Raw genomic sequence first — 66479 nt, 5'->3', positions numbered from 1 at the left:
CTATGCACTCCCATTAAGACAGGTTATTCCTTCCATCTAGGGGGTGCTGATTGCAACTTTTTTGCTAAGATGAAAAGCTGGAATCAATGAGAAGAGAGGAGTTACGGCAGGTATTTTGCTTTGCAATGGCTCCAGACTGCTCTTCTATTTGATAAAGTAGCTGTAACTATGTAGGTGGAAACAGTGCAGTTTTTTCTTTATTCTCCCATCCACAAAACCAGGAGGGAATTGGAAGGGCCTCAAATACCAGGGAATGTTTTGGCTAGGTGAAGATGGGGTAAGGAGATATTGAGGCAAATATCTTGAGAGAGGGTGAGAATTACAAGGCCAAAATGGATTTCCTTACCAGGCAGGGCATATCTCTTCCTTTGTCCTGGCATGGTCTCTACCTAGGATCCCCCAGGGAAAGGATAGTTTGGTTTGCACAGGAGCAGCAGTGGTGAAAATGGGCAATGATGAGTGTGGATGGAGATGCTCGTGGCAGCGTCTGTAGGTCTCTTTGAGAGGGCTCAACTCACAAAGTGCAGATTTTTATTAAAATATAAATGCTTGTGGAAAAGGACATTTTCCTACTGAGCAGCGGCAGTTCCATATTTCTTCTCAGATAAAGAAAAAAAAAAATAGGCCTCAATCTGATTGAAAATGAGGAGATGGAGGATTTGAGCACTTACAAGTACATCTGCATTGAGTTTCCCAGAAGACAGAAAGAAATCAATGATGCATTTCGAAGATTATGCTGCTAGAGACAGAGAACCACAACTTGAGCTTTTCTCTGGGCTTAGAGAGGAGGTGTATGTCTCGCTGCCAGTTCTACATCCAACGCTGGAGTCTTTCAGCCCATTTTTCTCCCCGGCGGTTTTTGAACTACTATCCCCAAATATCAAGGATATCTGACAGAGTGAACCATCAGAATAAGGAGCGATTGCCACAGAGTTCCATCCAGTAGGGGAGGGACTTGTGCGGGGCAAGCCTGATGCCTGGGTCAGGCGACACTGCGCCTTTCATTCCCCACGGAGATCTTGGACCTGGAGTTTCCAAGTTTCGAAGAGATGCGGTTGTCGACGGCTCCCCTAAAATCTCTGATGGCTCTGAAGGGGGACAAAGGTCTAGGGCAGAGGGATGGTGTGGAAGGACCCAGCCACGGCCATTGGAAGAGCAGTTTCCTGCTGTGTAAAGCTGTTTGCCACCTGCACAGCTTTGGCTCTCTGCCAGGACGAACCACATCCGTCCCATTCACGGTCTTTATTCCAGCTCATTTCCCTCTGCGAATCACACTGGGTGGGTCGCTGGGGCCCTCGGTAATTACGGATCATGGCACAGCCAAGAAAAATACAGGTTTTCGTAAGCCTGAAGCCACTGACTTGAGCAGACAGAGTAGGAGTAATGCCAGCAGTAGTTTTGTGTTCCGTTTTCGTTTTTATGTTCTAGTCACTAGGCCACAAGAGAATGTTCCACTCAGTGCCAGTCGATCTGTCACGGCGCCCCACCTTTCCCTGAACGGAGGGTTTGTGGCTGACATCTCCAGTTTCTCAGAGCCTGGGAGTGATCGCTGGCTGCACCGTTGATGGCGCCCAAAAGAACGGGCATTTGTCTTTGGCAACAGCGCTGGCTTTCGCCTCGTGCCCGCGCTTGAGAGGTCCTAGCGCCGCCAGATTCTCACACTAGCGGGTCCGGCGCCCAGCGCTGCTCCTCCCACCAATCATCGGTTTCTCACACTCACTTCATTGGCAGCACTGACCGGTCAGTTTTCTGGTGGCGGCGACGCTAGTTGGTCTAAATGAAACGTTTCCCTTCTCTCTCCGTGAGTCCCATTCTCCATCCCACGTCCTCCAGTGCCGGGGTCATGGTCGCAGCACCCGGCATTCATGTTGACTCTTTTGCCAGCTGCGTGGAGCCGGCGGTCTTTCTGTCACAGCACTTGTACAGACTTTCTCGGCTGCCTAACGTCTCTTTTTTCCTCAGAGACGACGGTTTCTTGGTGACAGTGCCGTTGGCTGAGACGTAACGAATGTTCTCCTTGACAACCCCACAGGCTGGCGTCCCTTGTAGGCTCCAGACGCAGCCATGTCGCCAAGCTGAGATCTCTTGGTTGCGGCACTGCTCCTGGCTCGGTGCCTGCATTTTCTCGGTGGCTACAGCGCTCAGGTCGCCGATCTGAGGGCTTCGGAGTACCGGCCGGGCGCGCTGGCTCACGCCTGTAATCCCAGCACTTTGGGAGGCCGAGACGGGCGGATCACGAGGTCAGGATATCGAGACCATCCTGGCTAACACGGTGAAACCCTATCTCCACTAAAAATACCAAAAAAATAGCCGGATGTGGTGGCGGGCGCCTGTAGTCCCAGCTACTCGGGAGGCTGAGGCAGGAGAATGGCGGAAACCCTGGAGGCGGAGCTTGCAGTGAGCCGAGATCGCGCCACTGCGCTCCAGCCTGGGTGACAGAGCAAGACTCCATCTCAAAAACAAAAACAAAACAAAACAAAAAAGAAAAGAAAAGAAAGAAAGAAAAAAGAAACATAAATCTGTGTACCAGCGAATGTGATTTTTTTGGGTTTACCGATGATCAAGTTACCAGTGCCTGGGAGCTCTTATACTAAGTTTGTTTTCGCAGTATCAAGTCCTGCCTTAGCTAAGCTTGTGTGTTTTTTAAACTGCCATGGAAGTCAGGAAATGTCGGCAAACGCGATTTCTGGTTATCAAGCTCCGTTTACAATAGCAAGTCGGGCTGAACGCGACTTTTTCCTCTTGTGGACCAAGTCTGAATATACCAACTACAGGGATTTTTCAGTCGAAATCAAAAAGGTTTAGCCCTGACGGGTTTTTTGTGGTTGGTGGTGGTGGTGTTGTTTGTTTTTGTGTTTTTCGTAGGAAATGTAGACTTAGGTGTAACATGTACCGGTTTAGATCTGACAGAGATAGCCTAATCGTAGAATTGCATCTTTTAGCAAGGTTTGTAATTTATTCTTTGTAGGGTTGCTTCTCTGTAATTTTTGCTTATTTTTAAATTTTCTCTTTGTGTCTTTTGCTCTGAGAACGATGTTACCTATGTGTTTGCTTTCCATGTTTACTTGCCTTTTAGCCTTTCATTATTTTTTAATTTTATTTTTATTTAAATGTTATGTATTTTTTAATACTAATTTTGAGCGTCTCCGCTTCCTGCTTCTTTACTTACATTCTCTCAGGATCCAGGCAGTCGAGCTCGGTCTCAGTCTCGTTGCTGTCAGGTCCCCGTTGTGTCTGGTGGCTCTGCTTGGTACGCAGAGCTGATGGTTTTGCATCAGCGCTTTTGCCAGTAGCGCCGACTAGCTTTTTTTCAGTTGAGGCACGGTTCTTAGCGCCCAATGTGACGTTTCCCATTCGCGGGGTCCTTATGTTCTCGGTGCTGTCATTTTATTGGTTCTTGCACCGCTAGTATCTGCTAAGAACTTCCTAAAACACGTTTTACTGTGCAGAACTGTGATTGTACCGAGCCGCTGTACGCACTAGTAATTTCATAGCACCGTTAGCCGGCGCTTTTTCTGTCACAACACATTAAAACGGGTTAAAATACTTTAAGCGGATTAAACACATTAAAAGGATTAAAACACATTAAAATGTCTCAACACATTTTTTCTGACATAACACATTTAAAAAGAGTGGGTTCATTCCTCCAAACAGGTTGTTTAGGCGTAGAAGCACCGGTCTTTCCCAAGAGCACGGTTTGTCTCTAACAGCACCGTTTATGGCACCAAAATAGGTATTTGTTTGGCAACACCAGCGCTATCCGCTAGGTGCCGGCGCTTGCTGAGTCCCAGCGCCGCCAGTTTCTCTTTAGGTCCTAAATAGCTCAGAGCCCTAACGGACAGTTTTCAGGTGGCAATAATGCTCATTTCCTGGAAACAGATGATTCTTAGTCCTTGAAGCTCTGCGATCTGTAACGCTAGTTCTCTGCAAGGTTTGCTTAGTGTCCGTTTTATTTCAGTTTCTTTTCTCACTGTGGTTTTCTGTCGGAATTACAGTTTGTTTTGGTTCTATGTAATCTCTAAAATGTTACCGTTTTTCATTTGTCTACTAATTTTCATGCATTCATTACTATTGAGTTTCATAATACCTGGCTTGCCTCCGCCCACGGCCTCCGGAAAGCATAAATACCCAAGCTGATGGGAGTGCTGAAGGCTCTGTCTCATTGATCAGCACAAACGTTTTGTGTTCTGCTCTAAGGTTTAAGCAATGGAGCAAAGTTTTCTTGGCTGTGCGAAGTGGACTTGGGATTCCGCAGAGGCGACACCAGAGCCCTGGCCTCCACCTGCTCTGGGTTCAGAAGATTGTGGGAGGTGGCCTCTCCCTTTTTATCCAGTACCAGGAGAGTACTCATTGGACAGTTGTGATTTGGGACTGCTTTCCAGCCCTTGTTGGCGGCTTCAATTAAATACTTTATCGGAAAAATAGAAACTTTAAGTCCAAATGATTTTTCAGCTTCACCTGATTTAAGTAAATCTTTAACAAATAAAGTATTTAAAATTATTAGTAAAATAAAATTAGAAATGTCTTCAGAATTGTCAAAACACATTATTGTTGAGATTTATCGGTCAGCGGTTTTTGATTTATCTCTGCTAGATATTATAAGGCGTGAAAATTTGGCTTGAAGGTTATAAATCTATAAATGCAACCCCAAACAGAATTATCTTTGTTCATGTAATTTTGGTAAATAAGGCATTTAATATCATTGGTTTAAAGAAAACAGCTAAATCCTGGATTACTGACAGAAGAGAAAAAACCATTTATTTAACCTTAAGGTTCTTACTTAGGTAAACATCTGATATTCACAGTCCATAATAATGGTCAACAGGGACGTAACTGTAACCGGCCCATATGTTCATTTTGCCTGTTGCCCAGATAGAGTTGATTTGTCAAGACAGCGAATTGCAATAAAGAATTTAATACATATAGAGCTGGCTAAATTGGAGACCTGAATTTTATTATTACTCAAATCAGGCTCCCAGAAAATTCAGAAGCCAAGGTTTTTCAAGGATAGTTTGGGAGAAAGGTGCTGCTGCTCAGCTGGGGAGCAATTACAGGGGTGTGGAAAACAGTCCTCCTGCACTCAGTCCATTTCTTGAGTGGGGGCCACAGAGGAGTGGCTGATGCTGTTGGGGCCATCAAAGTCTGAAAAGTCATCTCAAAAAGCCAAACTTAGGCTCTAGTAATTAGGGAAGTTGCAAATCTTGTGACCTTTGGAATAAAGGCTGGTAATCCTTTAACTATACCTACATCTTAGCAGAAATCAGGCCCCTCTCATCCTCCTAAACTGGTGGGCTTTCATCAGTTTTATAAAGATGGTTTAGTTTTGGGTAGGGCTATTATCATATAAACTATAAACTATCAACTAAATTTCTCCCTAAGTTAGGTTGATCCATGCCAAGGAGTGATCAAGGGCTGTTTGGAGGTTAAAGGCAAGATGGAGTTGATTAGGTCAGGTCTCTGTCACTGTCAGTATTTTCTCACTGTTAAAATTTTGCAAAGCTGGTGTCATGACTTTAAATGATGACTAGCTTTGTCTAATATCACAGATTTTATAAGTAATCTAGGTAAACTGTTTAAAAAATTAATTAATTAGGTAAACATAATGGAATAAACGTAATGGAATAAACCTTCCATCCTGGGAGGCAGAGGTTGCTGTAAGCCAAGATCGAGCCACTGCATACCAGCCTGGGTGACAGTGTGAGACTCTGTCTCAAAAAAAAAAAAAGAAAAGAAAAGAAAAGAAAAGAAAAGAAAAGAAAAGAAAAGAAAAGAAAAGAAAAGAAAACTGAGATTTAAAAAAAATTGGCCGGGCGCGGTGGCTCACGCCTGTAATCCCAGCACTTTGGGAGGCGGAGGTGGGCGGATCACAAGGTCAGGAGATTGAGACCATGGTGAAACCCCGTCTCTACTAAAAACAGAAAAAATTAGCCGGGCGCAGTGGCGGGCGCCTGTAGTCCCAGCTACTCGGGAGGCTGAGGCAGGAGAATGGCGTGATCCCGGGAGGCGGAGCTTGCAGTGAGCCGAGATTGCGCCCCTGCACTCCAGCCTGGGCGACAGCGCGAGACTCCGTCTCAAAAAAAAAAAAAAAAAAAAAAAAAAAAAAAAAAAAATTAAGGTTATTATATCCATGTAACTTTCTGTATTTTAAAGTTCTTGTGCTACTAATTTTCTTGTGCTTATAAGTAAACATACAATTTAGAATCTTAAAGTTATATTAAATTACACTCATTAAATGTCCAGGTCATGTCCAATTTTTTAAAAATTGTAGGAAAACATTTTTTCAAAAAAAAGTGTTCTTATTAAAAGGAAAATAATTGTGTCCAATTCACAGATTATTTGTGAAACAAGATAAAAGGAAACAGAAAAGAGAGAGACAGGCCAGGTGTGGCAGTCTGTAATCTCAGAATTTTGGGAGGCTAAGGCGGGCGAATCACTTGAGATCAGGAGTTCAAGACCAGCCTGGCCAATAGGGTGAAACCCCATCTCTAATAAAATACAAAAATTAGGCTGGGCACAGTGGTTCACGCCTGTAATCCCAACACTTTGGGAGGCCAAGACAGGTGGATCACAAGGTCAGGAGATCGAGACCATCCTGGCTAACACGGTGAAACCCCGTCTCTACTAAAAATACAAAAATTAGCTTGGCGTGGTGTCAGATGCCTGTAGTCCCAGCTACTCAGGAGGCTGAGGCAGGAGAATGGCGTGAACCTGGGAGGCGAAGCTTGCAGTGAGCCAAGAGCACACCACTGCACTCCAGCCTGGGTGACAGGGCAAGACTCCATCTCAAAAAAAAAAAAAAAAATTATGTTATCAAGTTGGCTATAAATAAAAGGAAATTATAATAGTCTTTCTAGAGACTGGGCTTTGATATAAAAATACATCAATACTCAAAAGACTTGGTTAGAACAACATTTTTGTAAAGTATTATTTACTCTTAATAAATTGTAAGATAATTTACCCTAATTTTCAACTTTTATTGCATTTCAATGTTTTCAGCTTTCTCCCTCTTTATTTATTTATTTATTATTATTATTTTCTCTATCTCTCTCTTTTTCTTTAAGATGCAGTCTCCCTCTGTCACCAGGCTAGAGTGCAGTGGAGAGATCTCGGCTCACTGCAAACTCCACCTCCCAAGTTCAAGCGATTCTCCTGCCTCAGCCTCCCAAGTAGCTGGGACTACAGGTGCACGCCACCACACCCAGCTAATTTTTGTATTTTTAGTAAAGATGGGGTTTCACCATGTTGGTCAGGGTGGTCTTGATCTCTTGACCTTTGATCTGCCCACCTCAGCCTCCCACAGTGCTGGGATTACAGGCTTGAGCCACTGCACCAGGCCTCTCTCCTTTTTAAGGCCTGAGATGATAACTCTCTCCTTCAACTTTTTTTCAGCTCCTGTAACTTTTTTCCTTAGGTTTTAACTGTTGTTTGTGGTCTGATGCTAAAAAATACTTCATATTTAGGATGAAAATGAAATGTTTTCTTCTAATATAACATTCTATGCTCTTGACTTTTTAAAATATCTAAATTGTTCTATGAAACCAAAAAACTTCACTTATGTCCTGGGACACACTCTTCCTGTGTCTAATTAATTCAAGTGCCCTTTTCATTAGTTTTGACTCGAAGGTTATCTAAATGGAATCCCCATATGGAAAAGCACATCCTTTTTTGCCTTTTGGTAGCCAGCCTGAGAATAACATATTTTACATTTCATCAGACTAATTCCTACATCTTTACTAGGTTTTTATTTTTGCTCAGAAAAACTGAGATTTAAGGAGGCTGAGGTGGGCAGATCACAAGGTCAGGAGTTCAAAACCAGCCTGGTCAGCATAGTGAAACCCATCTCTACTAAAAATACAAAAACTTCGCTGGAAGTGGTGGCAGGTGCCTGTCATCCTAGCTACTTAGGAGGCTGAGGCAGGAGAATCACTTGACCCTAGGTGGTGGAGGTTGCTGTAAGCCAAGATCGAGCCACTGCATACCAGCCTGGGCGACAGTGTGAGACTCTGTCTCAAAAAAAAAAAGAAAGAAAAGAAAAGAAAACTGAGATATTAAAAAATTAAGGTTATTATATCCATGTAACTTTCTGTATTTCTTTTAAAGTTCTTGTGCTACTAATTTTCAGTGCTTTGACTCCTGAGTCTAAAAAGGTCACCGACTCCCGCTAAATTGAGAGCAATTGAAGTCTCATCTTCAGATCTAGGAGAAGATGAAAATCAGAATAAGCTGCAGTCATGAGATGTGGGACCAGAAATTAAGACTATTCAAACCCTCTAGTCCCAGAGATTATTGAAGAAGCGGGTGTGTAAGCTCATAAGGACCCATTTCAACAGATAAAATTATTTCTGTTTGTCTATAATTTGTAGATAATTTAATTTAAACAGTTTTTTTTTTCCAGATAAGGTCTAGCTCTGTACCCCAGGCTGGAGTACAGTGGCATAGTCCTAGCTCACTGCAACCTTCACCTCCCAAGCTCAAGCAATCCTGCCACCTCAGCCTCTTAAGTAGCTGGGATTATAGATGTGCACCACCATACATGGCTAATTTTTGTATCTTTAGTAGACACAGTGTTTCACCGTGTTGCCCAGGCTGGTCTCGAACTCCTGAGCTCAAGCATCTGCCTGCCTAGACCACCCAAAGTGCTGAGTTTACAGGTGCAAGCCACCACAGCCAGCCTATAAAGTAAATGTTAATATCAAAGGAACACCAATGCAAGACCAGCATGTGGGACCCTGTGTCAGATTAACAATGTTTTCATGGATCATTAACCCATTTTTATTTAAAAATTATGAAAGGTTATGAAAAGGTTTATAAAAGTTATATCTTATGGTCAAGATGATTAAAATGTACTAGGTTTGTCTATAATATTTGAGAAACAGATTTAATTGGCTTCATGCTCTCTTTATTAGCTCTTATTGTTTGGGAAAGCAAGTCTCAAAGAGTAAAATGTTCTGCCTTTTAGTTTTTGAAAACTTTGAGTTAGTGCTTAATTAAATGAATGACTTATTTTACAATGACCTGTGATCCTGTTTTGTGATATCAAGTGTTTTAAGTCTTTGATGTCTGACAAACTTTACAAAATCCAATTCTAAATTCAGTCATTTTCATGTCATTAATTTTTTTGACATTGAGTCCCCTGAAATCCAAAGAGACATATTTGGCTTCGTTGGTATAATCACACAAGAAGTATTATCAAATATAAAATGGTATGTAACCATCTTTGCATGGTATTCATATAAATGTGTTATTAGTGTTTTCGTGTTTTAAAATTGTATGAGATTCTTACGATTCTGATATGTCTTAGTATATGTTTTCAGAACTAATTATGATTAATATGTTCAAATGTTGTGTATCATAGATACAACCACATTTCCTTGTTAATTGTGTCTTAAACCATGGCTGTTGTAAGACCCTTGTCATCTACAATTACTGTTTTACTTTGATCCTTTTGTAGAGTGGTTTATAATCAGTTATAGAGCTCTGAGACTACAGTTTGTTTTTTTGTTGTTGTTGTTGTTGTTTGTTTTTTGAGACAGGGTCTCAGTCTGTCACCTACATTGCAGTGCAGCGGCACAATCACTGCCCACTTCAGCCTTAATCTTCTAGACTCAAGCAATCCTTCCACTCACCTAAGGCTACCAAGTAGCTGTGGCTACAGGGACGCACGACACACTGAGCTAATTTTAAAAATTTTGTAGAGATAGAGTCTCCCTATGCTGCCCAGGCTAATCTCAAACTCTTGGCCTCAAGCAAACCTCCTACCGCAGCCTCCCAAAGTGCTGGAATTACAGGCATGAGCCACCGCACACAACCTTTTAATACATTTATCATGTCTTCATTAACAAATACCAGATGTCTATATTGTACTACATAGTGAACAGGGTGCAAGAGATAAGTAATCAACAAGCAGACATGGACTTGGCCGTAAAGTGTTTGACACCTTCATGGGTTGAAAAAAAAAATAGCATGACAACAAATAAATAAATAAAACAGTTTTTATATGATAAATGTTATCAAGAAACTTAATGCAACTTAGTTGAAAAGGTAACTAGGTGGATGCTACATTGGCTAGTACAGTAAGGATAGAATTATCACAGATACTTCCACTTTCATATGCAATGCAATGAACAACACCAAAAAAAAAAACAAACAAACAAATCTAGGCCAGGTGCAGTGGCTCACACCTGTACTCCTAGCACTTTGGGAGGCCAAGGCAGGCGGATCACTTGAGGCAAGGAGTTCAAGACCATCCTGGCCAACATGGTGAAACGCCATCTCTACTCAAAATACAAAAAAATTAGCTGGGCGTGGTGGCCCACACCTGTAATCTCACGCTACTCAGTAGGCTGAGGCGGGAGAATCTTTTGAACCCAGGAGGCAGAGCTTGCAGTGAGCTGAGATCACACCACTATACTCCAGGCTGGGCAACAGAGCAAGACTCTGTCTCAAAAATTTAAAATAAAAAAGGTGGAGTTACCATGATAAGAGAATATAAAGTACAAAGATTTTAAGACAAGAGCAACTTTATTATGGACCGGGCATAGTGGCTCATGCTTGCAATTCCAGCACTTTGGGAGGCTGAGGCAGGAGGATCACTTGAGGCCAAAAGCTCAAAACCAGCCCAGGCAACATAGGAAAATACCATCTCTAGTTAAAAAAAAAAAAAAAAAAGGTTTTAATTAGCTGGATGTATTGGCGTCTGCTTGTAGTCCCAGCCACTCAGGAGGCTGAGGCAACAGAATTGCTTGAGCCCAGGAGTTCAAGGCTGAAGTGAGCTGTGATGATACCACTGCATTCTAGCCTGAGCTATAGAGTGAGACCTTGCCTCCAAATTAAAAATAAAAGTTTGTTACAGCCATGGACAAAGAGAAGCAATTAATGGCTTTCAGTGAACCAAGTGGGAGGTATCTAGACTAAAATCTTGTAGTCTTCTGCACAAGATGGCCTGCTGGCCTCTAGGCAAGCATGATACATGATTAGATAAAGATGGAAGTTTTGATTTCGCTCTGATTGAATTGTTAAACTACCAATGATCAGTGCACACGTATATGATATTGACTTCATAAATTATGAGGCTGGCCAAAGATGTAGTGAAGGCATTTGTAAGAAAGCTGTAACTGATCATGCTTAATGGAGTATTTCTAGATTTTCTTCCTAAGTTTATCAGATTACTTGACCCCTATATCAGCTGAGTTATTTATTCTCTAAGTTATGACATGCTAATTCTTCCAGGATGTAACATAATATAAATAAAGTGTAAAAGCAAAATTCTATAGGCAATCACTTCACCCATTTCTCATTTATCCCGAGAACACTTGCAAGTGGGGCTTGCAGCTGCAGCATTTACCCTCAGATCATTTGCAGTTTTCTTTTTTTCAGATAATATTATAATTGCAGTTTGTGTAAATCAACATTCCCTAAGAAACTTCACCTGACTTAACAGTGAAGTTAAGTTTTTGTCTGGGGAAGTTGAAAAGAAATAGTACATTCCTTTGCTCACTTTGGAGTAAGAAGCATGTCTGCATAAGAGACTGGACAGCAGGTCTCCCCCTGTGTGACATAGGTCTCCTTTGGGAATGGTCACTACTCTGTGTGTTATACCCATGCAGGGCACTGCCAACTCTCTGCAATGCAAGATTCCGTTCACTGTTCAGACCTGGAGAGACACATCCAGGATGCATGCTCAAAGAAATGCTAAAGCGGCTGGGTGCGGTGGCTCACGCCTGTAATCCCAGAACTTTGGGAGGCTGGGGTGGGCGGATCACGAGGTCAGGCGATAGAGACCATCCTGGCTAACACATTGAAACTTCGTCTCTACTAAAAATACAAAAAATTAGCCGGGTGCGGTGGCGGGTGCCTGTAGTTCCAGCTACTCGGGAGGCTGAGGCAGGAGAATGGCTTGAACCCTGGAGGCGGAGTCTGCAGTGAGCAGAGACCGCGCCACTGCACTCCAGCCTGGGCGACAGAGCGAGACTCTTCCTAAAAAAAAAAAAAGAAAAAGAAAGAAATCCTAAAGCTTCTTAGCTTTAGCTTTTCTGGGATCACCACTGGTACTTCTCAAGTAATACTGGCAGGTAGGAGTTACTCCTGCTCTCAGGATCCATTTTCCAGACACCTAGAGTCCATAAACCTTTCACCTAACAAGAGCTTTCAATCTTCTGCCTTCTGTATCTATTCTGTCATTCTCATTCTGTTTCATTTTTTTCATTTCCTGTTCTATAGTTGTATATTTTCCTTTTTTCTAGTAAAAAGAAGCATGGCTTTGAAGGGAATCATCAATTCAGACCTTTTATTTCTGGTCTTCAAATCAGCTCCTGGAATAAACACAGAGTTAGCTGTGTTCTGAATGATCTCCTGACAGAGTCTTTACTCTCTCATCAGTAAGAGTTGTGAAAACTGCAGCCAGTTCCTCCTCTTTGTCTTTGTGGCTCCCTTTATAGCCCCAGGAACACGGTAGGGTATGAAAACATGCTTGCTAAATGTTGGGATCAATCAGATTTTATAATACTAAGCAATAATGTTTAATTAGGTAATTCTATAATCGTATCCATGGATGCTTTGCAAATAGCATGTTTAGCTCAGATAAATTCCAGTTTCACAGAGGATATGAGAAGGGGAAAAAAAATCCACAGAAAGAATACAACAAAGAAGGATTCATTTTACATTCATTCCGATTAAGGTTATCTTTCAGTTTACGATAAAAGCAATAATGATAATATTGTTAAAAACTGAACTAATTACTTTCAACCAGATACTGTCCACACATTAACTTTTTCCATCAAAAGTATCCCTGATAGATACTTTGTAAAATGAGAGTACATTTGGCTTCCATTTCGGAGGTGGTTAAAATAAACGCTACCGGGTTAGATAACTTACAGAGGTTCACACATCTAGAATGGCATGTAACCTCTCTGTAACTTATCCACTGGGGCCTGAGACTTGTTGCTGTTACACACAACTAAAAGTGTTGAAATCTTTTTTCTTTCTTTCTTTCTTTTTTTTTTTTTTTTTTTTTTTTTGATGGCATTTTGATCTTGTTGCCCAGGTTGGAGTGCAATGGGGCGATCTCGGCTCACCGTAACCTCAGCCCCCTGGGTTCAAGCAATTCTCCTGCCTCAGCCTCCCTAGTAGCTGGGATTACAGGCATGTGCCACTATGCCTGGCTAATTTTGTATTTTTAGTAAAGACAGGGTTTCTCCATGTTGGTCAGGCTAGTCTCAAACTCCTGACCTCAGGTGATCTGCCCTCCTCAGCCTCCCAAAGTGCTGAGATTACAGACATGAGTCACCGTGTCCAGCCTAAATCTTTTTTCTTTTTGTTTTTAGAGACAGGGTCTCACTCCATGCTCAAGCTGGAGTACAGTAAACTCAATCTCAGCTCACTGCAGCCTCAACTTCCCAAGCTCAGGTGGCGCTCTGGCTCAGTCTTTCAAGTAGCTGGGACTATCGGCGTGCACCATCTTGCCCAGTTAATTGTTGTAGTTTTTTGTTTTTGTTTTTGTTTTGTTTTGTTTTGCCATGTTGCCCAGGATAGTCTTAAACCCCTGGGGTCAAGTGACCCGCCTGCCTCACCTCATAAAGTGTTGGGATCACAACTGTGAGCCACTGCACCCGGCCAAAATCTTTTCAACATGGCAATTCAGCAGAAGACAAAACTGGGAGAGTGAAAGACCACATTAACAATTGGGCAACTATGCTTACCCAGCTCCTCAATAACACCCCATCTCTGCTTTATACATTACCCCCAAGCTTTTCTCTTCTGGTAGAAAGGGTTCTAGTCTCTGCTCTAGGACTAGCAATGTGATTTGGGGCAATAATGAGCTTTCTAAAGCTAGGCACCGTAAAAACAGCTTTTCCTCCACAGACATGGTAGTACTTTTTCCTTTCATCTGCAAATCCAATCTGTCCTAATCTAGATAATTTCACCCCAGATGATAGGGTTTTATGTTAATATCTTTAATTCTATCTCCTAAGGAAATTTGCTCCTAAGACTAAAGTCATCATCCGGTTTCTTCTTATCTGGTTAGAACCACCCAAGAGAGCAGAAGAGTATAAAAACACAAACACTGTAGATTTCAAAGTTCCAGATACTCTGTCACCAGTTGTGAGATGGGTGCCATTAAGCAGCACTTTCCTCCTGGGTGCAGTAGAGGCAGGACTTTCCTCTAGGGTGCATCAGGCCTGGGATTCAACAGACCAGGTACCGGGACTCCAGAGGCCACCAACCCTGAGCTCAGGGGATTGTGTGCCCTGTCTGCTCCATTGTATATTATTGCACACATACAACCAAATTCTGCAATACTTTAAATTTAGCAATTCAACAGTAGAAGACAATACTGGGAGAGTGAAAGACCACATTAAGAACTGGGCAATGGGCCATGCGCAGTGGCTCAAACCTGTAATCCCAGCACTTTGGGAGGCCGAGATGGGCAGATCATGAGGTCAGGAGATCGAGACCATCCTGGCTAACACGGTGAAACCCCGTCTCTACTAAAAAAATACAAAAAAAAACTAGCCGGGCGAGGTGGCAGGCGTCTGTAGTCCCAGCTACTTGGGAGACTGAGGCAGGAGAATGGCGTAAACTCGGCCGGTGGAGCTTGCAGTGAGCTGAGATCTGGCCACTGCACTCCAGCCTGGGCGACAGAGCGAGACTCCATCTCAAAAAAAAAAAAAAAAGAACTGGGCAATGACCAGCCTAGGCAACATAGTGAGACCCTATCTTTACAAAAACTACAGTAAAAAACAAATGAGCCAGGTATGGTGGCACAAACTTGTATTTCTAGATTTCTAGCTACTCTGGAGGCTGAAAGGGGAGGATCACTTGAGCCTGAGAGTTCGAGGCTGCCAAGGCCATGCCAGTACATCCCCAGCTGAGTGAAAGAGCAAGACCCTGTCAAAAAAAAAAAAAAAAAAGGAATTGGTCAAGTAATAGGGAAAGCATCCTAAGCAAAAAAAAAAAGAAGAAGAAGAAGAAGAAGAAGCCCGAGGCATTACATTGTCCAACTTCAAACTATTCTATAAGGATGCCATTACCCAGAGCAAATAAATGCAGAAACACATATTGTATGTTCTCACTTATAAGTGGAAGGTAAACCTCATACACAGGAACATAAAGATGAGAACAGGGCAGATGTGGTGATTCACGCCTGTAATCTCAGTACTTTGGGAGGCCAAGGCAGAGGGGCAGGGAGGGATCACTTGAGGTCAGGAGTTTGAGACCAGCCTGGCCCACGTGGTGAAACACCATCTCTACTAAAAGAAAAAAAAATATATATATATATATATGTGTGTGTGTGTATATATGTGTGTGTGTGTGTGTGTGTGTGTGTGTATCTCGCCTGGCATGGTGGTGGGCACCTGTAATCCCAGCTACTCAGGAGGCTGAGGCAGGAGAATTGCTTCAACCCAGGAGGTGGAGGTTGTAGTAAGCCAAGATCATGCCACTACACTCCAGTCTCGGTGACAAGAGACCCTGTCTCAAAAAATAAATAAATAAAATAAAATAAATATGAGAACAATAGAAAACTGAAGGATAACAAAAGGAGGGAAGGAGATAAGGGGGTATAGGCTGAAAAACTTCCTACTGAGGACTATGTTCACTCTCTGGGTGACAATAGAAGCCTTAGCATCACACAATATACCCTTATAACAAACCTACACATGTATCCCCTGAATCTAAAATTAAAATTTAAAAAGAGGCCACATAACACAATAATATTATGAAATACCATAAAAGGCCAGGCATGATGGCTCACGCCTGCAATCCCAACACTTTGGGAGGCTGACGCGGGTGGATCACCTGAGGTCAGGAGTTCAAGACAAGCCTGGGCAACATAGTGAAACCCCCGTATCTACTAAAAATGCAAAAAAAAATTAGCTGGGAGTGGTGGCAGGCAGCTGTAATCCCAGCTACTCCGGAGGCTGAGGCAGGGGAATCATTTGAATCCCGGAGGCGGAGGTTGTGGTCAGGGGAGATCTTGCCATTGCACTCCAGCCTGGGCAACAAGAGCAAAACTCCCTCTCAAAAGAAACAAACAAGCAAACAAACAAAACAAAACAGGTATTTTTATTTTAAAAATGGGCGACTACCCTGGCCTCCTCCTCAGTAACATTATGACCCTTCAGGCATCTGACAAGCATTGCTCTGGGGTAGAAAAGGATCCAGTCTGCTCCAGTACTATTAATGCATTTGTAGGCAATAATGAACTTTCTAACGAGGGTCCCCCAAAACAGATTTCCCTGCACCAGAAAGGTAGTATTTTTTCTTTTCAATCCCTAAAGCAGCGTATTTAACTAGATAACTTCATCTCAGATGATAGGACTCTACGTAAATCTCATTAATTCCATCTCTTGACGTAATTTGCTCCTGAGATTAAGGTTCCCACCCACCTCCCTGAAATCTGATTTGGACCCCCAGGAGTCCAGAAGAGTATAAAAACGCAAAAGATGTTGACTTCTGAGTCTCACATACCCGGCGTCAGCTGGTGAAAAAAAGACAGCAGCGAAGGAGCTGCTGTCTCCCCTCCGAGTTTGGCAGGCCGCGGGATTCCGCAAAGGAGGCGGCGGTGTCAGATGCCTCCAGCCCTGACCTCAGTACATTCGGTATCCTGGATGCTCCCTTCCTGTCCTTACCATTGCGAGCTCTCCTGGGACGGCCTAGATTTCCACTGGGGCCTACTTTCCGCTTCCTGCGTGCTTCTTTGCTGAAACTGCCAGCGAAAAGATTTCTTTCCCAAGCCTCAGAGCACCTTGAGGCGGGGCCCAGAGTCCCCGGCTCTGGATCCCGCGCAAGAGACCCAGGAGGAGCCGCAGGAGCCCTCAGGAGGGCAGGAGGCTGCGGAGTGTCTCTAGGGACGCCCGCCCCCGCAGCCTCCCTCGCAACTCGCCCCTCGCTCCGCAGGCAGACAACTCCAGCCTGACAGGTCCATCCGAGGAGATCTTTCAGAGTGTCAGCCAACTACGGACCTCGGAGCCACTAGCCAAAGTTCCAAGACTGCTGCCTGCAGATTGCATGCGCTTGGGGCAGACGCCCTAAGAATGTGTCCACCGCCCGTCTTTGGAGTCCTGAGCCCTGAGATTTCCGCTAAGACCTTCTATGGAACGATCTCTTGTAACAGATGTTCTTACAGTAACACGTGAGTTCGCTCAAAAGCGATGGAAGAAGTTTTGCCTTGCGATCACTTTGTGCCTTTTTCTTTCCCCTTCTCAATAAAATTGTACACAAATGTGAAATTCCTGTTGCCTATGCTCCTGTTAATGTTGGGTAAGGATGAGGCTCAAGGGCGGGGTGGCTGGCTGCTGGTGCCAAGACCATCACGGGTACCCTGAATCCCCTAGATTTGCTGGATACAGGGCAAACAAAAAACATAAAAAGTGTGTGTCTTATGCAGAGATTGGAGGGGAGAATAGGCCAGGGGTCGTGCATGGCTGGTGACTCACAGGCTGAGTCTACAGGAAATCCGGTAAACAGGCATCAGACCTGAGAACTTACTGCAGGAAATTCTCCTGTCCTGAAGCCTTGGAACTTTCTCCCTCTGAAGGTTTGCACCTTTCTATCTTGAGATCTTACTAAACTCACTCATAATTTCTGGAAATTTTCTTCTAGACTCTTTAAGATTTTCTCCACAGGCTCATGTTCTGCAAGTATGGATAGTTTCATTTTTTCACTTCCAATGTATATGCTTTCTTACTCCTTTTCTCACCTTATTGCACTGGCCAACAATTCCAGTACCTTGTTGAATAGAAATGGTTGGAGCGAATTTCTTGGCCTTGTTTCTGATTTCATGGGAAAAGCATTGAGTCTGTCACTGTTTCATACAATTTAACTATAGGTTTTTGTAGACATTCTTTGCACGATTGATGAAAATCCCTCAATTTCTACGTTGCTGAGAGCTGGTTTTTAAATTTCAAATCACAAATGGATATAGATTTTCTTAAATGCTTTTTGTGCATCATTTGATAGGATTATACAGTGTTTCTCATCTAGCATAGGGTGAATTATACTGATTGACTTTTGAGTATTAAACCAGCCTTACATGTGGAATAAACCTTACATGGGCATGGTATTGTTCTTTAACATATGTTTCTGATTTCTATTTGTTAGTATTTTGGTGAGGATTTCTGCATCTATATTTAGGAGTAATATTGGTCAGTAGTTTTCTCTTAGTGTCCTCTGTTTGCTAGGAAAATGCTGATCTCATAAAATAAGTTGGGAAGTATTCCATATTCTTTTATTTTCTAGAATAAATTGTGTAGAATTCATGTTATTTATTCTTTGAATATTAGGTAAAATTAGTGAAATAGTAAGAACCTCTGGGTTTGTTTTTTGGAAGATTTTTGACCATGAATTCAATACCTTTAATAATCACAAAAATTTTCAGATTGTTTCTCATGAGTTGGGTAGACTGGATCTTGTGGGATTGATGCACTTTATCTAATTTGTTGAAATTATGCGTACAGAGTTGTTTTTAGACCATTTTTAAAAGTTACCATTGTGGGCCAGGTGGGGTGGTTCATGGCTGAAATTCTTTGGAAATTTTGGGAGTCCAAGGTGGGCAGGTCACTTGAGGCCAGGAGTTGGAGACCAGCCTGGCCAACATAGCAAAACCCCGTTTCCACTAAAAATACAAGAAAATTAGCCGGGTGTGGTGGTGCACGCCTGTAATCCCAGCTACTCAGGAGGTTGAGTCACAAGAATTACTTGAACCTAGGAAGCAGAGGTTGCAGTGAGCGGAAATCATGCCAATGCACTCCAGCCTGGGTGACAATGGGAGACTTTCTCAAAAAAAAAAAAAAACTTACCGTTGTGAATAGGTTGATCAACATAAAGACACTGCTAGGTAATACTTTGCCTCTCTAGATCCGCTTAAGGCTCTTCAGTCAGCACTATGTTGCAAGAAGCAACTTGTATGGACAACACTGGAGAGCTACTTTTGCTCCCAGACTTCTGAATGAGTTTAGGCACTGAAAGACACCAGCTGTACAGAGATATGGATTAATAATTTATTACTTTGTTTTGTTTCACCTGGACCTCGGGGTATTTATTTTATCTGAAGCCGAAAATAGGCTGGCTGTGGTGACTCACATCTGCAATCGAAGCACGTTGGGAGGCCGAGGCAGGAGGATTACTTGAGGCCAGGAGTTCAAAACTATCTTGGGTAATAGAAAGATAACCTGTCTACACACACACACGCGTGCGCGCGCGCGCGCGCGCGCACACACACACACACACACACACAAACAGTAGCCAGGCATGGTGGCATGTACCTGTAGTCCCAGGTACTTGTGAGACTGAGAAGGGAGAATTGCATGACCCATGATGGTTGAGGCTGCAGTGAGCTAAGCTTGTGCCACTGTACTCCAGCCTGGGTGACACAGCCAGACCTCGTCTCAAAAAAAAGTGAAAAAAGAAAAAAGCCAAAAAGTACTGTGGAGTGGCCTTTTCTTCAAGCATTTGCTTGCTTTCTCTAACACCACTCATTCTATTGCCCCTACTGAGCTTGAAATGATAATGCTTTCTTCAGGTGCCAGGTCTGGAGTGCTGAGGCACCTATCTCAAAATGCTGTCTCAAAACTCCAACAGGGAGCACCTGACTGTATTGGGTGCAACATTGCTAACACCAAGCAAACAGCAGTCCAGGACCGTGGAAACAACAGTCTCTGCGAAACCAAGGACTCTGTGACCAAGAGAAATCGCCGATTCCGGACATAGCCGGTCTTAGAGAGATGAATGGCGTCGTCATCGAAAAAACAGGGACTCGATTGTTTGTAACAGAAATACCGCCAGAAACGCTGGTACAGGACAGCCAACACCGAGAGCCACGGGAAGTGGCTGAGAGCTGCGCCCCCACGGAATAACTGTCAGTCGACACAGTGCGAGTGAGAAACCGGTCACTCCATGCAAAGACCAGTACTGCCACGGAAAAGAATCCGACGTCCCCAAAAAGCGGTGCTACTAAGAGAAACGGCCGCTTTTGAAGAAAACAGCCGGGAGCGCGACTGAGAGACACTCGGCTCCCAGGAAGAACGGGCATTTGTTCCAAAACACAGCCGGATAAACCGAGAACCTTCGGAGTGGTTGCACCGAAATGGGGTCACCCAGCACCTCAGCGTCCTGGGCTCTAGCAAGCCTCACAGAAACAACCGGCAGTGCTATCTCCGAGGAACACCTAGAGCAGCAAAATTAGCAGTAATGCCATCGACGAAAGGCCAGTTAGGCGAAAAGAGTAGAGTATTTAGTTCCGGGGATTATAGGCCAGCGCTAACCTGCAGCATAAAGCTGAGGGTTGACAAACCAAAAATTAGTAACAATTCTTTTTAAAGGGCAAGTTAGCTGAAACACACACACACACCCCAAATAAAAACAATGTATTTGGGAAAATTCATCAAATGAAAATGCAAAACATAGAAAAATTGACTCTACAAAGAAGAAAATGCAAACACCTCTAAACAATGTGGTTTCACAGCTGTGATATCGCTGTCAGGCCTATATCAATATCTGCTTGGTCTCACCAGGATTTCTAAGGGACTGCAGGCACCGCTAAACCGCTACTTTCTACTCCTAAAATATTTTCTTTACCGACATGCCCGGACTTCTATATTTAAAACTCAGGCATCAGTAAAGCACGATAAGTTATTATGAAACTGAAAGTTACTGGGAATAAGGAGTCGCAGGTATCGCTATGCTAGTACTGGTTGCGACTAAATATGGACTTGCAAGAGCTAAACAATCACATTCACAGGGGCACTTGCAATCGAAGCATGTACTTGTCACTCTAAGAAATCCCTAACCCAGGACTCGCTCAGAATATTTCAAAAGCAGAATTAAGCATCTTTATCGCAGGTGAAATAAGCCGTTACTTATTCTGCTTAAATTCGAACTTGCTATCCAGAGAAACCACAGTCAAGGCTATATTCCGAGTGTAGGAGGTTTAAAACTCCCGAAAAGGCAGTCAAAGCAGGAGGGCCAAGCCGGACCTGCTGTGCCTACCGGAATTGCTAAACCCAGTTGTGGTACTATTAAGTAATTGGTAGTTCTCTTGTAAGCCACTCTAAACTGTTCCAAAGAAAAAGACACAGGAAACACCGCTAGCCGTGAGACCCATGAATAAGTAATCTTCTCAATTATTTATTTATTTTGAGACAGGGTCTCACTCTGCTGGAGGGCATTGGTGCTATCGCACAAGCTCACTGCAGCCTCGACCTCCTGAGCTCAACCGACCACCCCACTCCACCCTCTGGAGTAGCTGGGACTACAGGTGCACACCACCTCCCCCGGCTAATTTTTGTATTTTTGGTAGAGACAGGCTTCACCCTCTTGCCCAGGCTGTTCTCAAACATCTGAGCACAAGCAATCCGCATGCCTCCAACGCTAAAAGTGCTGGGATTACTGCTGTGAGCCACGCTGTCACACCAGAATAAGTAACATTAAGAACTGGTCATCTGTGAAGTTATATAAATATAAGTAATTGAGTGGTACTTCCACGAGAAATAGCAACGATTGATCAAACTACTACTCTTAAACGTGAATAAAATCTCTGAGTGTAAAACAAAATGAATTGATAAACTGAAAAACAGAAAGAGTTGTTAAACATAAAATTAAAAATTAAAATTAAGAAGACATTATAATAACGTAAAAGACGTGAAATAAAATTAAATGTAAACAAACAATATATTTAAAGAGGAATAATTAGAAAAACACTACGAATAAGATTTAAAAACACAATGGAAAAAACAAACTATAAATTTGCCAAACAGTAAGAATACTATACTCACAAAATAGATTTCTCAAAGTTAAAACAGATATAAGTAAAATATTTAATAAAATAAATATAAATGTTTAAAAGACAAGGAAACTGAAAGTAATAAGCGACACGAAACAAGAAAGAAACATCAGGAAAAAAGAGAATTCAAAAACTGACAACCAGCAATGAAGGCCCATCTTAATGTATTTTTATTTTCTAGGTGGAGACGCTTGGTAACTGAGCATCTTTTCAAGGAGGAGAATCCAAAAAGCCTCCTGCTGGTATCTAAGGCTGCTTAGCTCCACAGATTCGTAGGCAGCACGCCCAGAGTACAGAGAACGCGGCAAAACCAACGCGAAGAATCCGCTCCAGGCAGTCTGAGAAACCCCCCGGGGGGTGGCGCCACAGATGGAGGGCAGGAGGATGGCGGCGTTCCAAAAGGCACCCGCTGTCAGAGACGTCGGTGTCCTGCTGTCTGTTCCAGGAATGGGGAGGACTGCACCAGGAAAGCTGCTGGAGCGTGAGTCTGTCGGGTTCCTCTCCCTGCCCCACCTCTTCCACGGATGCCTCTTGCTGCTTCTGTGTCCCCGGCCAACCGAACTCAGGGGACCTCGCCGTACTTGGTCCCGAGGTGCTCTGGACTCCAGGAAAGAGTCCGTTTTGCCAGTAGACTCCCGGTAGCCGCCAGCAAGGACTGGAAAGCAGTCCCAAATCACAGCTGTCCAGTGAGTACTCTCCTAGTACTGGATACAAAGGGAGAGGCCACGGCCCACGATCTTCTGAACTCACAATAGGCGGAAACCCGGGCTCTGGCGCCACCTCGGCGGAATCCCAAGCCCGCTCCACACAGCCAAGAAAATGTCGCTCCATCGCTTAAGCCTCAGACCAGGAGGAAACCAACGGCTGCGCTGATCAAGGAGGGAGAGACTTCTGCACTACCCTCAGCCTGGGTATTTATGCTCTCCAGAGCCCGTGGGCGGAGGCCAGTCAGATATCAAGAAACTCATTAGTAGCAAATGCACGAAGATTCGTAGACAAATGAAAAACGACAAAATTTTAGAGAGTACATAGAACCAAAACGAACCGTGATTCCGACAGAAAAACATAGCGAGAAAAGAAACCGAAACGAAACAACGCTAAGCAAACCTTGCAGAGAACTAGCACTACAGAACGCAGGTGTTAAAGAGCGCTGCAAGGGCCAAGAACCACCCGTTTTCGGGAAATGAGCGTTGCTGCCACCGGAAAACTGTCCGCTGGGGGCTCTGCGCTAATAACCGTCTTGCTAACCAGAAACTGGCGCCTCGAACTTAGCAAGCGCCAGCACCTAGCGGCTAGCGCTGGTATTGCCAAACAAATATTCGTTTCGGCGCCGTAAGTGGGGCTGCTGAAGAGAAAGAGCGTGCTCTTAGAAAAGAGCGGTGCTTCCACGCCTAAACAACCTGTTTGGAGGAAATGAATCAACTCTGTTTAAATGTGTCGTGCCAGGAAAATGTGTTGTGGCATTTTAATGTGTTTTAATCCGCTCAGTGTGTTTGACAGGTTTAATATGTTCTATTTAATATGTTCTAATGGGTTGTGACAGAAAAAGCGCCGGCTAATGGTACCACGGAGTTGCTAGTGCCAACGGCGGCTGGGTGCAATCACCGTTCTGCATCGCAAAACGGGCTTCAGGAAGTTCCTGGGAGATACTAGCGGTTCTAGGACCGACAAAGTGACAGCACTGAGAACGCAAGGACCCCGCGAACGGGAAACGTCACGTTGGGAGCAGCAACTGAGAAAACGCCCAGTGGGCGCTGCTAGCAAACGTGCTGATACAAAACCGCCAGCTCCGCATGGGAAGCGGAGCCACCAGACAGAACCCGGAGCCTAACACCAGCGAGGCTAAGACCGAGCTCGGCTCCCCGGCTCCTGAGAGAATGAAAGTCAAGAAGCACGAAGCTGAGACGCTCAAAATTAGTAGAGAAAAAAAAAAAAAAATACGTAACATTTAAATAAAAATAAAAAATTAAAATAATGAAAGTCTGAAATGCAAGTAAAAACGGAAAACACATCGGTAACACTGTCCTCAGAGCAAAATACACAAAAATAATGTGTAGTTGTTAGCGAAACTTACAGAGAGCCAACCGTACAAAGAAGAAATTACAAATATGGCTAAACGATGCAATGCCTACCATTAGAATGTTTCTGTCAGATCTAAAGCCCTGCAGGTTGCTCCTGTCATAATTTCCTACGACAAACAAAAATAGCCACGGTTAAACGTGTTTAGGTGCGACTAAAAAATCGTAGTAACTGGTATATGCCGATTTGGTCCACAGGAGGAAAATGTCGCGATGGGCGGGACTTGCCATTGTCAAAGGGAGCTCGGTAAAACCGAGAAATCGCGTTCGCCGGCATTCCTGACTTCCCTGGGAGTTTTGAAGACACACTAGCCTAGCTAAGACGGGACTCGCTATTGCGAAACCAAACTTGGCATAAGAGCTCCCAACACCGCTAAACTGACCATCACTAAACCTTTACAAAACGAAACAAAACGAAACAAACAACGCATTCGCTGGTACCCAGATTTCCACAAGAGTTAAAACATCTCCTGCGCAGCTAAAGCAAGGCTCACTAGCAGGAAACCGGAACTTGCTAGGACTAAGAAACTTGAGGCTGGGTTGACCCCACGGCTGTTACGATTAGAAATCCGAGGCTACCGGAGACTCGGAGCTGCTGACAAATGAGTCACAGAGTAACTTCGCCTTCGTATGGCAAAACGGTGACTTCCTACGGCCCTACGGCCCAGATATCGCAGCCAGGGCTAGACCGGTGTTTGTCTTAAGTCAGGACTTGCTTGGGCTGAGAAATCACATTTTGGCCATTCCCCTACTTGGACGGGGGGTAGAAATCCTAGGCACCGCGAAATGGAAACTTGCTAGGACCCAGAAGCCAAGGACGCGCGAAACCGCGGGGTCCTGCGACAGAGACGCGCGGCGGCGCCGCCCCAGGACTGCGTTCTGCAGGCCCAGCCGGAACCCGTGCCGCGGCCCTGGGAAGAGACTGTGCCCGTGCAGCTCCCCTGTCACCGGCTCCGAGGAGCGTCGGGCTCCGCCCGCCCAGCCCTGCAGCACCCGTCCCCGTCCGGCCGGCAACGCCAGACTCAGCGCAACTGGGGCACCGGCCACTTTGAATCTCTCAGATCCGTGGCCTGAGGGCTGCCGCCACCGAGAAACCGAGGCACAGAGCTGCGAACAAGAGACCACCGCTCGGCGAAACGGCGGTGCCAGGAGCCTGGAAGGGAATGCAGCCAGCGACGTTGTCAAGGACAACATTCGTTTTGGCGCAACCAACGGTGCTGTCACCAAGGAACCGTCGACTCTGAGAAAAAAAGAGAAGTTCGGCCACCGAGAAACTCCGTGCAGCAAGTGCTGTGACAGCAAAACCGCCGGCTCCGCGCCGGCGGCGAAAGAGTCAACGGAAACGCCGTGTGCTGCCACCGCGACGCCGCCGGCACCAGAGGGCCTCGGATGGAGAGAGCTCCGCACCGAGACAAGGAAACTGTGCACGGCACAGCTAGCGGTGGACACAAACAGAAAAGTGTCTGGTCTGCTAAGAACTCTGCAATCACAAAATAGATTTCTCAAAGTTGAAACAGATACAAGTGAAATATTTAATAAAATAAATATAAATGTTTAAAAGACAAGGAAACTGAAAGTAATAAGCGACACGAAACAAGAAAGAAACATCAGGAAAAAAGAGAATTCAAAAACTGACAACCAGCAATGAAGGCCCATCTTAATGTATTTTTATTTTCTAGGTGGAGACGCTTGGTAACTGAGCATCTTTTCAAGGAGGAGAATCCAAAAAGCCTCCTGCTGGTATCTAAGGCTGCTTAGCTCCACAGATTCGTAGGCAGCACGCCCAGAGTACAGAGAACGCGGCAAAACCAACGCGAAGAATCCGCTCCAGGCAGTCTGAGAAACCCCCCGGGGGGTGGCGCCACAGATGGAGGGCAGGAGGATGGCGGCGTTCCAAAAGGCACCCGCTGTCAGAGACGTCGGTGTCCTGCTGTCTGTTCCAGGAATGGGGAGGACTGCACCAGGAAAGCTGCTGGAGCGTGAGTCTGTCGGGTTCCTCTCCCTGCCCCACCTCTTCCACGGATGCCTCTTGCTGCTTCTGTGTCCCCGGCCAACCGAACTCAGGGGACCTCGCCGTACTTGGTCCCGAGGTGCTCTGGACTCCAGGAAAGAGTCCGTTTTGCCAGTAGACTCCCGGTAGCCGCCAGCAAGGACTGGAAAGCAGTCCCAAATCACAGCTGTCCAGTGAGTACTCTCCTAGTACTGGATACAAAGGGAGAGGCCACGGCCCACGATCTTCTGAACTCACAATAGGCGGAAACCCGGGCTCTGGCGCCACCTCGGCGGAATCCCAAGCCCGCTCCACACAGCCAAGAAAATGTCGCTCCATCGCTTAAGCCTCAGACCAGGAGGAAACCAACGGCTGCGCTGATCAAGGAGGGAGAGACTTCTGCACTACCCTCAGCCTGGGTATTTATGCTCTCCAGAGCCCGTGGGCGGAGGCCAGTCAGATATCAAGAAACTCATTAGTAGCAAATGCACGAAGATTCGTAGACAAATGAAAAACGACAAAATTTTAGAGAGTACATAGAACCAAAACGAACCGTGATTCCGACAGAAAAACATAGCGAGAAAAGAAACCGAAACGAAACAACGCTAAGCAAACCTTGCAGAGAACTAGCACTACAGAACGCAGGTGTTAAAGAGCGCTGCAAGGGCCAAGAACCACCCGTTTTCGGGAAATGAGCGTTGCTGCCACCGGAAAACTGTCCGCTGGGGGCTCTGCGCTAATAACCGTCTTGCTAACCAGAAACTGGCGCCTCGAACTTAGCAAGCGCCAGCACCTAGCGGCTAGCGCTGGTATTGCCAAACAAATATTCGTTTCGGCGCCGTAAGTGGGGCTGCTGAAGAGAAAGAGCGTGCTCTTAGAAAAGAGCGGTGCTTCCACGCCTAAACAACCTGTTTGGAGGAAATGAATCAACTCTGTTTAAATGTGTCGTGCCAGGAAAATGTGTTGTGGCATTTTAATGTGTTTTAATCCGCTCAGTGTGTTTGACAGGTTTAATATGTTCTATTTAATATGTTCTAATGGGTTGTGACAGAAAAAGCGCCGGCTAATGGTACCACGGAGTTGCTAGTGCCAACGGCGGCTGGGTGCAATCACCGTTCTGCATCGCAAAACGGGCTTCAGGAAGTTCCTGGGAGATACTAGCGGTTCTAGGACCGACAAAGTGACAGCACTGAGAACGCAAGGACCCCGCGAACGGGAAACGTCACGTTGGGAGCAGCAACTGAGAAAACGCCCAGTGGGCGCTGCTAGCAAACGTGCTGATACAAAACCGCCAGCTCCGCATGGGAAGCGGAGCCACCAGACAGAACCCGGAGCCTAACACCAGCGAGGCTAAGACCGAGCTCGGCTCCCCGGCTCCTGAGAGAATGAAAGTCAAGAAGCACGAAGCTGAGACGCTCAAAATTAGTAGAGAAAAAAAAAAAAAAATACGTAACATTTAAATAAAAATAAAAAATTAAAATAATGAAAGTCTGAAATGCAAGTAAAAACGGAAAACACATCGGTAACACTGTCCTCAGAGCAAAATACACAAAAATAATGTGTAGTTGTTAGCGAAACTTACAGAGAGCCAACCGTACAAAGAAGAAATTACAAATATGGCTAAACGATGCAATGCCTACCATTAGAATGTTTCTGTCAGATCTAAAGCCCTGCAGGTTGCTCCTGTCATAATTTCCTACGACAAACAAAAATAGCCACGGTTAAACGTGTTTAGGTGCGACTAAAAAATCGTAGTAACTGGTATATGCCGATTTGGTCCACAGGAGGAAAATGTCGCGATGGGCGGGACTTGCCATTGTCAAAGGGAGCTCGGTAAAACCGAGAAATCGCGTTCGCCGGCATTCCTGACTTCCCTGGGAGTTTTGAAGACACACTAGCCTAGCTAAGACGGGACTCGCTATTGCGAAACCAAACTTGGCATAAGAGCTCCCAACACCGCTAAACTGACCATCACTAAACCTTTACAAAACGAAACAAAACGAAACAAACAACGCATTCGCTGGTACCCAGATTTCCACAGGAGTTAAAACATCTCCTGCGCAGCTAAAGCAAGGCTCACTAGCAGGAAACCGGAACTTGCTAGGACTAAGAAACTTGAGGCTGGGTTGACCCCACGGCTGTTACGATTAGAAATCCGAGGCTACCGGAGACTCGGAGCTGCTGACAAATGAGTCACAGAGTAACTTCGCCTTCGTATGGCAAAACGGTGACTTCCTACGGCCCTACGGCCCAGATATCGCAGCCAGGGCTAGACCGGTGTTTGTCTTAAGTCAGGACTTGCTTGGGCTGAGAAATCACATTTTGGCCATTCCCCTACTTGGACGGGGGGTAGAAATCCTAGGCACCGCGAAATGGAAACTTGCTAGGACCCAGAAGCCAAGGACGCGCGAAACCGCGGGGTCCTGCGACAGAGACGCGCGGCGGCGCCGCCCCAGGACTGCGTTCTGCAGGCCCAGCCGGAACCCGTGCCGCGGCCCTGGGAAGAGACTGTGCCCGTGCAGCTCCCCTGTCACCGGCTCCGAGGAGCGTCGGGCTCCGCCCGCCCAGCCCTGCAGCACCCGTCCCCGTCCGGCCGGCAACGCCAGACTCAGCGCAACTGGGGCACCGGCCACTTTGAATCTCTCAGATCCGTGGCCTGAGGGCTGCCGCCACCGAGAAACCGAGGCACAGAGCTGCGAACAAGAGACCACCGCTCGGCGAAACGGCGGTGCCAGGAGCCTGGAAGGGAATGCAGCCAGCGACGTTGTCAAGGACAACATTCGTTTTGGCGCAACCAACGGTGCTGTCACCAAGGAACCGTCGACTCTGAGAAAAAAAGAGAAGTTCGGCCACCGAGAAACTCCGTGCAGCAAGTGCTGTGACAGCAAAACCGCCGGCTCCGCGCCGGCGGCGAAAGAGTCAACGGAAACGCCGTGTGCTGCCACCGCGACGCCGCCGGCACCAGAGGGCCTCGGATGGAGAGAGCTCCGCACCGAGACAAGGAAACTGTGCACGGCACAGCTAGCGGTGGACACAAACAGAAAAGTGTCTGGTCTGCTAAGAACTCTGCAATCACAAAATAGATTTCTCAAAGTTGAAACAGATACAAGTGAAATATTTAATAAAATAAATATAAATGTTTAAAAGACAAGGAAACTGAAAGTAATAAGCGACACGAAACAAGAAAGAAACATCAGGAAAAAAGAGAATTCAAAAACTGACAACCAGCAATGAAGGCCCATCTTAATGTATTTTTATTTTCTAGGTGGAGACGCTTGGTAACTGAGCATCTTTTCAAGGAGGAGAATCCAAAAAGCCTCCTGCTGGTATCTAAGGCTGCTTAGCTCCACAGATTCGTAGGCAGCACGCCCAGAGTACAGAGAACGCGGCAAAACCAACGCGAAGAATCCGCTCCAGGCAGTCTGAGAAACCCCCCGGGGGGTGGCGCCACAGATGGAGGGCAGGAGGATGGCGGCGTTCCAAAAGGCACCCGCTGTCAGAGACGTCGGTGTCCTGCTGTCTGTTCCAGGAATGGGGAGGACTGCACCAGGAAAGCTGCTGGAGCGTGAGTCTGTCGGGTTCCTCTCCCTGCCCCACCTCTTCCACGGATGCCTCTTGCTGCTTCTGTGTCCCCGGCCAACCGAACTCAGGGGACCTCGCCGTACTTGGTCCCGAGGTGCTCTGGACTCCAGGAAAGAGTCCGTTTTGCCAGTAGACTCCCGGTAGCCGCCAGCAAGGACTGGAAAGCAGTCCCAAATCACAGCTGTCCAGTGAGTACTCTCCTAGTACTGGATACAAAGGGAGAGGCCACGGCCCACGATCTTCTGAACTCACAATAGGCGGAAACCCGGGCTCTGGCGCCACCTCGGCGGAATCCCAAGCCCGCTCCACACAGCCAAGAAAATGTCGCTCCATCGCTTAAGCCTCAGACCAGGAGGAAACCAACGGCTGCGCTGATCAAGGAGGGAGAGACTTCTGCACTACCCTCAGCCTGGGTATTTATGCTCTCCAGAGCCCGTGGGCGGAGGCCAGTCAGATATCAAGAAACTCATTAGTAGCAAATGCACGAAGATTCGTAGACAAATGAAAAACGACAAAATTTTAGAGAGTACATAGAACCAAAACGAACCGTGATTCCGACAGAAAAACATAGCGAGAAAAGAAACCGAAACGAAACAACGCTAAGCAAACCTTGCAGAGAACTAGCACTACAGAACGCAGGTGTTAAAGAGCGCTGCAAGGGCCAAGAACCACCCGTTTTCGGGAAATGAGCGTTGCTGCCACCGGAAAACTGTCCGCTGGGGGCTCTGCGCTAATAACCGTCTTGCTAACCAGAAACTGGCGCCTCGAACTTAGCAAGCGCCAGCACCTAGCGGCTAGCGCTGGTATTGCCAAACAAATATTCGTTTCGGCGCCGTAAGTGGGGCTGCTGAAGAGAAAGAGCGTGCTCTTAGAAAAGAGCGGTGCTTCCACGCCTAAACAACCTGTTTGGAGGAAATGAATCAACTCTGTTTAAATGTGTCGTGCCAGGAAAATGTGTTGTGGCATTTTAATGTGTTTTAATCCGCTCAGTGTGTTTGACAGGTTTAATATGTTCTATTTAATATGTTCTAATGGGTTGTGACAGAAAAAGCGCCGGCTAATGGTACCACGGAGTTGCTAGTGCCAACGGCGGCTGGGTGCAATCACCGTTCTGCATCGCAAAACGGGCTTCAGGAAGTTCCTGGGAGATACTAGCGGTTCTAGGACCGACAAAGTGACAGCACTGAGAACGCAAGGACCCCGCGAACGGGAAACGTCACGTTGGGAGCAGCAACTGAGAAAACGCCCAGTGGGCGCTGCTAGCAAACGTGCTGATACAAAACCGCCAGCTCCGCATGGGAAGCGGAGCCACCAGACAGAACCCGGAGCCTAACACCAGCGAGGCTAAGACCGAGCTCGGCTCCCCGGCTCCTGAGAGAATGAAAGTCAAGAAGCACGAAGCTGAGACGCTCAAAATTAGTAGAGAAAAAAAAAAAAAAATACGTAACATTTAAATAAAAATAAAAAATTAAAATAATGAAAGTCTGAAATGCAAGTAAAAACGGAAAACACATCGGTAACACTGTCCTCAGAGCAAAATACACAAAAATAATGTGTAGTTGTTAGCGAAACTTACAGAGAGCCAACCGTACAAAGAAGAAATTACAAATATGGCTAAACGATGCAATGCCTACCATTAGAATGTTTCTGTCAGATCTAAAGCCCTGCAGGTTGCTCCTGTCATAATTTCCTACGACAAACAAAAATAGCCACGGTTAAACGTGTTTAGGTGCGACTAAAAAATCGTAGTAACTGGTATATGCCGATTTGGTCCACAGGAGGAAAATGTCGCGATGGGCGGGACTTGCCATTGTCAAAGGGAGCTCGGTAAAACCGAGAAATCGCGTTCGCCGGCATTCCTGACTTCCCTGGGAGTTTTGAAGACACACTAGCCTAGCTAAGACGGGACTCGCTATTGCGAAACCAAACTTGGCATAAGAGCTCCCAACACCGCTAAACTGACCATCACTAAACCTTTACAAAACGAAACAAAACGAAACAAACAACGCATTCGCTGGTACCCAGATTTCCACAGGAGTTAAAACATCTCCTGCGCAGCTAAAGCAAGGCTCACTAGCAGGAAACCGGAACTTGCTAGGACTAAGAAACTTGAGGCTGGGTTGACCCCACGGCTGTTACGATTAGAAATCCGAGGCTACCGGAGACTCGGAGCTGCTGACAAATGAGTCACAGAGTAACTTCGCCTTCGTATGGCAAAACGGTGACTTCCTACGGCCCTACGGCCCAGATATCGCAGCCAGGGCTAGACCGGTGTTTGTCTTAAGTCAGGACTTGCTTGGGCTGAGAAATCACATTTTGGCCATTCCCCTACTTGGACGGGGGGTAGAAATCCTAGGCACCGCGAAATGGAAACTTGCTAGGACCCAGAAGCCAAGGACGCGCGAAACCGCGGGGTCCTGCGACAGAGACGCGCGGCGGCGCCGCCCCAGGACTGCGTTCTGCAGGCCCAGCCGGAACCCGTGCCGCGGCCCTGGGAAGAGACTGTGCCCGTGCAGCTCCCCTGTCACCGGCTCCGAGGAGCGTCGGGCTCCGCCCGCCCAGCCCTGCAGCACCCGTCCCCGTCCGGCCGGCAACGCCAGACTCAGCGCAACTGGGGCACCGGCCACTTTGAATCTCTCAGATCCGTGGCCTGAGGGCTGCCGCCACCGAGAAACCGAGGCACAGAGCTGCGAACAAGAGACCACCGCTCGGCGAAACGGCGGTGCCAGGAGCCTGGAAGGGAATGCAGCCAGCGACGTTGTCAAGGACAACATTCGTTTTGGCGCAACCAACGGTGCTGTCACCAAGGAACCGTCGACTCTGAGAAAAAAAGAGAAGTTCGGCCACCGAGAAACTCCGTGCAGCAAGTGCTGTGACAGCAAAACCGCCGGCTCCGCGCCGGCGGCGAAAGAGTCAACGGAAACGCCGTGTGCTGCCACCGCGACGCCGCCGGCACCAGAGGGCCTCGGATGGAGAGAGCTCCGCACCGAGACAAGGAAACTGTGCACGGCACAGCTAGCGGTGGACACAAACAGAAAAGTGTCTGGTCTGCTAAGAACTCTGCAATCACAAAATAGATTTCTCAAAGTTGAAACAGATACAAGTGAAATATTTAATAAAATAAATATAAATGTTTAAAAGACAAGGAAACTGAAAGTAATAAGCGACACGAAACAAGAAAGAAACATCAGGAAAAAAGAGAATTCAAAAACTGACAACCAGCAATGAAGGCCCATCTTAATGTATTTTTATTTTCTAGGTGGAGACGCTTGGTAACTGAGCATCTTTTCAAGGAGGAGAATCCAAAAAGCCTCCTGCTGGTATCTAAGGCTGCTTAGCTCCACAGATTCGTAGGCAGCACGCCCAGAGTACAGAGAACGCGGCAAAACCAACGCGAAGAATCCGCTCCAGGCAGTCTGAGAAACCCCCCGGGGGGTGGCGCCACAGATGGAGGGCAGGAGGATGGCGGCGTTCCAAAAGGCACCCGCTGTCAGAGACGTCGGTGTCCTGCTGTCTGTTCCAGGAATGGGGAGGACTGCACCAGGAAAGCTGCTGGAGCGTGAGTCTGTCGGGTTCCTCTCCCTGCCCCACCTCTTCCACGGATGCCTCTTGCTGCTTCTGTGTCCCCGGCCAACCGAACTCAGGGGACCTCGCCGTACTTGGTCCCGAGGTGCTCTGGACTCCAGGAAAGAGTCCGTTTTGCCAGTAGACTCCCGGTAGCCGCCAGCAAGGACTGGAAAGCAGTCCCAAATCACAGCTGTCCAGTGAGTACTCTCCTAGTACTGGATACAAAGGGAGAGGCCACGGCCCACGATCTTCTGAACTCACAATAGGCGGAAACCCGGGCTCTGGCGCCACCTCGGCGGAATCCCAAGCCCGCTCCACACAGCCAAGAAAATGTCGCTCCATCGCTTAAGCCTCAGACCAGGAGGAAACCAACGGCTGCGCTGATCAAGGAGGGAGAGACTTCTGCACTACCCTCAGCCTGGGTATTTATGCTCTCCAGAGCCCGTGGGCGGAGGCCAGTCAGATATCAAGAAACTCATTAGTAGCAAATGCACGAAGATTCGTAGACAAATGAAAAACGACAAAATTTTAGAGAGTACATAGAACCAAAACGAACCGTGATTCCGACAGAAAAACATAGCGAGAAAAGAAACCGAAACGAAACAACGCTAAGCAAACCTTGCAGAGAACTAGCACTACAGAACGCAGGTGTTAAAGAGCGCTGCAAGGGCCAAGAACCACCCGTTTTCGGGAAATGAGCGTTGCTGCCACCGGAAAACTGTCCGCTGGGGGCTCTGCGCTAATAACCGTCTTGCTAACCAGAAACTGGCGCCTCGAACTTAGCAAGCGCCAGCACCTAGCGGCTAGCGCTGGTATTGCCAAACAAATATTCGTTTCGGCGCCGTAAGTGGGGCTGCTGAAGAGAAAGAGCGTGCTCTTAGAAAAGAGCGGTGCTTCCACGCCTAAACAACCTGTTTGGAGGAAATGAATCAACTCTGTTTAAATGTGTCGTGCCAGGAAAATGTGTTGTGGCATTTTAATGTGTTTTAATCCGCTCAGTGTGTTTGACAGGTTTAATATGTTCTATTTAATATGTTCTAATGGGTTGTGACAGAAAAAGCGCCGGCTAATGGTACCACGGAGTTGCTAGTGCCAACGGCGGCTGGGTGCAATCACCGTTCTGCATCGCAAAACGGGCTTCAGGAAGTTCCTGGGAGATACTAGCGGTTCTAGGACCGACAAAGTGACAGCACTGAGAACGCAAGGACCCCGCGAACGGGAAACGTCACGTTGGGAGCAGCAACTGAGAAAACGCCCAGTGGGCGCTGCTAGCAAACGTGCTGATACAAAACCGCCAGCTCCGCATGGGAAGCGGAGCCACCAGACAGAACCCGGAGCCTAACACCAGCGAGGCTAAGACCGAGCTCGGCTCCCCGGCTCCTGAGAGAATGAAAGTCAAGAAGCACGAAGCTGAGACGCTCAAAATTAGTAGAGAAAAAAAAAAAAAAATACGTAACATTTAAATAAAAATAAAAAATTAAAATAATGAAAGTCTGAAATGCAAGTAAAAACGGAAAACACATCGGTAACACTGTCCTCAGAGCAAAATACACAAAAATAATGTGTAGTTGTTAGCGAAACTTACAGAGAGCCAACCGTACAAAGAAGAAATTACAAATATGGCTAAACGATGCAATGCCTACCATTAGAATGTTTCTGTCAGATCTAAAGCCCTGCAGGTTGCTCCTGTCATAATTTCCTACGACAAACAAAAATAGCCACGGTTAAACGTGTTTAGGTGCGACTAAAAAATCGTAGTAACTGGTATATGCCGATTTGGTCCACAGGAGGAAAATGTCGCGATGGGCGGGACTTGCCATTGTCAAAGGGAGCTCGGTAAAACCGAGAAATCGCGTTCGCCGGCATTCCTGACTTCCCTGGGAGTTTTGAAGACACACTAGCCTAGCTAAGACGGGACTCGCTATTGCGAAACCAAACTTGGCATAAGAGCTCCCAACACCGCTAAACTGACCATCACTAAACCTTTACAAAACGAAACAAAACGAAACAAACAACGCATTCGCTGGTACCCAGATTTCCACAGGAGTTAAAACATCTCCTGCGCAGCTAAAGCAAGGCTCACTAGCAGGAAACCGGAACTTGCTAGGACTAAGAAACTTGAGGCTGGGTTGACCCCACGGCTGTTACGATTAGAAATCCGAGGCTACCGGAGACTCGGAGCTGCTGACAAATGAGTCACAGAGTAACTTCGCCTTCGTATGGCAAAACGGTGACTTCCTACGGCCCTACGGCCCAGATATCGCAGCCAGGGCTAGACCGGTGTTTGTCTTAAGTCAGGACTTGCTTGGGCTGAGAAATCACATTTTGGCCATTCCCCTACTTGGACGGGGGGTAGAAATCCTAGGCACCGCGAAATGGAAACTTGCTAGGACCCAGAAGCCAAGGACGCGCGAAACCGCGGGGTCCTGCGACAGAGACGCGCGGCGGCGCCGCCCCAGGACTGCGTTCTGCAGGCCCAGCCGGAACCCGTGCCGCGGCCCTGGGAAGAGACTGTGCCCGTGCAGCTCCCCTGTCACCGGCTCCGAGGAGCGTCGGGCTCCGCCCGCCCAGCCCTGCAGCACCCGTCCCCGTCCGGCCGGCAACGCCAGACTCAGCGCAACTGGGGCACCGGCCACTTTGAATCTCTCAGATCCGTGGCCTGAGGGCTGCCGCCACCGAGAAACCGAGGCACAGAGCTGCGAACAAGAGACCACCGCTCGGCGAAACGGCGGTGCCAGGAGCCTGGAAGGGAATGCAGCCAGCGACGTTGTCAAGGACAACATTCGTTTTGGCGCAACCAACGGTGCTGTCACCAAGGAACCGTCGACTCTGAGAAAAAAAGAGAAGTTCGGCCACCGAGAAACTCCGTGCAGCAAGTGCTGTGACAGCAAAACCGCCGGCTCCGCGCCGGCGGCGAAAGAGTCAACGGAAACGCCGTGTGCTGCCACCGCGACGCCGCCGGCACCAGAGGGCCTCGGATGGAGAGAGCTCCGCACCGAGACAAGGAAACTGTGCACGGCACAGCTAGCGGTGGACACAAACAGAAAAGTGTCTGGTCTGCTAAGAACTCTGCAATCACAAAATAGATTTCTCAAAGTTGAAACAGATACAAGTGAAATATTTAATAAAATAAATATAAATGTTTAAAAGACAAGGAAACTGAAAGTAATAAGCGACACGAAACAAGAAAGAAACATCAGGAAAAAAGAGAATTCAAAAACTGACAACCAGCAATGAAGGCCCATCTTAATGTATTTTTATTTTCTAGGTGGAGACGCTTGGTAACTGAGCATCTTTTCAAGGAGGAGAATCCAAAAAGCCTCCTGCTGGTATCTAAGGCTGCTTAGCTCCACAGATTCGTAGGCAGCACGCCCAGAGTACAGAGAACGCGGCAAAACCAACGCGAAGAATCCGCTCCAGGCAGTCTGAGAAACCCCCCGGGGGGTGGCGCCACAGATGGAGGGCAGGAGGATGGCGGCGTTCCAAAAGGCACCCGCTGTCAGAGACGTCGGTGTCCTGCTGTCTGTTCCAGGAATGGGGAGGACTGCACCAGGAAAGCTGCTGGAGCGTGAGTCTGTCGGGTTCCTCTCCCTGCCCCACCTCTTCCACGGATGCCTCTTGCTGCTTCTGTGTCCCCGGCCAACCGAACTCAGGGGACCTCGCCGTACTTGGTCCCGAGGTGCTCTGGACTCCAGGAAAGAGTCCGTTTTGCCAGTAGACTCCCGGTAGCCGCCAGCAAGGACTGGAAAGCAGTCCCAAATCACAGCTGTCCAGTGAGTACTCTCCTAGTACTGGATACAAAGGGAGAGGCCACGGCCCACGATCTTCTGAACTCACAATAGGCGGAAACCCGGGCTCTGGCGCCACCTCGGCGGAATCCCAAGCCCGCTCCACACAGCCAAGAAAATGTCGCTCCATCGCTTAAGCCTCAGACCAGGAGGAAACCAACGGCTGCGCTGATCAAGGAGGGAGAGACTTCTGCACTACCCTCAGCCTGGGTATTTATGCTCTCCAGAGCCCGTGGGCGGAGGCCAGTCAGATATCAAGAAACTCATTAGTAGCAAATGCACGAAGATTCGTAGACAAATGAAAAACGACAAAATTTTAGAGAGTACATAGAACCAAAACGAACCGTGATTCCGACAGAAAAACATAGCGAGAAAAGAAACCGAAACGAAACAACGCTAAGCAAACCTTGCAGAGAACTAGCACTACAGAACGCAGGTGTTAAAGAGCGCTGCAAGGGCCAAGAACCACCCGTTTTCGGGAAATGAGCGTTGCTGCCACCGGAAAACTGTCCGCTGGGGGCTCTGCGCTAATAACCGTCTTGCTAACCAGAAACTGGCGCCTCGAACTTAGCAAGCGCCAGCACCTAGCGGCTAGCGCTGGTATTGCCAAACAAATATTCGTTTCGGCGCCGTAAGTGGGGCTGCTGAAGAGAAAGAGCGTGCTCTTAGAAAAGAGCGGTGCTTCCACGCCTAAACAACCTGTTTGGAGGAAATGAATCAACTCTGTTTAAATGTGTCGTGCCAGGAAAATGTGTTGTGGCATTTTAATGTGTTTTAATCCGCTCAGTGTGTTTGACAGGTTTAATATGTTCTATTTAATATGTTCTAATGGGTTGTGACAGAAAAAGCGCCGGCTAATGGTACCACGGAGTTGCTAGTGCCAACGGCGGCTGGGTGCAATCACCGTTCTGCATCGCAAAACGGGCTTCAGGAAGTTCCTGGGAGATACTAGCGGTTCTAGGACTGACAAAGTGACAGCACTGAGAACGCAAGGACCCCGCGAACGGGAAACGTCACGTTGGGAGCAGCAACTGAGAAAACGCCCAGTGGGCGCTGCTAGCAAACGTGCTGATACAAAACCGCCAGCTCCGCATGGGAAGCGGAGCCACCAGACAGAACCCGGAGCCTAACACCAGCGAGGCTAAGACCGAGCTCGGCTCCCCGGCTCCTGAGAGAATGAAAGTCAAGAAGCACGAAGCTGAGACGCTCAAAATTAGTAGAGAAAAAAAAAAAAAAATACGTAACATTTAAATAAAAATAAAAAATTAAAATAATGAAAGTCTGAAATGCAAGTAAAAACGGAAAACACATCGGTAACACTGTCCTCAGAGCAAAATACACAAAAATAATGTGTAGTTGTTAGCGAAACTTACAGAGAGCCAACCGTACAAAGAAGAAATTACAAATATGGCTAAACGATGCAATGCCTACCATTAGAATGTTTCTGTCAGATCTAAAGCCCTGCAGGTTGCTCCTGTCATAATTTCCTACGACAAACAAAAATAGCCACGGTTAAACGTGTTTAGGTGCGACTAAAAAATCGTAGTAACTGGTATATGCCGATTTGGTCCACAGGAGGAAAATGTCGCGATGGGCGGGACTTGCCATTGTCAAAGGGAGCTCGGTAAAACCGAGAAATCGCGTTCGCCGGCATTCCTGACTTCCCTGGGAGTTTTGAAGACACACTAGCCTAGCTAAGACGGGACTCGCTATTGCGAAACCAAACTTGGCATAAGAGCTCCCAACACCGCTAAACTGACCATCACTAAACCTTTACAAAACGAAACAAAACGAAACAAACAACGCATTCGCTGGTACCCAGATTTCCACAGGAGTTAAAACATCTCCTGCGCAGCTAAAGCAAGGCTCACTAGCAGGAAACCGGAACTTGCTAGGACTAAGAAACTTGAGGCTGGGTTGACCCCACGGCTGTTACGATTAGAAATCCGAGGCTACCGGAGACTCGGAGCTGCTGACAAATGAGTCACAGAGTAACTTCGCCTTCGTATGGCAAAACGGTGACTTCCTACGGCCCTACGGCCCAGATATCGCAGCCAGGGCTAGACCGGTGTTTGTCTTAAGTCAGGACTTGCTTGGGCTGAGAAATCACATTTTGGCCATTCCCCTACTTGGACGGGGGGTAGAAATCCTAGGCACCGCGAAATGGAAACTTGCTAGGACCCAGAAGCCAAGGACGCGCGAAACCGCGGGGTCCTGCGACAGAGACGCGCGGCGGCGCCGCCCCAGGACTGCGTTCTGCAGGCCCAGCCGGAACCCGTGCCGCGGCCCTGGGAAGAGACTGTGCCCGTGCAGCTCCCCTGTCACCGGCTCCGAGGAGCGTCGGGCTCCGCCCGCCCAGCCCTGCAGCACCCGTCCCCGTCCGGCCGGCAACGCCAGACTCAGCGCAACTGGGGCACCGGCCACTTTGAATCTCTCAGATCCGTGGCCTGAGGGCTGCCGCCACCGAGAAACCGAGGCACAGAGCTGCGAACAAGAGACCACCGCTCGGCGAAACGGCGGTGCCAGGAGCCTGGAAGGGAATGCAGCCAGCGACGTTGTCAAGGACAACATTCGTTTTGGCGCAACCAACGGTGCTGTCACCAAGGAACCGTCGACTCTGAGAAAAAAAGAGAAGTTCGGCCACCGAGAAACTCCGTGCAGCAAGTGCTGTGACAGCAAAACCGCCGGCTCCGCGCCGGCGGCGAAAGAGTCAACGGAAACGCCGTGTGCTGCCACCGCGACGCCGCCGGCACCAGAGGGCCTCGGATGGAGAGAGCTCCGCACCGAGACAAGGAAACTGTGCACGGCACAGCTAGCGGTGGACACAAACAGAAAAGTGTCTGGTCTGCTAAGAACTCTGCAATCACAAAATAGATTTCTCAAAGTTGAAACAGATACAAGTGAAATATTTAATAAAATAAATATAAATGTTTAAAAGACAAGGAAACTGAAAGTAATAAGCGACACGAAACAAGAAAGAAACATCAGGAAAAAAGAGAATTCAAAAACTGACAACCAGCAATGAAGGCCCATCTTAATGTATTTTTATTTTCTAGGTGGAGACGCTTGGTAACTGAGCATCTTTTCAAGGAGGAGAATCCAAAAAGCCTCCTGCTGGTATCTAAGGCTGCTTAGCTCCACAGATTCGTAGGCAGCACGCCCAGAGTACAGAGAACGCGGCAAAACCAACGCGAAGAATCCGCTCCAGGCAGTCTGAGAAACCCCCCGGGGGGTGGCGCCACAGATGGAGGGCAGGAGGATGGCGGCGTTCCAAAAGGCACCCGCTGTCAGAGACGTCGGTGTCCTGCTGTCTGTTCCAGGAATGGGGAGGACTGCACCAGGAAAGCTGCTGGAGCGTGAGTCTGTCGGGTTCCTCTCCCTGCCCCACCTCTTCCACGGATGCCTCTTGCTGCTTCTGTGTCCCCGGCCAACCGAACTCAGGGGACCTCGCCGTACTTGGTCCCGAGGTGCTCTGGACTCCAGGAAAGAGTCCGTTTTGCCAGTAGACTCCCGGTAGCCGCCAGCAAGGACTGGAAAGCAGTCCCAAATCACAGCTGTCCAGTGAGTACTCTCCTAGTACTGGATACAAAGGGAGAGGCCACGGCCCACGATCTTCTGAACTCACAATAGGCGGAAACCCGGGCTCTGGCGCCACCTCGGCGGAATCCCAAGCCCGCTCCACACAGCCAAGAAAATGTCGCTCCATCGCTTAAGCCTCAGACCAGGAGGAAACCAACGGCTGCGCTGATCAAGGAGGGAGAGACTTCTGCACTACCCTCAGCCTGGGTATTTATGCTCTCCAGAGCCCGTGGGCGGAGGCCAGTCAGATATCAAGAAACTCATTAGTAGCAAATGCACGAAGATTCGTAGACAAATGAAAAACGACAAAATTTTAGAGAGTACATAGAACCAAAACGAACCGTGATTCCGACAGAAAAACATAGCGAGAAAAGAAACCGAAACGAAACAACGCTAAGCAAACCTTGCAGAGAACTAGCACTACAGAACGCAGGTGTTAAAGAGCGCTGCAAGGGCCAAGAACCACCCGTTTTCGGGAAATGAGCGTTGCTGCCACCGGAAAACTGTCCGCTGGGGGCTCTGCGCTAATAACCGTCTTGCTAACCAGAAACTGGCGCCTCGAACTTAGCAAGCGCCAGCACCTAGCGGCTAGCGCTGGTATTGCCAAACAAATATTCGTTTCGGCGCCGTAAGTGGGGCTGCTGAAGAGAAAGAGCGTGCTCTTAGAAAAGAGCGGTGCTTCCACGCCTAAACAACCTGTTTGGAGGAAATGAATCAACTCTGTTTAAATGTGTCGTGCCAGGAAAATGTGTTGTGGCATTTTAATGTGTTTTAATCCGCTCAGTGTGTTTGACAGGTTTAATATGTTCTATTTAATATGTTCTAATGGGTTGTGACAGAAAAAGCGCCGGCTAATGGTACCACGGAGTTGCTAGTGCCAACGGCGGCTGGGTGCAATCACCGTTCTGCATCGCAAAACGGGCTTCAGGAAGTTCCTGGGAGATACTAGCGGTTCTAGGACCGACAAAGTGACAGCACTGAGAACGCAAGGACCCCGCGAACGGGAAACGTCACGTTGGGAGCAGCAACTGAGAAAACGCCCAGTGGGCGCTGCTAGCAAACGTGCTGATACAAAACCGCCAGCTCCGCATGGGAAGCGGAGCCACCAGACAGAACCCGGAGCCTAACACCAGCGAGGCTAAGACCGAGCTCGGCTCCCCGGCTCCTGAGAGAATGAAAGTCAAGAAGCACGAAGCTGAGACGCTCAAAATTAGTAGAGAAAAAAAAAAAAAAATACGTAACATTTAAATAAAAATAAAAAATTAAAATAATGAAAGTCTGAAATGCAAGTAAAAACGGAAAACACATCGGTAACACTGTCCTCAGAGCAAAATACACAAAAATAATGTGTAGTTGTTAGCGAAACTTACAGAGAGCCAACCGTACAAAGAAGAAATTACAAATATGGCTAAACGATGCAATGCCTACCATTAGAATGTTTCTGTCAGATCTAAAGCCCTGCAGGTTGCTCCTGTCATAATTTCCTACGACAAACAAAAATAGCCACGGTTAAACGTGTTTAGGTGCGACTAAAAAATCGTAGTAACTGGTATATGCCGATTTGGTCCACAGGAGGAAAATGTCGCGATGGGCGGGACTTGCCATTGTCAAAGGGAGCTCGGTAAAACCGAGAAATCGCGTTCGCCGGCATTCCTGACTTCCCTGGGAGTTTTGAAGACACACTAGCCTAGCTAAGACGGGACTCGCTATTGCGAAACCAAACTTGGCATAAGAGCTCCCAACACCGCTAAACTGACCATCACTAAACCTTTACAAAACGAAACAAAACGAAACAAACAACGCATTCGCTGGTACCCAGATTTCCACAGGAGTTAAAACATCTCCTGCGCAGCTAAAGCAAGGCTCACTAGCAGGAAACCGGAACTTGCTAGGACTAAGAAACTTGAGGCTGGGTTGACCCCACGGCTGTTACGATTAGAAATCCGAGGCTACCGGAGACTCGGAGCTGCTGACAAATGAGTCACAGAGTAACTTCGCCTTCGTATGGCAAAACGGTGACTTCCTACGGCCCTACGGCCCAGATATCGCAGCCAGGGCTAGACCGGTGTTTGTCTTAAGTCAGGACTTGCTTGGGCTGAGAAATCACATTTTGGCCATTCCCCTACTTGGACAGGGGGTAGAAATCCTAGGCACCGCGAAATGGAAACTTGCTAGGACCCAGAAGCCAAGGACGCGCGAAACCGCGGGGTCCTGCGACAGAGACGCGCGGCGGCGCCGCCCCAGGACTGCGTTCTGCAGGCCCAGCCGGAACCCGTGCCGCGGCCCTGGGAAGAGACTGTGCCCGTGCAGCTCCCCTGTCACCGGCTCCGAGGAGCGTCGGGCTCCGCCCGCCCAGCCCTGCAGCACCCGTCCCCGTCCGGCCGGCAACGCCAGACTCAGCGCAACTGGGGCACCGGCCACTTTGAATCTCTCAGATCCGTGGCCTGAGGGCTGCCGCCACCGAGAAACCGAGGCACAGAGCTGCGAACAAGAGACCACCGCTCGGCGAAACGGCGGTGCCAGGAGCCTGGAAGGGAATGCAGCCAGCGACGTTGTCAAGGACAACATTCGTTTTGGCGCAACCAACGGTGCTGTCACCAAGGAACCGTCGACTCTGAGAAAAAAAGAGAAGTTCGGCCACCGAGAAACTCCGTGCAGCAAGTGCTGTGACAGCAAAACCGCCGGCTCCGCGCCGGCGGCGAAAGAGTCAACGGAAACGCCGTGTGCTGCCACCGCGACGCCGCCGGCACCAGAGGGCCTCGGATGGAGAGAGCTCCGCACCGAGACAAGGAAACTGTGCACGGCACAGCTAGCGGTGGACACAAACAGAAAAGTGTCTGGTCTGCTAAGAACTCTGCAATCACAAAATAGATTTCTCAAAGTTGAAACAGATACAAGTGAAATATTTAATAAAATAAATATAAATGTTTAAAAGACAAGGAAACTGAAAGTAATAAGCGACACGAAACAAGAAAGAAACATCAGGAAAAAAGAGAATTCAAAAACTGACAACCAGCAATGAAGGCCCATCTTAATGTATTTTTATTTTCTAGGTGGAGACGCTTGGTAACTGAGCATCTTTTCAAGGAGGAGAATCCAAAAAGCCTCCTGCTGGTATCTAAGGCTGCTTAGCTCCACAGATTCGTAGGCAGCACGCCCAGAGTACAGAGAACGCGGCAAAACCAACGCGAAGAATCCGCTCCAGGCAGTCTGAGAAACCCCCCGGGGGGTGGCGCCACAGATGGAGGGCAGGAGGATGGCGGCGTTCCAAAAGGCACCCGCTGTCAGAGACGTCGGTGTCCTGCTGTCTGTTCCAGGAATGGGGAGGACTGCACCAGGAAAGCTGCTGGAGCGTGAGTCTGTCGGGTTCCTCTCCCTGCCCCACATCTTCCACGGATGCCTCTTGCTGCTTCTGTGTCCCCGGCCAACCGAACTCAGGGGACCTCGCCGTACTTGGTCCCGAGGTGCTCTGGACTCCAGGAAAGAGTCCGTTTTGCCAGTAGACTCCCGGTAGCCGCCAGCAAGGACTGGAAAGCAGTCCCAAATCACAGCTGTCCAGTGAGTACTCTCCTAGTACTGGATACAAAGGGAGAGGCCACGGCCCACGATCTTCTGAACTCACAATAGGCGGAAACCCGGGCTCTGGCGCCACCTCGGCGGAATCCCAAGCCCGCTCCACACAGCCAAGAAAATGTCGCTCCATCGCTTAAGCCTCAGACCAGGAGGAAACCAACGGCTGCGCTGATCAAGGAGGGAGAGACTTCTGCACTACCCTCAGCCTGGGTATTTATGCTCTCCAGAGCCCGTGGGCGGAGGCCAGTCAGATATCAAGAAACTCATTAGTAGCAAATGCACGAAGATTCGTAGACAAATGAAAAACGACAAAATTTTAGAGAGTACATAGAACCAAAACGAACCGTGATTCCGACAGAAAAACATAGCGAGAAAAGAAACCGAAACGAAACAACGCTAAGCAAACCTTGCAGAGAACTAGCACTACAGAACGCAGGTGTTAAAGAGCGCTGCAAGGGCCAAGAACCACCCGTTTTCGGGAAATGAGCGTTGCTGCCACCGGAAAACTGTCCGCTGGGGGCTCTGCGCTAATAACCGTCTTGCTAACCAGAAACTGGCGCCTCGAACTTAGCAAGCGCCAGCACCTAGCGGCTAGCGCTGGTATTGCCAAACAAATATTCGTTTCGGCGCCGTAAGTGGGGCTGCTGAAGAGAAAGAGCGTGCTCTTAGAAAAGAGCGGTGCTTCCACGCCTAAACAACCTGTTTGGAGGAAATGAATCAACTCTGTTTAAATGTGTCGTGCCAGGAAAATGTGTTGTGGCATTTTAATGTGTTTTAATCCGCTCAGTGTGTTTGACAGGTTTAATATGTTCTATTTAATATGTTCTAATGGGTTGTGACAGAAAAAGCGCCGGCTAATGGTACCACGGAGTTGCTAGTGCCAACGGCGGCTGGGTGCAATCACCGTTCTGCATCGCAAAACGGGCTTCAGGAAGTTCCTGGGAGATACTAGCGGTTCTAGGACCGACAAAGTGACAGCACTGAGAACGCAAGGACCCCGCGAACGGGAAACGTCACGTTGGGAGCAGCAACTGAGAAAACGCCCAGTGGGCGCTGCTAGCAAACGTGCTGATACAAAACCGCCAGCTCCGCATGGGAAGCGGAGCCACCAGACAGAACCCGGAGCCTAACACCAGCGAGGCTAAGACCGAGCTCGGCTCCCCGGCTCCTGAGAGAATGAAAGTCAAGAAGCACGAAGCTGAGACGCTCAAAATTAGTAGAGAAAAAAAAAAAAAAATACGTAACATTTAAATAAAAATAAAAAATTAAAATAATGAAAGTCTGAAATGCAAGTAAAAACGGAAAACACATCGGTAACACTGTCCTCAGAGCAAAATACACAAAAATAATGTGTAGTTGTTAGCGAAACTTACAGAGAGCCAACCGTACAAAGAAGAAATTACAAATATGGCTAAACGATGCAATGCCTACCATTAGAATGTTTCTGTCAGATCTAAAGCCCTGCAGGTTGCTCCTGTCATAATTTCCTACGACAAACAAAAATAGCCACGGTTAAACGTGTTTAGGTGCGACTAAAAAATCGTAGTAACTGGTATATGCCGATTTGGTCCACAGGAGGAAAATGTCGCGATGGGCGGGACTTGCCATTGTCAAAGGGAGCTCGGTAAAACCGAGAAATCGCGTTCGCCGGCATTCCTGACTTCCCTGGGAGTTTTGAAGACACACTAGCCTAGCTAAGACGGGACTCGCTATTGCGAAACCAAACTTGGCATAAGAGCTCCCAACACCGCTAAACTGACCATCACTAAACCTTTACAAAACGAAACAAAACGAAACAAACAACGCATTCGCTGGTACCCAGATTTCCACAAGAGTTAAAACATCTCCTGCGCAGCTAAAGCAAGGCTCACTAGCAGGAAACCGGAACTTGCTAGGACTAAGAAACTTGAGGCTGGGTTGACCCCACGGCTGTTACGATTAGAAATCCGAGGCTACCGGAGACTCGGAGCTGCTGACAAATGAGTCACAGAGTAACTTCGCCTTCGTATGGCAAAACGGTGACTTCCTACGGCCCTACGGCCCAGATATCGCAGCCAGGGCTAGACCGGTGTTTGTCTTAAGTCAGGACTTGCTTGGGCTGAGAAATCACATTTTGGCCATTCCCCTACTTGGACAGGGGGTAGAAATCCTAGGCACCGCGAAATGGAAACTTGCTAGGACCCAGAAGCCAAGGACGCGCGAAACCGCGGGGTCCTGCGACAGAGACGCGCGGCGGCGCCGCCCCAGGACTGCGTTCTGCAGGCCCAGCCGGAACCCGTGCGGCGGCCCTGGGAAGAGACTGTGCCCGTGCAGCTCCCCTGTCACCGGCTCCGAGGAGCGTCGGGCTCCGCCCGCCCAGCCCTGCAGCACCGGTCCCCGTCCGTACGGCAACGCCAGACTCAGCGCAACTGGGGCACCGGCCACTTTGAATCTCTCAGATCCGTGGCCTGAGGGCTGCCGCCACCGAGAAACCGAGGCACAGAGCTGCGAACAAGAGACCACCGCTCGGCGAAACGGCGGTGCCAGGAGCCTGGGAGGGAATGCAGCCAGCGACGTTGTCAAGAACAACATTCGTTTTGGCGCAACCAACGGTGCTGTCACCAAGGAACCGTCGACTCTGAGAAAAAAAGAGAAGTTCGGCCACCGAGAAACTCCGTGCAGCAAGTGCTGTGACAGCAAAACCGCCGGCTCCGCGCCGGCGGCGAAAGAGTCAACGGAAACGCCGTGTGCTGCCACCGCGACGCCGCCGGCACCAGAGGGCCTCGGATGGAGAGAGCTCCGCACCGAGACAAGGAAACTGTGCACGGCACAGCTAGCGGTTGACACAAACAGAAAAGTGTCTGCTCTGGTCTCTGTCACAAAGCGCCGATCAAAACGAGCAACTCAGTGGAGGGAACCCCGCAGTCCCTGGTGAAGTTACTCGCGTGGCTGTGGGGCCAGAGAAACACCGCGTTCGACGACAGCCTTGGGGATTCGACAGAGAAACATTCGCGGCCACAGAATACCATCCAGCTCCGCGCAACCAGCGGTTCTGTGATTCAGAAACCACTGTCAGCTGGACTCGACTAGTAACTTCTGAAAAACTGTCGTCTCATAACAGCTTTCCTACCCACGACAGAGAGTCGCCTTTAGAGGGCACCTAACGGTGCTGAGACCGGCCTGGGCCAGCACAAAGCGCAGAGCGGTGCCCGTGCCAAGAAACGCCCGACTTGGTGAAACCAATCTTGCGACCACCGAGTCCACTGGCTTCGCAGGACGCAATGGGCGATGGCGCGGCGGAGAAACCGCGGGCTTGGTTCACCGATTATGCTGCTGGCGGGTGATGGTGGGGTGGAGCACTCGCAAAGTTGTGAAACCAGCGGCGCTGGGACCCAGCGATCACCTGCCCGTAGCAAATGCCTGTGCAGTTGCAAAAGACAACTTTTGGCGGAAGCAAGGTTGCAGTCAGAGAGCATCCGATAACGCTGACAAAGGAGTGGCGTTGGCAGTGAGAAAGCGCTGGCGCTGGGAAAGGAACGGTGCAGCCACCGACCAACCGCGCGCTCGGTGCCACCAAAGTGCTACCGGTTCTACCCACTCTGTCCCCCACAGGCTTAGGGAAGTCTATTGTCCTTTTCTTTTTTCCTCTCTGGCCTACGCTGGTGCAGTGGTGTCATCTTGGCTCAGTGCAGCCTCGACTTCCTGGGATCCAGCGATGCTCCCGCCTCAGCCTCTAGAGCAGCCGAGACCACAGGTGAGTGTTCCACCCCCGTCTAATTCGTCTGTGTGTGTCTGTGTGTGTGTGTGTGTGTGTGTGTGTGTGTGTGTATTAGAGACCGGGGTCTCGCTATGTTGCCCAGGCTGGTCTTGAACTCCTGAGCTAAAGTGATTCGCTCGCCTGGGACTCCCAAAGTGCTGGGATCACAGGCGTTGGCCACCGAGGCCGGCAGGAAGTCTGTACGGTTCTTGCATTCCACCCATTGCATTGGGCAGTGGCAGAATAGTCGACTTATGCCCCGAGAACCACGCAGATCCTGTTGGTCCCAGGAACAAAGTAAAAACCATTCTGGTCGCCAACAGCTTCCTATGCAGCAAACAGCCATCCAGCCTCCGTGACTGGGCTCTTCCAGGTCACCCCTCGCTCCTAGGCTCTCTTCCGGGTCCAGAACCCACAGGATCCTACAGGAGGGGCCGACAACTGCTTGCCTTCGACACTTGAAACTCTCGGTCTAAGGCTCCCTAGGAGCGTAAAAGGCACAGCGTTTTCTGACCGCAGCTTCAGGTCTCCCTCGCCTGTCCCGGTACCTCTCCTGCAGGAGGGAACTCTGTGGGAACCGCTCGTTGATTCTGATGGTTAACTCTGTCAGATGTCTTTAATATTGGGCATAGGAGTTGGAAGAGGGCTGGAGAGAAAAATGAACTGCAAAACTCCATCACAGGAGGTGGGATTGATGGCAGACGTCTGTTCCCTCTCTAAACTCAATAAACATCTCAAATTGCCATCCACTTTCCTATACCCTTGTTTTGTGAAATGGATCACTGAGGCTTTCTCTGTCTTTCCGGATATGCAAACAGCTGAATTTTCAAGAGCTTGAATTCTCTCACACTTTTCAGTCAAGAGTGGGGCTATAAACTCCTTCCTCACAGGAAATAAGGAACTGCCACGGCTTGGAAGAAAAACGTATTTTTCCCATAAGCTTTCACATTTCCCAAAAAAACACTACATATCCGGATGTAATCCCCCCGCAAGAGATTTACAGACCCTACCAAGAGCGTTCCCACGCAAACACATCATCTACCAATCACATCCTGAAGACACCATGCAACCGATTCCATCCTTTTCTGGATGAACCTGGGCAGAGGACAGGTGCAGAGGAGCCCAGAGAAGGGCCTTGACAAGTTAGGAGACCCAATTTGGGGTCGCAATTCTCACCCACTCCCACGGTGTTTGCTTTGATCTTCCCCTCCCACCATACTACTACTTCTGCTACCTGGTTTCTCCCTGTATTCCAGGATCCTCCAATTGCCTTCTGGTCTTACAGACGGGAGAATAAAGGAAAAATGGCATCGTTTCGACCTTAAAAGTTACAAGCACTTCACCAAAAGGAACAGCCTAGGTAGAGCCTTTTTAAAACAAATGCCCACCCACTGCTTCACCCTCCTCATTTCCACCTCAGCAGAGCATTTTAGCAGAAAAGCTGACTCAGAGCAGTAGCTCCCTCCAGTAGTCCCAGCACTCTGGGAGGCTGAGTCAGGAGGATCTCTTTAGTCCAGAAGCTCAAGACCACCCTAAGCACAAAGTAAGACCCTTGCCTCTACAAAAAAAAAAAAAAAAAAAAAAAAAAAAAAAAAAAAAAGAAAAGAAAAAAAATTGAAAAATTAGTCAGATTTGGTCTTGAGTGCCTGTAGTCCCAGCTACTAGGGAAGCTGAAGTGGGAGGATCTCTTGAGCCCTGGAGATTCAGGCTGCAGTGAATAGTGATTTGTGACTGCACCACTGCAGTTCAGACTGGGTGACAGAGGGAGATGTTGTCTCAAAAAAATAAAATAAAATAAAATAAAATAAAATAAAATAAAATAAAATGACATAGCTGGGATTACAAGCCCTGCAAGAAGGGGTCACCTGAGACATTATTACATATACCATTAACAGAGGAGAATGCTGCAAATTGTACTGTGTCCCAATGGTAAGAGGCCACCCATTTAAAAATATATACATGTTTCAGAGATACTAAATGATAAAAACATTTACCTTAGAATTGATTAAATTCAGGTATCCACTCCTTTGTTTTCAATCTTTAGTGCCATTTTTTAGTTTATGTCTTGAAAATGGCATAGAGATTAGAGTTGTGATTTTTTTTTAATTATTTTTATTTTGTTCACTTATTTATTTTTGAGACAGAATCTTGCTCTGTCGCCAAGGCTGGAATGCAGTGGCATGATCTTGGTTGACTGTAACCTCTGCCTCCCAGGTTCAAGCCATTCTTGTGCCTCAGCCTCCCAAGTAGCTGGGACCATTGGCTCCTGCCATAACACCCAGGTAATTTTTGTATTTTTAGAAGAGACGGGGTTTCACCATGTTGGCCAGGCTAGCCTCGAACTCCTGGTCTCATGTGATCCACCCGCCTCGGCCTCCCAAAATGCCAGGATTACAGCCATGAGCCACCATGCCAAGCTGAGTTGTAATTTTTTGAAACATATTTTTTTTTATTATTGTATTTGTTTTTTTTTTTTTTTTTTTTTTTTTTTTTGCGGTGTAGCTCAATACATTGAAATGGTTGGGTAAGTGGGAAAATCATCTTCCCCACTCCTCCAGTATCTGTAAGGTGCAATTTCTCATAAACAATTTCAGCTTCTTGCCTCCCCTTTTGTTACATATTGTGTGGTTTGTGGCATAAAAATCATTATTTGTGACAGACACCATGCCAGCTGTATTTTGTGCTTTACCTTGTTTCATTCTCAACTGAAAACTGTGGTGAGCACATGCTTTGTGCTGGGCTTGCTTCTCAGTTCTCTCCATTTTGTAGTTGCACAGCCTCACTTAGGGAAATTGGAGTGTGTATAGCTCTGCCTGTGACTGAATAGATAAATGTAATTTTAGCATTCAGTGTTAAGAAATCAACTCTTGGTGCAAATTTAAGACTCATCTTCTCATGGTGTGTGTGTGTGTGTGTGCGTGCGCGTGTGTGATTTTACTGTGTCCCTTCTCCCTAACACTCCCGTTCAAGATACCAACCTACGTTCTGAGTTGATTATTCTGGATACACTCTATCAAAATATGACTGTTGGACACCAGAATACACCACCCCAATATACCAGCATAACAATATACCTCTGGCATATTGATTATTTCGGGCCTGGCATGGTGGCTCACACCTGTAATCCTAGTGCTTTGGGAGGCCAGGAGTTCTTGAGAAGGCTGAGCACATAGGGAGTCCCATCTCTACAAAAGTATTTTTTAAAAAGTAGTCCTGGTTACTAGGGAGGCTAAAGCAGGAGGATGGCTTGAGTCCAGAAGTTTGAAGTTACAGGGAACTATAATCATGCCACTGCATTTCAGCCTGGGTGACAGCGTAAGACCCTGTCTCTAAAACAAAAACAAAATAGGACTGGGAACTGGTGGCTCACACCTGTAATCCCAGGATGGTGGGAGGCCGAAGTGGGCAGATCACTTGAAGCCAGGAGTTTGAGGCCTGCCCAACATGGTGAAACCCAGTATCTACTAAAAATATAAAAATTAGCTGGATGTGGTGGTGCATGCCTATAATCCCAGCTACACAAAGGTTGAGGCATGAGAATTGCTTCAACCCAAGAGGCAGAGGTTGCAGTGAGCCCGGATTATGCCCCTGCACTCCACCCTGGACAACAGTGCAAGACTCTGTATTAAAAAAAAAAAGAAATTAAATTAAATTTTAAAAAAACAAAACAAGATGAGAGAAAACCCTCATCTGCACTGCTATACTCCTTACTCCTCTTTATGACAGAGCAACACAGAAAGATAAAGACAAAGAAAAGACTATTCTGGGAGGAAAGAGGATGAAACAACATGATTCTTACCACAAAGTACCAGAAAGTACAACAGAGTCGATACACCGGCACTAGTCACACAAATCCTTTTCTCCCATCAGTCAAGATTTTGGACAGGAAAAATAAACAGAGAGTGACCAGATTCCACAGAGTGGAGCCTGGAATCTGGCTGGTAAGAAATTCTTATCCTTATGCTAGCTGATCAGCTCCTGCTTTCCCTCAACCGTGGGCTTCCAAAAGAGCCAAACTTTCTGTTCCTGCTCACAGCACCCAATTTTCAGGGGCCCAGGGAAATCTTTCTCTTAGCACTCTGAAAGTTTGCTCTAAAAATCAACTCACAGAGGCAGATTAATAGGAGAAAACACATACAAAATGTGTGATTGCCCAGCCCCTCAGTGAGGTGCAGGAGCTTATATACCATCCTGAGTTTACAGAAAAAAGTAGATCATGGCAAAACAAGTTAAAGGTGGGAGAAAACCTTTAAAGGTTCCAGACTCTCTGTTAATTCTTCCTAGATGTGGACAAGAGAAGGCCTTTATGTATCAGTGCAGATTGTCCACAGATGTAAATTTTTCCCACAAACCACAGCATTGCAGGGCTGTTTCTTATGCTGGTTCTCTGACAGCCATCTGAAAATATGTCAAATAAATGTATTTTGGGGTTAAACATTTTTTATTTCCTTCAAAGTGGAATATTAACTGTATGTCTCTTATAGATATAGTTTTAAATAAATAAGGGAATCCACTTTTTCTAATTTGTTAAGATATGTTTTGTTTTAATAATAATAAGTTAAATTTTAAACGATTTTCTGCATCTACTGATATTATCATATAGTTTTATTCCTTTTTAATGTTAATGTGAATAATATTAACTGATTTTCAAATGCTAAACCAATATTGAGTTTGTGGAATAAATCCCACAAGATCATGATGTATTTTTAAAAACTTACATTTCTGGATTCAGTATGCTAATCCATTATTTATAATTTTTTAATACCTGTGATCATGAGAGTTATTGGCTAACCAAAAATTGGGGGATTGATAAGACTGATATGCCAAATTGGCTTATAAATATTCATACTTGCTTGATACTTAAAAAGGCCTTTCTATGTATTTTTTCTGCCCCGCTCAGGCAGACTTATTAAATACTGGCATCATGTCTCATTCGGGGCCATTCAAAAGTCAATAGTGGACTGAATCATTCTATTTTTGTAGGCACCCTCATAATCTTTTCAGTACAGATTGAATTATTGAGGATTCAGACAGCAAAGGAAAAAGGTCAAAGCATGTAAGTTAAGCAGAGAGACATATTTTTCTTCACCTGGCTTCCCCAGGAAGTATTAGCTAAAGTGAAAACTTATGTGAAACCTTTTAATTCAAAAGTGAGTTTTTGTTTGTTTGTTTGTTTGTTTTAAAGAGAGTGGGAGTTAAAAGAGAGGGAAGTGAAAAAGGAAGGAGTAAGAGGCAATTCCATGCTGTGCTACCTCATTGGCCCAAATTGGGTCAGGGTCAGAGGCGAATTTACCATGCAGCTAAGGAAGCTTAGCTTTTAGGATCCCTTTAAACAGGTCTATAATCTTGTACTCAAAAGTTTTATTCTTTTTCCTAAAGAGAATTCCCCACTACCTGTAACAACACTGGGTTCTATGAACTGAACCTACCATGAACACAACAGTTTGCTTGATCACATGGAACCATCTTCTAGGTAGCCCTATTTTTGACTGCTTCTCAGAATAATCCACTTAGGAAGAAAGAAAGGGGAAGAATATATCCACTGTGGGGGAAATAAAACAATCCTGACAACAAAAAGACCCCTGTGTACCCAATAGAAGAGACAGAGAACACTAGTATTGAGTTAGCCTTAAGAGATTTACATGCATGTAAGGTAGCATGACAATAACTATAAAGCTGGGCCATATCTCATATGTTTTGAGCAAAGAACATGGCCGGGCACAGTGGCTCATGCCTGTAATCCCAGCACTTTAGGATGCTGAAGTGGGTGGATCACCTGAGGTCAGGAGTTCGAGACCAGACTGGCCAATATGGTGAGAGCCTCTCTCCATAAAAATGCAAAAATTACCTGGGCATGGAGGCGCACGCCTGTAATCCCAGCTACTAGGGAGGCTGAAGTGGAAGAATTGCTGGAACTCAGGAGTCAGAGGCTGCAGTGAGCTGAGATTGCACCACTGCACTCCAGTCTGGGTGACAGAGTGAGACCCCGTTTCAAAAAAAAAAAAAGTGTAATTTGAGATTCTTTATGAAAAGGTCCAGAAAAGCTAACTTAAAGAGAGCCTATGTGGTAAACCACTATTCCTTCTGCACTTGTGTAAATAATTAGGCCAACTTTAACAACATCAAATTTATTTTGCAAACAAATTAGTTTTATTAATACTTTCATGTTGTTTGATAGAAAAGGGCATAAGCATACAGAAAAAAAATTTCAGGAAAAAAAAAAAAACTATAGTGTACCTGTCATTAGATTCTAGCTCATTGTTTTTGATGTCTTGTCATCTTCCTGAAATCTAGACTGGATCTTGAACTTTTTGTTCCCTTTAATATAGGGCAATCGGCTGGGTGTCAGGCTCACACCTGTAATCCCAGCACTTTGGGAGGCCGAGGTGAGAAGATTGCTTGAGCTCAGGACTTCAAGGCTAGCCTGAGCAAAATGGCAAAACCCTGTTTCTACAAAAAGTACAAAAATTAGCTGGGCATGGTGGCATGTGCTTGTGGTCACAGCTACTTGGAAGGCAAAGGTGGAAGGATTGCTTGAGCCAAGGAGGTAGAGGCTGCCGTGAGCCTTGTTTGTGCCTCTGCACACCAACCTCCATGATAAAGCAAGACCCTGTCTCAAGGAAAAAAAAAAAAAAATCTAACTATGGCTGTTCAAACTAATATTTCTAACTTTCCTTCTATCCTTGTGGCTTGGAATTGCTGAAGTTAAACTATACTTTTCCTGAAGACCTGTAAGCTGAAGCTGGATGGTTTAATATAGACTGCAAAGAAATCAAATCATCACAACTCATGCATGGACTAAAAACTATTACTTTTTCTCCCCTACGATAGACACTGGCTGTAATGAGAATCTAACATCCCATGGAATTTCCCTCACTTCCCCTTTTCTTACCTGATTCAATCATAACAACCCTGATGATTTTCAATTGCGTCTACAGTTTTCACCTTAATCCTATCAGCTCCTAAGGCAATTTTTCCAGGCAAATTAGTGATCATCTCCCAACTACTTGGACTTTGGTGTCTGCCATTCTGTATATGACAGAGCACACTCCGTACTGTACTGAATCATTTACTCCCTTTCCTAGATAAGACACATAGCTTTGCCTGATCTAGAGGCTAAAATACGGAGCCCCATTCATCATCTTTGGAAGGGCTGTCTTGAAGGCAGTATGTCCAGAGTCCCACATGCCACCTGGCCTAAACCTAAAATAAGCCAGGACTGGGAACTGGACAGCCTTACTGCACTGAACCACTACTGTCAGTGTCCCCAGTTCTGTGCACATATGAAGTGCAGTGCATTCAGGCTGCCATGCTGGGCTTACATAAGCTAGAGTCATTCCTGAAGTTTAAAGGGGACAAAAAATGTTGTTGAGACCCACATGTCTGGGGCCAATTGCTGAAACCAGAGAAGAGCTACACACACTTGAAAAACAGGTGTAAGCTATAGACAACACAACACAATGGGCCCTGACCCAGCTAGGAGATGCCAACCAGCGAAGATGGACAGACAGATGCCCAGAGCAACTCTCAGAGCCCAGGCTGCCCCCAAGAAATTGCTGAAAACTGAGGCTTAGGACAGACAGGAACCCAGAAAATAAAGGAACCCAGTCTTGCTCATGGCTCATGGCACCAGCCCTTTCTACCAATGCCTTGGAATGAATTAATGCACCCCAGTGGGAGCCCTCATGCTGTTCTTGTGGACTTCCATAGGACTATGCCCTGCCTGGAACTGGAAGTGTCTGCAGTGAAGATCCTTCCATATTTTGCTCTTCATTTTCTGAATCACTTCAAGGCTTTCAACTGGAAAAAAATCTGTTCGTATAATCAATAATGTGCTAAGGAACTTTACTTTTAGATCTCAGAATTCATAGCTCTTTGTACATGAGGATCGAAGCCTTCTTCCATATTCTCCACCCGTGACATAGATTTGGAGTGGGTAGAGTCAGGATTAGAAGCACATACAGGTGGGCATGGTGGCATGAAGGGGACTGGGACCCACATCAGAGCTGGAGGCTGAACTCCAGGGAGTCTTTGAATAACTATGGATATGATGTCAACAGGGTGGGAAAGGGCAGTGGTCCACTGTCCTGGGGTAATCTTGAAGCTGAGCATAGCCTCCCTGCTGAGAGCAAAGAACAATCATCAATAAACATTCCTTCAATGATCTGAAGTTTATATTCACAGGGTGGAAGTAGAAATTAAATTTATGGAACCATGAGGAAGACCCTCAGCCCTGTGCCTTTTGAATTGATAACCATGGGATTCCAGGGCATCAGCTCCAGGTCAGACATTCCAGGCAGTTGCAGAATTCTGCCAATGTGGGTCATGCCCATCTCAAGAATTCACATGGATTGAATCCAGCAAAACTGAATATCCAGCAAAACTTCAAAATCCAGCAACACTGAAGGCTCAAGAACATCACTGGTGCATACTTGGCCCACGGAGGCTATTCTCTCACAGTCTCTCCCCATCTCAGGGCCTGCAGCATCTGAGACTCACTCCTTCCTGCAGGTATCCCAGGAGAAAGATGTATGCATCCCCATAGCTTCAACCTGCAGTGTGCCAGGCACAGAAAAATGGTTGTCTTCAGAAAAAGATGAAAAAACTTGCAGTAGCAATCACCCTTTGGACTTCAAAACTTTTAATTTTTCACCTTAGATGTGATAAATTAAAACCCAGAAACTCCGTGTTGGTATTAATTGTGCCTAGCTATGAGGTCATTTTTTTTTTTCACACTGTTACAGTTTTAAATTTGAATATAGAGGAGCTTAGGTGCTACAATCTGAATGGAACATGGAAATAAAACTGTCTTTGCCTTGCACTACTTGTTAGATTGATTAAATACCAGTTATCGGTATAAGAAAATGGCAATAAATTGTCAAAGTAGAATTGGAAAGTGGTTTTGTGATTTGGATATGGAGCAGGCTTCCCATGTGACCATTCTCACTTCCTATTCTGAAGTCTTACAGTCTACTTTTGTTTCTCTCCCTCTCTTCATCGATTCTGGTGTTTGGATACTCTAGGAACTGAGCTTTCATCTCCTATGTTAGCCACAGAGATGAGGGCTTTGAGGGCGCCATGGAATCAGATTGTTGGAAATGACATAGAAATCACAGGCACTCAAGCCCAACAGAGCTTAAAGTAAAAAAAAAAAAAAAAATTAAAAATCAGGTACACACATACAAAAAAAAAACAAAATAAAACAAAAATTAAAAATCAGGCACGCACACACACACACAAAAAAAACCAAAATAAAACAGAAACAAAAACAAACCAACAAAAAATGAGAAGACTGCTAAACTCTACAATTCTATAAAGAAGGACTGCAAAAAAGAAATCACAGAAAACAATAAGAAAATTTGGCCAGGCACGGTGGCTCACGCCTATAATCCCAGCACTTTGGGAGGCCGAGGCGGGCGGATCACAAGGTCAGGAGATCGAGACCACAGTGAAACCTCGTCTCTACTAAAAATACAAAAAAAAATTTAGCCGGGCGCGGTGGTGGGCGCCTGTAGTTCCAGCTACTCAGGTGCCTGAGGCAGGACAATGGCATGATCCCAGGAGGCGGAGCTTGCAGTGAGCCGAGATCGCGCCACTGCACTCCAGCCAGGGGCACAGAGCCAGACTCCGTCTCAAAAAAAAAAAAAAAAAAGAAAGAAAATTTAAAGTGATATCAGAAAATATAGCATACAGGGCCAGAAAGATTTTAGAACATGAGATGGTTTTAGAAGGCAGGATGGAATTCGGAAAAAAATCACATTTAAAAAATGGAAATGTAAAGGGAGTTGGAAGGAGAGAAATTGAACAACAGGAAATGGATACCATGCCTCTCTGAAATAATAACTGTTTAGTATTAGACTGTGTCAATTTTAGGATTTAATGCAATATTATATACAAGTGGATAAACAAGTATAAGTACGTGGCACCAGTTATGAAAATATGTCTTAAAATAAGGACTATGATAGCTCTATTACTCAGTGTCATGCTTCTAATGGCCATTTTTTTTTTAAGAAAGAAAAGCCCCTATAAATGTTTTGTAACATGTTTATACTGAAAACATTTATGGAGCTGGGTTTAATGGCTCATGCCTGTAGTACTGTAGTACCAGCTACTCGTGAGGCTGAGGTGGGAGAATTGCTTCAGTACAGGAGTTTGAGACCAAGCTGGGCAGTACAATAAGACCCCAACTTTAAAATAAATAAATAAATACAAAATGATGAAGAATAGTTAAAACTAACTTGTGCCAGGCGTGGTGGCTCATGACTGTAATCCCAGCAGTTTGGAAGACCAAGACGGGCAGATCACCTGAGATCAGGAGTTCGAGACCAGCCTGACCAACATGGAGAAACCCTGTCTCTACTAAAAATACAAAATTAGCCAAGCATGGTGACACATGCCTGTAATCCCAGCTACTCGGGAGGCTGAGGCAGGAGAATCGCTTGAACCCGGGAGGTGGAGGTTGCGGTGAGCCGAGATCATACCACTACACTCCAGCCTGGGCAATAAGAGCAAATTCCGCCTTTAGAAGATACAAAGAGTGGTGGACATGGATGATGATAATGGTTGCAAAGCATTATGAACTGTACACATAATGCTTAAGATGGTAAACTTTATGTGTAAACTTATGTGTATTTTACAGAGAGAGAGAGAGAACTAGGAACTTACTCTTGCGTGCCCCTCACTAACATCCCAAATGTTCCTTTCTAATCACCCCTACGCATTTTTCTCCTGGCAGGACAGAATTCCAGTCTCTGCTCAGGAGCAACTATGTGATTTGGGGAAAAGATAAACTTTCTATAAACCAGGGTTCCCCAGAAAAACTTTCTCTTCACAGGCCCAGTACTGCCTTTTTTTTTTTTTTTTTTTTTTCATCCCCTGAACCAAACTATTTGACTCTGGATAGCTTTTGCCCTAGATTATAGAATTTTATGTTAGTGTCATTAATTCCCTTTTCATGTGCAATTTGCTTCAGGATTAAAGTCATCAGCCAGGCTCCTAAGCTATGTGGAATGACCAGGGCCAGAAGAGTATAAAGTTACAAAAACTGGTGGCTTGTGAGTCTAAGAGTCCCTGATTACCTGCGACAGACACGGTGGCACAGCACTTTCTTCACCGTGAGCCAGAGGTCTGGGGTTCTGCTGAAGAGGCCCAGGGGCCCTAGAGGCTGCAAGCCCTGAGCTCAGTATATTCTGGACCCTGTCCTCTCACTTTCCATCCATCGTGTGCCCCCCAATACTTGTGCCAGTTTTCCAGGAACAACCAAGAGTTCAACTGCAACCTGCTTCTTCCCCAACACCCCCCTCCTCCCTCCCCTCCCACACTTCTTTTTTGGGAAGTTTTTTAAAAATTAGGTTATTATATCCATGAAACTTTCTGTATTTCTTGTTTTGTTTTGTTTTGTTTTTTGAGAGAGAGAGTCTCGCTCTGTCGCCAGGCTGGAGTGCAGTGGCAGGACCTCGGCTCGCTGCAAACTCCGCCGCCCAGGTTCAAGTGATTCTCCCGCCTCTGCCTCCAGAGTAGGTGGGACTACAGGATTGCATCATGAAGCCCAGTGAATTTTTGTATTTTTAGTAGAAACGGGGTTTCACCATGTTGGCCAGGATGGTCTCAATCTCTTGACGTCGTGATCCGCCCCCCTCGGCCTCCCAAAGTGCTGGGATTACAAGTGTGAGCCACCACGCCCGGCCAACTTTCTGTATTTGTTTTAAAGTCATTGTGCTACTAAATTACAAGGCTTTGACTCCTGGATCTAAAAAGGTCGCTTATCCTGGCCCGCGGGATCGTTGAAGCAGGCCCTGGAGGAGGGAGTGGGAATTTGGGGAACAAGAGACACGAGAAATGCAGACAAGACAGTGCTCTGATCAAGTCTCATTTAATGGCAGTAATGCAGTGCCTTATATACACTTGGAGAGGAAGGGGTTGGGCCAAGGCGGAAATGATCTCATTTCAGAGGGCGCGGCCAGGCAGGTTTCGGTTTCAACGGTCGGTCGTCATTTTGCGCCTGCGCTAGGAAGTAACAATTTTGCTACGAAGTAACAATTTTCGCGCCGGTGGGAAAGATGGGTGAAGAAGCAGGAAGAGCGCCATCTTGTGCGAGGTATTTAACACAGGGAAAAGACAAATCTGGGAAGGAGGTGAGAGGTGGAAATGAATAGAGCTCAGGCATCTAATCATCAATAATTACTCGCTATGGCCGGGGGCGCAGCTCCGGACAGTCGCTAACTCCTGCTAAATCTTAAGCATTGATAGCAATTGAAGCCTCATTTTCAGACATAGGCGAAGATGAAAATCAGAATAAGGGGCATTCGTGAGACATGGGGCCAGAAATAAAAACTATTCAACCCTCTTAATCCCTGGGAATATTGTAGCAGAAGTGGATTATGAGTTTGTAAGGACCCATTTTCAGAGACAAAATTAGTTCAGAGTTTCTCTATAAATTAAACAGTTGTGTTTTTGTTATTGTCGCTGTTGTTGTTTTGAGACAGGTTCTAGCTGACCCAGGCTGGAGTGCAGTGGTGTGATTCTGGCTCACTGCAATCTCTGCCTCCCACACTCAAGTGACACTGCCACCTCAACCTTCCAAGCAGCTGGGACTACAGGTGTGCACCACCATGCCTGGCTAACTTTTGGATTTTTTTGTGGAGACGGGGGTTTTAACATGTTGCCCAGGTTGGTGTCGAACTCCTGAGCTCAAGAAATCCATGCACCTAGGCCTCCCAAGGTGCTGAGATTACAGGCATAAATCACTGAGGCCAGCCTATAAATGAAACGTTAGTATCAAAGGAACACTAATGCAAGACCAGTATGTGGGCCCCTGGGTCAGATTAACAATGTTTTATTGGAGCATTAAGACATTCTTTATTTAAAAATTATGAAAGGTTATGAAAAAGTTTATAAAAATTATATCTTATGGTCAAGATGATTACAATTTAATAGATTTGTCTTTAAGATTTGAGAAACAGATTTAGTTGACTTCCTCCTGTCTTTATTAGATCTCATGTTTGGGAAAGAAAGACTCAAAGAGTAAAAGTTTTTGCCTTTCTGTTTTTGAAATCTTTGAGTTACCATTTTGACTAAATGAATGACTTATTTTCTAACGACCTGTGATCCTATTTTATGGTATCAAATGTTTTAAAACTTTGATGTTTGACAAACTTTCTAAAATCTAATTCTAAATTGAGTGTTTTTGCCTTCACTAATTTTTTTGACATTACTTCCCCTGAAATCCAGAGAGGCATATTTGGCTCACTTGGCATAATAAAATCACACAAGAAGTATTATCAAATATGAAATGATGTTTAACCTTTTGGATTGTATTTATATAAATGTGTTATTAATGTGTGTTCCAAAATGTTATGAGATTCCTGTGATTCTGAAATGTCTTAGTATATGTTATCAGAACTAATTATCATCATTATATTAAATTGTAGTATGTCATAAATATAACCAATTTCCTTGTCAATTGTGTCTTTAACCATTGCTATTCTAATAATTTTATCATCCACAATTATTGTTTTACCTTGATCCTTTTATAGGGTAGTTTATAGTCAGTTATACAGCTCTGAACACTACTCTTTTTTTTGGTTTGTTTATTTGTTTTGAGACAGGGTCTCACTCTGTCACCCAGGCTGCAATGTGGTGGTGGCATGAGCACTTTTCATCCTCAATCTCCTAGGCTCAAGCTATCTTCCTACCTCAGCCTCCCAAGTAGCTAAGACTACAGGTGTACCCCACACACCCAGATAATTTTTTAATTTTTTGTAGAGATGGACTTTCCCTATGTTGCCCAGGCTGGGCTCAAACTCCTGGGCTCAAGCAGTCCTCCCACCTCAGCCTCCCAAAGTGCTGGGATTGCAGGCATCAGCCACCACACTGAGTCTTTTAATACATTTACTGACTCTTCATTTACAAATACTAAGTGTCTATATTGTGCTATGTAGTGATCAAGGTACCGGAGATAAGTGATCAACAAGCAGACACGGACTTGGCCATAAAGTGTTTGACACTTTCATGGGTTGGAAAAAAATAAAAACAGTAAACATGACAACAAATAAATAAATAAGATAGTGTTTATATGATAAATGCTATCAAGAAACTTAACACAAGTGAGCTGGAAAGGTAGCTAGGAGGATCCTATATTAGCTAGTGTAGTAAGGATAGAATTATCAGAGATACTTCCACTTTGGTATGAATAATGCAATGAACAAAGCAAAAAAAAAAAAAATCTGGGCCATGCACAGTGGCTCACATCTGTAATCCTGGCACTTTGGGATCACTTGAGGCCAGGAGATTGAGACCAGCCTGGCCAACATGGTGATAGCCCATCTTTACTAAAAATACAAAAATATTAGCCAGGTGTGGTGGCATGCACTTGTAATCCCAACTACTTGGGAGGCTAAGGTGGGAGAATCATTTAAACCCAGGAGTCAGAGGTTGCAGTGAGCTGAGATCTCAACACACACACACACACACACACACACACACACACACACACAAATGAAGGTGGAATTACCATCATGAGAGAAGATTCTAAGAATAGAACAACTTTATTATGGGCTAGGCATGGTGGCTCACATCTGTAATCCAAGCACTTTGAGAGGCTGAGGCAAGAGGATCACTTGAGGCCAGAAGTTCAAGACCAGCCCAGGCAACATAGTGAAACCCAATTTCTACCCCCGACCAAAAAAGAAAAGTTTTTAATTAGCAGGGTGTGGTAGTTCCTGCCTGTAGTCCCAGCCACTCAGGAGGCTGAGGCAAGAGGATTGCTTGAGCCCAGGAGTTCAAGGCTGAAGTGAGCTATGATGGTACCACTATATTGTAGTCTGAGCTTACAGAGTGAGACCTTGCCTCGAAAATTTAAAAAGAAAAAAAAAATGTTTATTACAGCTAGGGAAAGAGAGAAAACAAATAATGGCTTTCAGTGACCCATGTGGGAGGTCTCCAGATTACAACAATCTTCTAGTCTTCTGCCCAAGATGCCATGCTGGACTCCATGCAAACCTGATACATGATTAGGTAAAGATGTCAGTTTTGATTTAGTTTTGATTGAATTATTTAATTACTGATGATACAGTGCCCACATATATGATATTGACTCCATAAATTATGAGGTTGGCCAAAGATGTAGTCAAGGCATTTTTAAGGGAGCTCTAACTGGTTATGCTTGATGGTGTGTTTCTACATTTTCTCCCTGAGTATATCAGATTAGTTGACCCCTATATCAGCTGATCTCTTTATTCTCTAGGTTATGACACATTAATTCTTCCAGGATATAAGAGAAAATAAATAAAATGTAAAAGCAAAATACTATAAGAAATTTTTTTACCCATTTCCCCTTTGCCCCAAGAATACAGGCAGGTGGCACATGCAGCTGCAGCATTTACCCCGAGATCATTCACAGATTTTTTTTTTCCAGATCATTTGGTATCTGTTTTCAGCTTTCTGTTCAAACAAGCTTTCCCAACCGTATCAGTCCTACTTTGATGTAATTCTCTGAAAAGCATTTGAGGATAAGTTTAGGACTGTAATCTACCAGTTATCTCAGGGTAAACAATACAGCTGCAAGCACCACCAGCCAGTATTCTCAGGACAAATGGGAAATGGGTTAGTTAATTAGTGGACCCTTCCACAAATACTGGAGACCACTAGAACTTAGATATAAGTATAATAGTATAATTGCAGTTTGTGTAAATTAAGATTCTTTAACAAAGCATCACCTGCCTTAGCAGTTTTTGTCTAGGGGAGTTGAAAAGAACTAGTAGATTCTTTTGCACAGTTTGGAGGGAGAGGCATGTCCACATAAGAGCCTGGACAGCAGGTGTCTACCTGGGTGACACAGATCCCCTTTGGGAGTTGTCACTCTTATGTGTGTTATACCCATCCAGAGCACTGCCAACTCTCTATAATGCAAGTTTCTATTCACTGTTCACTCCTGGAGAGACATATGCCAGCTACATGCTCAAAGAAATGATAAAGCTACTTTTCTGAGATCACCACTGGTGTTTCTCTAGCAATTACTGGCAGGTAGGGGTTGTTCCTGCTCTCGGGATCCATTCTCCAGACATCTAGAGTTCATAAACCTTTCGCCTAACAAGACCTTTCAATTTTCTGCCTTCTATATCGATTCTGTCATTCTCATTCTGTTTCATTATTTTTCATTTCCTGTTCTATGGTTGTATATTTTCCTTTTTTCAAGTAAAAAGAAACATGGCTTTGCAGGGAAGCATCACATTTGAACCTTGTCTTTCTGGTTTTCAAATCAGCTCCTGGAGTAAACACAGAGTTAGCTGTGTTCTGAACAGTCTCGAGATTATTCTCTCATTAGTAAGAGCTGTGAGAGCTGCAGCCAGTTCCTCATCTTTGTATTTGTGGCTCCCTTTATAGCCCCTGGAACACAGTAGGGTATCAAAACATGCTTGCTAAATTTTGGGATCAGGTTTTATAATAGTAAACAATAATGTTTGATTAAGTAATTCTATAATTGTAACCATTGATGCTTTGTAAATACCATGTTTGACTCACATGCATTTCGATTTCACAATGGATATGAAAAGGAAGAAATAATCTACAGAAAGAATACAACAAAGAAGGACCCGTTTTACATTCATTCCGATTAAGGTTATCTTTCAATCCATGATAAAATCTACAATGATAATATTGTTAAAATCTGAGCAAATTACTTTCAACCAGATACTGTCTAAACATTAACTTTTGCTATCAAAAGTATTCCTGATAGTTACTTTGTAAAATGAGAGCACATTTGGCTTCCATTTCAGAGGTAATTAATAAAGGCTACAGGGATAGATAACGTGCCAAGGGTCACTCATCTAGAATGGCATATAACTTCTCTGTAACTTAGCCACTGGGGCCTGAGACTTTAGCTTCTTGCTATTGTACACAGAAGTGCTGAAATCTTTTTCTTTTTTGGAGACAGGCTCTTATTCCATTGCTCAGGCTAGAGTACAGTGGCTCAATCTCAGCTCACTGCTGCCTCAACTTCCTGGCCTCAGGTGATTCTCCTGCCTCAGTCTTTCAAGTAGCTGGGACTACAGTTAGGTGCCACCACGCCCAGCTGATTTTTGCATTTTTCTTTTTCTGAGACAGAGTTTGGCTCTGTCACCCAGGCTGGAGTGCAGTGGCCGCAATCTCGGCTCACTGCAAGCTCCGCCTGCCGGGTTCACCCCGTTCTCCTGGCTCAGCCTCCTAAGTAGCTGGGACTACAGGCGCCTGCCACCATGCCCGGCTATTTTTTTTTTCTTTTCTTTTCTTTTCGTGTTTTTAGTAGAGACAGGGTTTCACTGTGTTAGCCAGGATGGTCTTGATCTCCTGACCTCATGATCCAGCCACCTCGGCCTCCCAAAGTGCTAGGATTGGAGGTGTGATACACCGCCCCCGGCCGGTATTTTTCGTAGAGACAGGATTTTGCCATGTTGCCCAGGCTGGTCTCCTGTTCCTGGGCTCAAGAGATCTGCCTGCCTTGGCCTCCAAAAGTGTTGAGATTACAGCTGTGAGCCACTGCACCTGGTCGAAATCTTCTTAATATAACAATTCAGCAGTAGACGACAAAACTGGGAAAGACCATACTAACAATTGGGCAACTATGCTTACCCTGCTCCTCAATAACATCCCAAATCATCCTTTGCACATTCCCTCCCAAGTTTTTCTTTGCTGATACATAAGGTTTCAGTCTGCTCTAGGACCAGCAATGTGATTTGGTGCAGCAATGAACTTTCTATAAGAAAGTCAGGCACCATAAAAACAGCTTTTCCTCCACAGGCATAGTAGTACTTTTTCCTTTCATTTCCTAAACCAAACTGTCACTAATCTAGATAATTTCATCCCAGCTGATAAAATTTTTTGTTAACATCATTAATTCCATCTTCTGAGAAAATTTGCTCCTAAGACTAAAGTCATCACCCAGTTTCTTGTTATCTGCTTAGAACCACCCAAGAGAGCAGAAGAGTATAAAAATGCAAACACTGGAGATTTCTGAGTTCCTGATACTCTGTCACCAATTGTGAGATGGATGCAATGAAGCAGCACTTTCCCCCTGGGGTGCAGCAGGAGTAGGACTTTCCTCTGGGGTGCAACAGGCCTGGGATTCAACAGACCAGGCACCAGGACACCAGAGGCCACCAATCCTGAGCCCAGGGGATTATGTGCCCTGTCAGCTCCCTTGTATGTTATTGTACACATACACCCAAATTCTGCAATACTTTAAATTCAGCAATTCAACAGCAGAAGACAAAACTGGAAGAGTGAAAGACCACATTAAGAATTAGGCAATGAGGCCAGGCGTGATGGCTCCTGCCTTTAATCCTAGCACTTTGGGAGGCCGAGGCAGGCAGGCCATTTGAGGTCAGGAGTTCCAGACCAGCCTGGCCAACATGGTGAAACATGGTCTCTACTAAAAATACAAAAATTAGCCAGGCATGGTGGTGGGGGCCTGTAATCCCAGCTACTTGAAAGGCTGAGTCAGGAGAATCACTTGAGCCCAGGAGGTGGGGGTTGCAGTGAGCCGAGATTGTGCCACTGCATTCCAGCCTAGGAGACAGAGCAAGACCCCATCTCCAGGGGCGGGTGAGTAGGGGCATGGAGAATTGCACAATGACCAGCCTGGGCAACATGGTGAAACCCCATCTTTGCAAAAAAATGCAAAAAAAAAAAAAAAAAAAATTGGCCAGGTATGTTGGCACATTCTTGTTCCCAGCTACTCTGGAGGCTGACCAGGGATGATCATTTGAGCCTGGGTGGTCCAGGCTGCCAAGAGCATGACACTGCATTCCCACCAGAGCTCCAGAGAAAAACA

General features: G+C 46.4%; 14 protein-coding genes and 1 long non-coding RNA gene across 15 annotated transcripts in view; 7 read left to right on the top strand and 8 right to left on the bottom strand.

Annotated features, from left to right (window-relative positions):
• Window positions 1-3276, bottom strand: part of LOC119621478 (uncharacterized) — a 4898-nt gene extending 1622 nt beyond the window's left edge. The window contains exon 1 of the long non-coding RNA XR_005238054.1: window positions 3170-3276. This is a non-coding gene — a long non-coding RNA (uncharacterized lncRNA). The remainder of the gene's footprint in view (window positions 1-3169) is intronic.
• Window positions 3277-21928: 18652 nt separating this feature from the next.
• Window positions 21929-23709, bottom strand: LOC119621479 (annexin-2 receptor). Its single transcript, XM_037990791.2, has one exon. It carries the CDS (start codon window positions 22607-22609, stop codon window positions 22025-22027), a length of 585 nt encoding a protein of 194 aa, XP_037846719.1. The 5' UTR covers window positions 22610-23709; the 3' UTR covers window positions 21929-22024.
• Window positions 22962-25685, top strand: LOC103215251 (uncharacterized). The gene is made up of 3 exons (XM_073014895.1): window positions 22962-23110; window positions 23411-23525; window positions 24422-25685. Exons 1-3 carry the CDS (start codon window positions 22962-22964, stop codon window positions 25412-25414), a joined length of 1257 nt encoding a protein of 418 aa, XP_072870996.1. The 3' UTR covers window positions 25415-25685.
• On the bottom strand, window positions 25505-27285 carry LOC140711520 (annexin-2 receptor-like). Its single transcript, XM_073014781.1, has one exon. It carries the CDS (start codon window positions 26183-26185, stop codon window positions 25601-25603), a length of 585 nt encoding a protein of 194 aa, XP_072870882.1. The 5' UTR covers window positions 26186-27285; the 3' UTR covers window positions 25505-25600.
• Window positions 26538-29261, top strand: LOC140711546 (uncharacterized). Its single transcript, XM_073014894.1, has 3 exons — window positions 26538-26686; window positions 26987-27101; window positions 27998-29261. The coding sequence occupies exons 1-3, from the start codon at window positions 26538-26540 to the stop codon at window positions 28988-28990; spliced, it is 1257 nt and encodes a 418-aa protein (XP_072870995.1). The 3' UTR covers window positions 28991-29261.
• Window positions 29081-30861, bottom strand: LOC140711519 (annexin-2 receptor-like). The gene has a single exon (XM_073014780.1). It carries the CDS (start codon window positions 29759-29761, stop codon window positions 29177-29179), a length of 585 nt encoding a protein of 194 aa, XP_072870881.1. The 5' UTR covers window positions 29762-30861; the 3' UTR covers window positions 29081-29176.
• LOC140711545 (uncharacterized) lies at window positions 30114-32837 on the top strand. The gene is made up of 3 exons (XM_073014893.1): window positions 30114-30262; window positions 30563-30677; window positions 31574-32837. The coding sequence occupies exons 1-3, from the start codon at window positions 30114-30116 to the stop codon at window positions 32564-32566; spliced, it is 1257 nt and encodes a 418-aa protein (XP_072870994.1). The 3' UTR covers window positions 32567-32837.
• On the bottom strand, window positions 32657-34437 carry LOC140711518 (annexin-2 receptor-like). Its single transcript, XM_073014779.1, has one exon. It carries the CDS (start codon window positions 33335-33337, stop codon window positions 32753-32755), a length of 585 nt encoding a protein of 194 aa, XP_072870880.1. The 5' UTR covers window positions 33338-34437; the 3' UTR covers window positions 32657-32752.
• LOC140711544 (uncharacterized) lies at window positions 33690-36413 on the top strand. The gene is made up of 3 exons (XM_073014892.1): window positions 33690-33838; window positions 34139-34253; window positions 35150-36413. The coding sequence occupies exons 1-3, from the start codon at window positions 33690-33692 to the stop codon at window positions 36140-36142; spliced, it is 1257 nt and encodes a 418-aa protein (XP_072870993.1). The 3' UTR covers window positions 36143-36413.
• On the bottom strand, window positions 36233-37467 carry LOC140711583 (annexin-2 receptor-like). Its single transcript, XM_073014909.1, has one exon. It carries the CDS (start codon window positions 36911-36913, stop codon window positions 36329-36331), a length of 585 nt encoding a protein of 194 aa, XP_072871010.1. The 5' UTR covers window positions 36914-37467; the 3' UTR covers window positions 36233-36328.
• LOC119623728 (uncharacterized) lies at window positions 37266-39989 on the top strand. The gene is made up of 3 exons (XM_073014891.1): window positions 37266-37414; window positions 38359-38407; window positions 38726-39989. The coding sequence occupies exons 1-3, from the start codon at window positions 37266-37268 to the stop codon at window positions 39716-39718; spliced, it is 1191 nt and encodes a 396-aa protein (XP_072870992.1). The 3' UTR covers window positions 39719-39989.
• LOC119623727 (annexin-2 receptor-like) lies at window positions 39809-41857 on the bottom strand. Its single transcript, XM_037996381.2, has one exon. It carries the CDS (start codon window positions 40487-40489, stop codon window positions 39905-39907), a length of 585 nt encoding a protein of 194 aa, XP_037852309.1. The 5' UTR covers window positions 40490-41857; the 3' UTR covers window positions 39809-39904.
• LOC140711543 (uncharacterized) lies at window positions 40842-43739 on the top strand. The gene is made up of 3 exons (XM_073014890.1): window positions 40842-40990; window positions 41291-41405; window positions 42302-43739. Exons 1-3 carry the CDS (start codon window positions 40842-40844, stop codon window positions 43292-43294), a joined length of 1257 nt encoding a protein of 418 aa, XP_072870991.1. The 3' UTR covers window positions 43295-43739.
• LOC140711517 (annexin-2 receptor-like) lies at window positions 43385-45165 on the bottom strand. Its single transcript, XM_073014778.1, has one exon. It carries the CDS (start codon window positions 44063-44065, stop codon window positions 43481-43483), a length of 585 nt encoding a protein of 194 aa, XP_072870879.1. The 5' UTR covers window positions 44066-45165; the 3' UTR covers window positions 43385-43480.
• Window positions 44418-47668, top strand: LOC140711542 (uncharacterized). Its single transcript, XM_073014889.1, has 3 exons — window positions 44418-44566; window positions 44867-44981; window positions 45878-47668. The coding sequence occupies exons 1-3, from the start codon at window positions 44418-44420 to the stop codon at window positions 46847-46849; spliced, it is 1236 nt and encodes a 411-aa protein (XP_072870990.1). The 3' UTR covers window positions 46850-47668.
• Window positions 47669-66479: the final 18811 nt, after the last annotated feature.

This window comes from Chlorocebus sabaeus, chromosome 4 (genome assembly GCF_047675955.1).
Source record: "Chlorocebus sabaeus isolate Y175 chromosome 4, mChlSab1.0.hap1, whole genome shotgun sequence".
Classification (NCBI taxonomy): domain Eukaryota; kingdom Metazoa; phylum Chordata; class Mammalia; order Primates; family Cercopithecidae; genus Chlorocebus; species Chlorocebus sabaeus.
Note: the sequence above shows the minus strand (reverse complement) of the source record. Positions and strands in the feature narration are given on the sequence as shown.

Coding starts and splice junctions, on each gene's coding strand:
- LOC119621479 (XM_037990791.2), bottom strand. CDS start 22,609: ATGGAGCGACATTTTCTTGGCTGTGTGGAGCGGGCTTGGGATTCCGCC.
- LOC140711546 (XM_073014894.1), top strand. CDS start 26,538: ATGAGCGTTGCTGCCACCGGAAAACTGTCCGCTGGGGGCTCTGCGCTA. Junction 26,687..26,986: donor CAAATATTCGTTTCGGCGCC/GTAAGTGGGGCT, acceptor AACGGGCTTCAG/GAAGTTCCTGGGAGATACTA. Junction 27,102..27,997: donor AGCAACTGAGAAAACGCCCA/GTGGGCGCTGCT, acceptor TGTTACGATTAG/AAATCCGAGGCTACCGGAGA.
- LOC140711544 (XM_073014892.1), top strand. CDS start 33,690: ATGAGCGTTGCTGCCACCGGAAAACTGTCCGCTGGGGGCTCTGCGCTA. Junction 33,839..34,138: donor CAAATATTCGTTTCGGCGCC/GTAAGTGGGGCT, acceptor AACGGGCTTCAG/GAAGTTCCTGGGAGATACTA. Junction 34,254..35,149: donor AGCAACTGAGAAAACGCCCA/GTGGGCGCTGCT, acceptor TGTTACGATTAG/AAATCCGAGGCTACCGGAGA.
- LOC140711543 (XM_073014890.1), top strand. CDS start 40,842: ATGAGCGTTGCTGCCACCGGAAAACTGTCCGCTGGGGGCTCTGCGCTA. Junction 40,991..41,290: donor CAAATATTCGTTTCGGCGCC/GTAAGTGGGGCT, acceptor AACGGGCTTCAG/GAAGTTCCTGGGAGATACTA. Junction 41,406..42,301: donor AGCAACTGAGAAAACGCCCA/GTGGGCGCTGCT, acceptor TGTTACGATTAG/AAATCCGAGGCTACCGGAGA.
- LOC140711519 (XM_073014780.1), bottom strand. CDS start 29,761: ATGGAGCGACATTTTCTTGGCTGTGTGGAGCGGGCTTGGGATTCCGCC.
- LOC140711583 (XM_073014909.1), bottom strand. CDS start 36,913: ATGGAGCGACATTTTCTTGGCTGTGTGGAGCGGGCTTGGGATTCCGCC.
- LOC119623728 (XM_073014891.1), top strand. CDS start 37,266: ATGAGCGTTGCTGCCACCGGAAAACTGTCCGCTGGGGGCTCTGCGCTA. Junction 37,415..38,358: donor CAAATATTCGTTTCGGCGCC/GTAAGTGGGGCT, acceptor TTTGGTCCACAG/GAGGAAAATGTCGCGATGGG. Junction 38,408..38,725: donor CCATTGTCAAAGGGAGCTCG/GTAAAACCGAGA, acceptor TGTTACGATTAG/AAATCCGAGGCTACCGGAGA.
- LOC140711542 (XM_073014889.1), top strand. CDS start 44,418: ATGAGCGTTGCTGCCACCGGAAAACTGTCCGCTGGGGGCTCTGCGCTA. Junction 44,567..44,866: donor CAAATATTCGTTTCGGCGCC/GTAAGTGGGGCT, acceptor AACGGGCTTCAG/GAAGTTCCTGGGAGATACTA. Junction 44,982..45,877: donor AGCAACTGAGAAAACGCCCA/GTGGGCGCTGCT, acceptor TGTTACGATTAG/AAATCCGAGGCTACCGGAGA.
- LOC140711545 (XM_073014893.1), top strand. CDS start 30,114: ATGAGCGTTGCTGCCACCGGAAAACTGTCCGCTGGGGGCTCTGCGCTA. Junction 30,263..30,562: donor CAAATATTCGTTTCGGCGCC/GTAAGTGGGGCT, acceptor AACGGGCTTCAG/GAAGTTCCTGGGAGATACTA. Junction 30,678..31,573: donor AGCAACTGAGAAAACGCCCA/GTGGGCGCTGCT, acceptor TGTTACGATTAG/AAATCCGAGGCTACCGGAGA.
- LOC119623727 (XM_037996381.2), bottom strand. CDS start 40,489: ATGGAGCGACATTTTCTTGGCTGTGTGGAGCGGGCTTGGGATTCCGCC.
- LOC103215251 (XM_073014895.1), top strand. CDS start 22,962: ATGAGCGTTGCTGCCACCGGAAAACTGTCCGCTGGGGGCTCTGCGCTA. Junction 23,111..23,410: donor CAAATATTCGTTTCGGCGCC/GTAAGTGGGGCT, acceptor AACGGGCTTCAG/GAAGTTCCTGGGAGATACTA. Junction 23,526..24,421: donor AGCAACTGAGAAAACGCCCA/GTGGGCGCTGCT, acceptor TGTTACGATTAG/AAATCCGAGGCTACCGGAGA.
- LOC140711517 (XM_073014778.1), bottom strand. CDS start 44,065: ATGGAGCGACATTTTCTTGGCTGTGTGGAGCGGGCTTGGGATTCCGCC.
- LOC140711520 (XM_073014781.1), bottom strand. CDS start 26,185: ATGGAGCGACATTTTCTTGGCTGTGTGGAGCGGGCTTGGGATTCCGCC.
- LOC140711518 (XM_073014779.1), bottom strand. CDS start 33,337: ATGGAGCGACATTTTCTTGGCTGTGTGGAGCGGGCTTGGGATTCCGCC.